The sequence below is a fragment of the Hordeum vulgare genome, chromosome 4H, assembly GCF_904849725.1.
Source record: "Hordeum vulgare subsp. vulgare chromosome 4H, MorexV3_pseudomolecules_assembly, whole genome shotgun sequence".
Classification (NCBI taxonomy): Eukaryota; Viridiplantae; Streptophyta; class Magnoliopsida; order Poales; family Poaceae; genus Hordeum; species Hordeum vulgare.
This window is the reverse complement of record NC_058521.1, coordinates 591,005,140-591,077,228: the sequence shown is the minus strand read 5'-3', so window position 1 is coordinate 591,077,228 and position 72,089 is coordinate 591,005,140. Positions and strand designations below refer to the sequence as shown.

Below are 72,089 nucleotides of genomic sequence, written 5' to 3'. Positions count from 1 at the left end.
TACCCTCTGATCTAGAGAGTAATATCAAAGAGTTCATCAACTCTCAAAAGATTTTCAATGCGTCCATAGAGGAAAAACTACTCAAAATAGACGATTTGGCTAAGAGCGTTGATAGGATGTCTTGTGATATTGATGCTTTGAAAGTTAGATGTGCTCCTCCCAAGATCAACTTGGATGAAACTTTGAAATCTATGTGTATCTCCATGAATGAGAGCAAAGAAAGAACCGCCCAAATTCGCGCTAGACATGAATGGTTTAAAAGGGTGCGTTCTAGTGATGCAAATCACGAAGATCTTAAAGTGCTTGGTGTGTCTCGTCTTGAATCTTTGTTTTCGCGTGTCAAACCTACTTATGGAGGGGCTGGATATGAATCCACTTTGGTTGAAAAACGCCCCGATGATTCGGAGTCCACCTATCTTGATGATAAAGGTGTGGAGAGTGGAGTAGAAGAAGTCAAAATTTTGGGTAGTAATGAAACTCCCACTTTGGATTTGAAGGAACTCAATTATGATAATTGCTCCTTGTTTGAATGAATTTCTTTGATGCAATCCATTGCAAACTATCCACATGCTTATAGCCAAAGCAAAGCCTTTACCGCGCATATCGTAGATGCTATGATGAAATCTCTTGAAGAGAAGCTCGAACTAGAAGTCTCGATACCTAGAAAACTTCATGATGAGTGGGAACCTACTATCAAAATCAAGATCAAAAACTATGAGTGTAATGCTTTGTGTAATTTGGGTGCTAGTGTTTCCGCAATTCCAAAGTCTTTATGTGATATTCTTGGTTTTCATGAGATTGAAGAGTGTTCTCTTAATTTGCATCTTGCGGATTCTACCGTCAAGAAGCCCATGGGGAGGATCGACGATGTTCTTATTGTTGCAGATAAGAACTATGTACCCGTGGATTCATTGTACTTGACATAGATTGCAATCCTTCATGTCCCATTATTCTTGGTAGACCTTTCCTAAGGACTATTGGTGCTATCATCAATATGAAGGAAGGGAATATTAGATTTCAATCTCCCTTAAAGAAGGGCATGGAGCACTTTCCTAGAAAGAAAATAAGACTGCCTTATGAATCTATGATGAGGGCTACTTATGGTTTGAGCACCAAAGATGACTATACGTGATTCCATCACTTTTGCCTAGCTAAGGGCGTTAAACAAAAGCGCTTGTTGGGAGGCAACCCAACGAATCTATCCTTTTTTATTTCTGTTTTGTTTTTTCCACACTTTTATAATTCTGCTATGATTGTGTTTTTTTGTGTTTCTTTTTGCGTTTGTGCCAAGCAAAACCGTTACGATTAGTCTTCAGGATGATCGTTTGGTCATGCTGGGGAACACAGAAACTTTGTGCTCATTAAAAGAATTTTAGTTTTTTTTCTCTAAGAGATTTTGAGTTGATTCTTTTTGCTGCTGATTTCTACGCAAATTCTTCAGACTGTCGTAATTTGTCAGAATTTTTGAAGTATCAGAGGTATACGAAACATACAGATTGCTACAGACTGGTCTGCTGTTAACAGATTCTGTTTTTGTTGTGTTGGTTGCCTATTTTGATGAAACTATGGATAGTATCGGGGGGTATTAGCCATGGAATATTGAAAGTACAGTAACCCAACATCAGTACAAGTAGAATTTAAGTTTTCTACAGTACCTAAGGAAGTGGTGGTTTGCTTTCTTGTACTAATGTTATCACGAGTTTCTGTTTAAGTTTCGTGTTGTGAAGTTTTCAAGTTTTGGGTGAAGTTCTTATGGACAAAAAGATAAAGAGTGGCAAGAGCTCAAGCTTGGGGATGCCCAAGGCATCCCAAGAGATTCAAGGATGCCGTAAAAGCCTAAGCTTGGGGATGCCCGGGGAAGGCATCCCCTCTCTCGTCTTCAATCCATCGGTAATGTTACTTGGGGCTATATTTTTATTCACCACATGTTATGTGTTTTTGCTTGGAGTGTCTTGTCTCGTAGGAGTCTTTTTTTTGTGTCACAATCATCCTTGCTGCACAGAGAGAGAGACATGCACACGTCGTGATTTTGTCGAGCTTCACTTATATCTTTTGGTAGACAATTCAGCTCACATGTGCTTCACTTATATCTTTTGAGCTAGATACTTTTGCTCTATGTGCTTCACTTATATCTTTTAGAGCGCAGCGGTGCGTAGCTTGGTAGTTGATCTATGCTTTGAAAGTAGTCTCAAAAGGGGTAGTTATCCAAAGGGATACGAAAACTTCCACCTTCATGTGCATTGAATAGTTAGAGAAGTTTGATTCATCTCAATTAGTTTTGAGTTGTGGTTATGGTAATATTGAAGTCATGCTAGTAAGGTGTTGTGGATCTAGAAATACTTGTGTTGAAGTTAGTGATTCCCGTAGCATTCACGTATGGTGAACCGCTATGTGATGAAATCTGAGCATGATTAGTATATTGATTGTCATCCTTTGCGTGGCGGTCGGGGTCGCGCGATGGTTTATACCTACCAACCCTTCCCCTAGGAGTATGCGTTGAATGCTTTGTTTCGATTACTAATAAAACTTTTGCAACAAGTATATGAGTTCTTCATGACTAATGTTGAGTACATGGTTTAGATGCACTTTCACCTTCCACCATCACTATCTTCTTAGTGCCGTGCAACTTTCGTCGGTGCACAAAACCCACCATTAGCCTCCCTCAAAACAGCCACCATACCTACCTACTATGGCTTTTTCAAAGTCATTCCGAGATATATTGCCATGCAACTACCACCATGACATGTGCCAGCACGTCTACCATGCCATTGCATGATCGTAAGATAGCTAGCATGATGTTTCCATTGATGTCTATGCCATGCTAGATCATTGCCACGGTACACTACCGAAGGCATTCCATATAGAGTCATAATTGCTCTAAGTTTTGAGTTGAAAGTGTGATGATCATCATTATTGGAGCATTATCCCATGTGAGGAAATAAAAGAGGCTAAAGAAGCCCATAAAAAAAGAGGCCAAAGAGCCCACCAAAACAAAAAAAAAGAAAGAAAAAAAAGAGAAAAAGAGAGAAGGGACAATGCTACCACTTTTTCCACACTTGTGCATATTAAAGCACCATGATCTTCATGATTGAGAGTCTCTCGTTTTTTCACCACCATATACTAGTGAGAAATTCTCATTATATAACTTGGCTTGTATATTCCAATGATAGGCTTCCTCAAAATTGCCTTAGGTATTCGTGAGCAAGCAAGTTGGATGCACACCCACTAGTTTTCTTTAAGAGCTTTTACATACTTGTAGCTCTAGTGCATCATTTGTATAGCAGGCCCTACTCACTCACATTGATATCTATTGATGAGCATCTCCACAACTCATTGATATGCCTAGTTAATGTGACTATCTTCTCCTTTTTGTCTTGCAACCTCCACCATACTCCACACCATATATAGTGCTATAACCATGGCTCACGCTCATGTATTGTGTGAGAGTTGAAAATGTTTGAGAAAGTAAAGGTGTGAAACAATTACTTGGCCAATACCGGGGTTGTCCATGATCTAAATTCTTTGTGCAATGATGATAGAGCATAACCAGACTATATGCTTTTGTAGGGATAACTTTCTTTTGGCCTTGCTATTTTGAAAGTTCATGATTACTTTGCTAGTTTGCTTGAATTATTATTGTTTCCATGTCAATAGTAAACTATTGTTTTGAATCTAATGGATCTGAACATTCACGTCACATAAGAGGAATTACAAAGGACACCTATGCTAGGTAGCATGAAAGCATCAAAAATTCATTCTTATCACTTCCCTACTCGAGGACGAGCAGGAGTTAAGCTTGGGGATGCTTGATATGTCTCAAACGTATCTATAATTTTTGATGGTTTCACGTTGTTATCTTGTCTTCTTTGTATGTTTTATGTACCTTCTTTATATCTTTTTGGGGACTAACTTATTAATTAAGTGCCAAGTGCCAGTTCCTGGTTTTCCGTGTTTTTGACTCTTTTCAGGTCTGATTTTGGAACGGAGTCCAAACGGAATAAAATCCCCGAAATGATTTTTTTCCCGAACGAAAGAAGACTAGGGAACCTTTGGGCCAGGCCAGGTGGGCCCCTGGGAGCCCACAAGCTTGCACCACGCCACCAGGGGGAGGCGGCGGTGGGCAAGCTTGTGGCTTCCTTGGCCGCCTCCTGACCTAGGTTTTGCGCCTATGTATTCCCAAATATTCCGCAAAAAAAGGGGAGTCTCAAAAATACTTTTCCGCCGCCGCAAGCTTCCGTTTCCGCGAGATCTCATCTGGAGACCCTTCACGGCACCCTGCCGGAGGGGACTTTGGAGGTGGAGGGCTTCTTCATCATCATCATCGCCCCTCCAATGACTCGTGAGTAGTTCACTTCAGACCTACGGGTCCATAGTTAGTAGCTAGATGGCTTCTTTTCTCTCTTGGATCTTCAATACAAAGTTCTCCATGATCTTCATGGAGATCTATCCGATGTAATCTTCTTTGACGGTGTGTTTGTCGAGATCCGATGAATTATGGACGTGTGATCAGATTATCTATGATATATATTTGAGTCTTTGCTTATTTCTTATATGCATGATTTGATATCCTTGTAAGTCTCTCCGAGTCTTGGGTATTGTTTGGCCAACTAGATCTATGATTCTTGCAATGGGAGAAGTGCTTGGTTTTGGGTTCTATCATGTGGTGACCTTTCCCAGTGACAGTAGGGGCAGCAAGGCACACATCAAGCAGTTGCCATCAAGGGTAAAAAGATGGGGGTTTTATCATTGGTTTGAGATTATCCCTCTACATCATGTCATCTTGCTTAAGGCGTTACTCCATTCTTATGGACTTAATACACTAGATGCATGCTGGATAGCGGTCGACGTATGGAGTAATAGTAGTAGATGCAGAAAGTATCAGTCTACTTGTTTCGGACGTGATGCCTATAGAAATAATCATTGCATAGATATCGACATGACTCTACACAGTTCTATCAATTGCTCGGTAGTAATTTGTTCACCCACCGTCTACTTGCTTTCATGAGAGAAGCCACTAGTAAACACTATGGCCCCCGGGTCTATTCACATCCATCGTTTACAACTCCGCTTTTACTTTGCTTTATTACTTTGTTACTTTCAGTTCTCACTTGGCAAACAATCTATAAGGGATTGACAACCCCTTTTATAACGTTGGGTGCAAGCTTTTGTGTTTGTGCAAGATCTTAAGATACTCTTCCGCCGGATTGATACCTTGGTTCTCAAACTGAGGGAAATACTTACCGTCGCTGTGCTACATCACACTTTCCGCTTCGAGGGAATACCAACGTGCCGTACTAGGAGTATTTCTAGCACAATTGCGAGGGATACACAACAAGCATCACTGGATCAAGAAGGCCGAGATCATCGTCAAGTTGTATGTGTGCTGAACGCGGAGCTGCCGTCCGTTCGGCACTAGATCGGAGCGTATCGTGGGACGGATCGCGGGATGGTTCATGGGACGGTTCGCGGGGCGGATCGAGGGACGTGAGGACGTTCCACTACATCAACCGCATTTATTAACACTTCCTGTTGTGCGATCTACAAGGGAATGTAGATCTGAAGTCCCCCTCATAGATGGACATCACCATGATAGGTCTTCGTGCGCGTAGGAAATCCTGTTGTGCGATCTACAAGGGAATGTAGATCCGAGATATGATCTATGGATGAAAACAAAGTGTGGACTTTGGAAGTATTACCTGAAGGCCGCAAGGCTATTCAGAACAAATGGATCTTTAAGAAGAAGACGGACGCTGACGGTAATGTGACCGTTTATAAAGCTCAACTTGTGGCAAAGGGTTTTTCACAAGTTCAAGGAATTGACTACGATGAGACTTTCTCACCCGTAGTGCTGCTTAAGTCCGTCCGAATCATGTTAGCAATAGCTGCTTTTTCGATTATGAAATCTGGAAGATGGATGTCAAAACGGCGTTCCTTAACGGTTTCCTTAAGGAAGAGTTGTATATGATGCAACCCGAAGGTTTTGTCGATCCTAAAAATGCTAACAAAGTGTGCAAGCTCCAGCGATCCATTTATGGACTGGAGCAAGCATCTCGGAGTTGGAATAAACGCTTTGATGAGGTGATCAAAGCATTTGGGTTTATACAAGTGGTTGGAGAATCTTGTATTTACAAGAAAGTGAGTGGGAGCTCTGTGGCGTTTCTAATATTATATGTGGATGACATATTGTTGATTGGAAACGACGTGGAGTTTTTGGAGAGCATAAAGGATTACTTGAATAAAAGTTTCTCTATGAAGGACCTAGAAGAAGCTACTTACAATCTAGGCATTAAGATCTATAGGGATAGATCAAAACGCATGATAGGACTTTCACAAAGCACGTATCTTGATAAAGTTTTGAAGAGGTTCAAAATGGAACAGTCCAAGAAGGGGTTCTTGCCAGTTTTACAAGGTACGAGATTGAGTAAGACTCAGTGCCCAGCAACTGATAAAGATAGAGAGAATATGAGAGTCGTCCCCTATGCTTCAGCCATAGGTTCTATCATGTATGCAATGATGTGCACTAGACCGGACGTTAGCCTGGCCATAAGTATGGCATGCAGGTTCCACAGTAATCCAAGAGTGGATCACTGGACGGCGGTCAAGAATATCCTGAAGTACCTGAAAAGGACTAAGGAGATGTTTCTCGTGTATGGAGGTGACAAAGAGCTCGCCGTAAACGGTTACGTCGATGCAAGCTTTGACACAGATCCGGACGACTCTAAGTCGCAGACCAGATACGTAGTTATTCTTAATGGGGGTGCGGTAAGCTGGTGCAGTTCCAAGCAACGCGTCGTAGCTGATTCTACATGTGAAGCGGAGTACATGGCTGCCTCGGAGGCAGCTAAGGAGGGTGTCTGGATGAAGCAGTTCATGATTGATCTTGGAGTGGTGCCGAGCGCACTGAATCCAATAACCCTGTTTTGTGACAACACGGGTGCCACTGCCTTAACAAAGGAACCACGGTTTCACAAGAAGACCAGACACATCAAACGACGCTTCAACCTCATCCGCGACTACGTCGAGGAGGAGGAGGTAAATATCTGCAAAGTGCACACGGATCTGAATGTGGCAGACCCGCTGAATAAACCTCTTCCACGGGCAAAGCATGATCAACACCAGAACTGTATGGGTGTTAGATTTATTACAATGTAATTCGCATGGCGATGTGAGGGCTAGATTATGGACTCTAGTGCAAGTGCGAGACTGTTGGAATTATGCCCTAGAGGCAATGATAAATAAGTTATTATTATAATTCCTGTATCAAGATAATTGTTTATTATCCATGCTATAATTGTATTAAATGAAGTCTTATATACATGTGTGGATACATAGACAAAACACTGTCCCTAGCAAGCCTCTAGTTGGCTAGCCAGTTGATCAAGGATAGTCAAGGTCTTCTCACTATGTGCAAGGTGTTGTTGCTTGATAACTGGATCACGTCATTAGGAGAATCACGTGATGGACTAGACCCAAACTAATAGACGTAGCATGTTGATCGTGTCATTTTGTTGCTACTGTTTTCTGCGTGTCAAGTATTTATTCCTATGACCATGAGATCATATAACTCACTGACACCGGAGGAATGCTTTGTGTGTATCAAATGTCGCAACGTAACTGGGTGACTATAAAGATGCTCTACAGGTATCTCCGAAGGTGTTCGTTGAGTTAGTATGGATCGAGACCGGGATTTGTCACTCCGTGTGACGGAGAGGTATCTCGGGGCCCACTCGGTAATACAACATCACACACAAGCCTTGCAAGCAATGTGACTTAGTGTAAGTTGCAGGATCTTGTATTACGGAACGAGTAAAGAGACTTGCCGGTAAACGAGATTGAAATAGGTATGCGGATACTGACGATCGAATCTCGGGCAAGTAACATACCGAAGGACAAAGGGAATGACATACGGGATTATATGAATCCTTGGCACTGAGGTTCAAACGATAAGATCTTCGTAGAATATGTAGGATCCAATATGGGCATCCAGGTCCCGCTATTGGATATTGACCGAGGAGTCCCTCGGGTCATGTCTACATAGTTCTTGAACCCGCAGGGTCTGCACACTTAAGGTTCGGCGTTGTTTTATGCGTATTTGAGTTATATGGTTGGTTACCGAATGTTGTTCAGAGTCCCGGATGAGATCACAGACGTCACGAGGGTTTACGGAATGGTCCGTAGACGAAGATTGATATATAGGATGACCTCATTTGATTACCGAAAAGTTTTTGACATTACCGGGAATGTACCGGGAGTGACGAATGGGTTCCGAATGTTCACCGGGGGGCAGCCCACCCCGGGGAAGCACATAGGCCTTGGGGGTGCCGCACCAGCCCTTAGTGGGCTGGTGGGCAAGCCCAAGAAGGCCCCTACGCAGGAGAGAAAGAAAATCAAAGAGAAAGGAAAAAAAGGGGGAAGTGGGAAAATAGAGAAGGACTCCACCTTCCAATCCTAGCTGGACTAGGATTGGAGGAGGAATCCTCCTCCCCCCCCCCCCCACTTCGGCCGACCCCTTGGGGCTCCTTGAGCCTCAAGGAAAGGTCCCTCCCCTCCCTCCTATATATACTGAGGTTTTAGGGCTGATTTGAGACAACTGTGCCACGGCAGCCCGACCACATACCTCCACGGTTTTTCCTCTATATCACGTTTCTGCAGAGCTCGGGTGGAGCCCTGCTGAGGTAAGATCATGACCAACCTCCGGAGCGCCGTCACGCTGCCGGAGAACTCATCTACCTCTCTGTCTCTCTTGTTGGATCAAGAAGGCCGAGATCATCGTCGAGCTGTACGTGTGCTGAACGCGGAGGTGTCGTCCATTCGGCACTAGATCAGAGTGGATCGTGGGACGGATCGCGGGACGGTTTGTGGGACGGTTCGAGGGGCGGATCGAGGGATGTGAGGACGTTCCACTACATCAACCGCGTTTATTAACGATTCCTTCTGTGCGATCTACAAGGGTACGTAGATCTGAAATCCCCCTCGTAGATGGACATCACCATGATAGGTCTTCGTGTGCGTAGGAAGTTTTTTGTTTCCCATGCGACGTTCCCCAACAGTAGGTACTTTCCATTGTGCAGTATTTGTGTATCAATGTAGATAGCTCGGCAAATTTGTGTAGGTGGCAATGAGCGAGGGCATTTAAGATTCCTTCATCATGGTAGTTATGCCAGAAGATTTTCGTAATTTCTTGGCCACTGCAGTCCCGTATCTTGTTTATTGTCAGGAGGAATCTAGCCCAAAAGTGATGGACTCTCTCTCATGGCTCTTGCATGACGCATTGTAGGTCCCGTATGTTAGGCTTCTTTGATTTATTTAGTGGGCGTTTAAATTGGGAGGTGGGTGAGCGAAAATTTAGTGTCCCAATAGAACATGAATTCATGCTCTTGGAGATTATGTCTAACACCATCGTGGAATCCGACGCACTAGGCTCGGGGTCCGACCTATTAGCCGGATAAGACCATCGCGCCCCGGGTTGAGTTCGGGGCGGAGCTCGGATGCCAAACCAGTGGGGATATTCGGATTACTGGAGACCGGAATACAGACCGTTTTAAACTGTGGTGGCTGAGAAGGTGAACCTTGAGCTAGTTTCTCGATGGTGGCAACCAAGTGCGTGATAGGTAGGATGCGGATTTCCCTCTCGTCTAGTTTAATCCCAATTTGTTCGTAGACTAGCGGTTGGTCGTTGGACATTCCCATGACCTGAATTCGGCCGGGCAACTTGTTTAGTTCTATGACATGTGCGATGTCCATGTTTTCGGAGTTCATGGGGTTGACCCGTAGCGCCGCCATTGTCGGGATACTTGAGGTTGCGTCTGGGAAGCATTCATCCGAAGGTGATCCGAACATGTCGTATGGTTCAGGCCTTGGGGATGGAACCAGGGAGGGAGTTGTTTCAAGGGCAAAATCTGCCCCTCCCAATGTGAAGGCGTGGGGAGCCGAAAGCCTCATCAGAACAAGATCCTCGCTGGTGTCGATCACGAACTCTAAGTTATCGAACCTGATCTCCTGGTTGGGGACAAGGTTTCCGATCCGGTCTAGGCAACCGGTTGGATCAGCATGCAGCACGATGATAACCCACAAGTATAGGGGATCGTTTTTAGCCCTTTTCTATAAATAAGAGTGTCGAACCCAACGGGGAGCAAAAGGTAGATCAAATGTTCCCTCAACTTCTATCGACCATAGATACAACTCTACGCACACTTCACGTTTGCTTTACCTAAAACAAAAATAAACTAGAAGTAATAGGTGTAATAGATAGGTTTGCAAGAAAATAAAGAACAAGTGAATAAAAGTTAGGTGATGTTTAGCAAGAAAATAAAGAGCGTGGAAATAAAAGTTAGGGGCTGTTTAGTAAGAATTTTTTGTGTAACGCAAGAAAAATATTGTCCATAAGCAATCAAATATAACATGATAGATACTTATCACGTGCAATAAGGGAGAGGCATACGCTAACACACTTTCTGTACTTGGATCATATGCACTTATGATTGGACCTCTAGCAAGTATCCACAACTACTAGAAATCATTAAGGTAAACCCAACCATAGCATTAAACATCAAGTGCCCTTTTCTCCCATACTCGCACAACTCCCTTACTCGGGTGTAAGTTTCTACCACTTTCGCCGCCCACTATAAGAAAATCATGAACATATTGCAAACCCTCCAGCGTGTATCCTTCATGTGTGAGCCTCACGGAAGGCACCTTAGGACATCACCATATCAACATACAAGTCATATCAATAACATCATATCACAATTAACCCGTAGGACAAAATGGATTTATTCCAACATCATAGGATACCCACATATCATTGGGGAAATAGAATGTAGTGTTGAGCACCATGTTTAAGTAGAGAGTTACAACGGAAAAAGAGGTGTTACACCGCTGCATAGAGGGGGAGAGAGTTGGTGTTGACAGTGGCAAGATTGCTGATGTAGATTGCCATCACGCTCCTTGCCCCGGTGGCACTCTGGCACCATCAGGAGAGAGGGGGAAAGATGTTGGGTAACATAGCATAAATTCAAAATTTTCCTACGCATATTCAGATCTTCCTATGGAGAGACCAGCAACGAGAGAGGGGTGAGTGCATCTTCATATCTTTGAAGATTGCTAAGCGGAAGCGTTGCTAGAACGCGGTTGATGGAGTTGTACTCGCGGCGATTCAGATCGCGGTGTGATTCCGATCTAGTGCCGAACCACGGCACCTCCGCGTTCAACACACGTGCAGCCCGGTGACGTCTCCCGCACCTTGATCCAGCAAGGAGGAGGGAGAGGTTGGGGAAGATCTCCGGCAGCACGACGGCGTGGTGTTGATGGAGAGACAAGGTCTCCCGCCAAGCACTGGCAGAGAGGAGGAGAAAGAAGAGCAGGGCTGCGCCGAGGGAGAGGAAGATGGGTGTCTCCAACAGCCCAAAGTGTCCACTATATATAGGGGAAGGGAGGGGCTGTGCCCCCTTGAGGGTTTCCCTGTCCTGGGAGGGGCAGCAGCCCTAGATGGGGAGGAGGTGCGGCGACCAGGAGGGGAGGAGGAGTGGCGCACCCTTCTGGTAGGCCTTAGGCCCACCTACGCTAGGGTTCCTGTGGGGGAACGTCGCATGGGAAACAAAAAATTTCCTACGCGCACGAAGACCTATCATGGTGATGTCCATCTATGAGAGGGGATATTCGATCTACGTACCCTTGTAGATCGCACAGCAGAAACGTTAGTGAACGCGGTTGATGTAGTGGAACGTCCTCACGTCCCTCGATCCACCCCGTGAACCATCCCGCGATTAGTCCCTTGATCTAGTGCCGAACGGACGGCACCTCCGCGTTCAGCACACGTACAGCTCGACGATGATCTCGGCCTTCTTGATCCAGCAAGAGAGACGGAGAGGTAGCTGAGTTCTCCGGCAGCGTGACGGCGCTCCGGAGGTTGGTGGTGATCTTATCTCAGCAGGGCTCCGCCCGAGCTCCGCAGAAACGCGATCTAGAGGTAAAACCGTGGAGATATGTGGTCGGGCTGCCGTGGCAAAGTTGTCTCAAATCAGCCCTGAAACCTCCGTATATATAGGGGGAGGAGGGGGAGCCTTGCCTTGGGGTCCAAGGACCCCCAAGGAGTTCGGCCGATCCAAGGGGGGCAACCCTCCCCTTCCAAACCGAGTCCAACTAGGTTTGGAAGGAGGAGTCCTTCCCCCTTTTCCCACCTCCTCTTTTTTTCTCTTTGATTTTCTTCCTATGGCGCATAGGGCCTTCTTGGGCTGTCTCACCAGACCACTAAGGGCTGGTGCGCCACCCCCAAGGCCTATGGGCTTCCCCGGGTAGGTTGCCCCCCCCCCCAGGTGAACACCCGGAACCTATTCGTCATTCCTGGTACATTCCCGGTAACGCCAAAAACCTTTCCGGTAATCAAATGAGGTCATCCTATATATCAATCTTCATTTCCAGACCATTCCGGAAACCCTCGTGACGTCTGTGATCTCATCCGGGACTCCGAACAACATTCAGTAACCAACCATATAACTCAAATACGCATAAAACAACGTCGAACCTTAAGTGTGCAGACCCTGCGGGTTCGAGAACTATGTAGACATGACCCGAGTGACTCCTCGGTCAATATCCAATAGCGGGACCTGGATGCCCATATTGGATCCCACATATTCTACAAAGATCTTATCGTTTGAACCTCAGTGCCAAGGATTCATATAATCCCGTATGTCATTCCCTTTGTCCTTCGGTATGTTACTTGCCCGAGATTCGATCGTCAGTATCCGCATACCTATTTCAATCTCGTTTACCGGCAAGTCTCTTTAATCGTTCCGTAATACAAGATCCCGCAACTTACACTAAGTCACATTGCTTGCAAGGCTTGTGTGTGATGTTGTATTATCGAGTGGGCCCCGAGATACCTCTCCGTCACACGGAGTGACAAATCCCAATCTCGATCCATACTAACTCAACGAACACCTTCGGAGATACCTATAGAGCATCTTTATAGTCACCCAGTTACGTTGCGACGTTTGATACACACAAAGCATTCCTCCGGTGTCAGTGAGTTATATGATCTCATGGTCATAGGAATAAATACTTGACACGCAGAAAACAGTAGCAACAAAATGACACGATCAACATGCTACGTCTATTAGTTTGGGTCTAGTCCATCACGTGATTCTCCTAATGACGTGATCCAGTTATCAAGCAACAACACCTTGTCCATAATCAGAAGACCCTGACTATCTTTGATCAACTGGCTAGCCAACTAGAGGCTTGCTAGGGACAGTGTTTTGTCTATGTATCCACACATGTATATAAGTTTTCAATCAATACAATTATAGCATGGATAATAAACGATTATCATGAACAAAGAAATATAATAATAACTAATTTATTATTGCCTCTAGGGCATATTTCCAATAGTCTCCCACTTGCACTAGAGTCAATAATCTAGTTCACATCATCATGTGATTCCAACGAATCCAACACCCATATAGTTATGGGGTCTGATCACGTCTTGCTCGTGAGAGAGGTTTTAGTCAATGGTTCTGAAACTTTCAGATCCGTGTGTTCTTTGCAAATCTTTATGTCATCTTATAGATGCTGCTACTATGTGCTATTCGGAAATACTGCAAATATCTACTCTACTATACGAATCCGTTTCACTACTCATAGTTATTTGGATTAGTGTCAAAGCTTGCATCGACGTAACCCTTTACGACGAACTCTTTGACCACCTCCATAATCGAGAAAAATTCCTTAGCCTTTTAGTTACTAAGGATAACCTAGACCGCTGATCAGTGATTCAATCCTGGATCACTCTGTGTACCCCTTAACAGACTTGCTGTAAGGCACACATCAGGTGCGGTACTCAGCATGGTATACTTTAGAGTCTACGGCTAAGGCATAGAAGACGACCTTCGTCTATTCTCTTTATTCTGCCGTGGTCGGGTTTTGAGTCTTACTCAAATTCACACCTTACAACGCAACCAAGAACTCCTTCTTTGCTGATCTATTTTGAACTCCTTCAAAAACTTGTCAAGGCATGCATCTTGTTGAAACTTCCACTAAGCGCTTTCGATCTATCTCCATAGATCTTTGATGCTCAATGTTCAAGTAGGTCCATCCAGGTATTCCTTTGAAAACTCCTTTCAAACAACCTTGTATGCTTTACAGAAATTCTACATTACTTCTGATCCACAATATGTCAACCACATATACTTATCATAAATTCTATAGTGCTCCCACTCACTTCTTTGGAAATACAAGTTTCTCATAAACCTTGTACAAACCCAAAAACTTTGATCATCTCATCAAAGTGTATATTCCAACTCCGAGATGCTTGCACCAGTCCATTGAAGGATCACTGGAGCTTGCATACTTGCTAGTATCTTTAGGATCGACAAAACCTCCTCATTGTATCTCATACAATGTTTGCTCAATGAAACCGTCGAGGAAACAATGTTTTGGCATCCTACGTGCAATATTTCATAAATAATGCAGCAACTACTAACATAATTCTAATAGACTTTTAGCATCGCTACGAGTGAGAAAGTCTCATCACAGTCAACTGTTTGATCTTGTCGGAAACATCTTTGCGACAAGTCGAGCTTTTCATAATAGTGACTTATCACCATCATCGTCTGTCTTCCTTTTAAAGATCCATCTTTACTCAATAGTCCTACGACCATCAAGTAGTTCTTCCAAAGTCTACACTTTGTTTTCATACATGGATCCTCTCTCGGATTTCATGGCTCCCAGCCATTTGTCGGAATTCGGGCCCACCATTGCTTCTCCATTACTCGTAGGTTCATTGTTGTCCAACAACATGACCTCCAAGACAGGGTTACCGTACCACTCTGCAGTAGTACGCGACCTTGTCAACCCACGAGGTTTGTAGTAGCTTGATTCGATGCTCGATGATCACCATCATCATCTTTCACTTCAATTGGTGTAGGCGCCACAGGAACAACTTCCTGCGCCCTGCTACACTCTGGTCGAAGTGATGGTTCAATAACCTCATCAAGTTCTACCACCCTCCCACTCAATTCTTTCGAGAGAAACCTTTCCTCGAGAAAGGATCTGTTTCTAGAAACAAACACTTTGCTTTTGGATCTGAGATAGGAGATGTACCCAACTGTTTTGGATATCCTATGAAGATGCATTTATCCGCTTTGGGTTCGAGCTTATCAGACTGAAACTTTTTCACATAAGTGTCGAAGCCCCAAACTTTCAAGAAACGACAGTTTAGATTTCTCTAAACCTCATTCTATACTGTGTCATCTCAACGGAAATACGCGGTGCCCTATTTAAAGTGAATGCGGTTGTCTCTAATGCATAACCCATAAACGATAGTGGTAATTCGATAAGAGACATCATAGCATGTACCATACCAAATAGTGCGTGGCTATGACGTTCAGACACATCATCACACTATGATGTTCCAGGTGGCATGAACTGCTAAACAATTTCCACATTGTCTTAACAGCGTACAAAAACTCGTAACTCAGATATTCATTTCTATGATCATATCGTAGACAGTTTATCCTCTTGTTATGACGAACTTCACTCTGAAGCAGAATTGAACTTTTCAATATTTCAAACTTGTGATTCAGTAAGTAAATACTCTTGCATCTACTTAAATCGTCATTGAAGTAAGAACATAATGATATCCACTGCGTGCCTCATCACCCATTGGACTGCATACATCAAAATGTATCACTTCCAACAAGTTACTATCTTGTTTCATCTCAATGAAAACAAGGCCTTGCTCATGTGGTATGATTTGCATGTCACTAGTGATTCAAAATCAAGTGAGTATAAAGATCCATCAGCATGGAGCCTCTTCATGCAATTTATACCAACATGACTCAAGCGGCAGTGCCACAAGTAAGTGGTACTATCATCATTACCTCGTATCTTTTGGCACCAATATTATGAACATGTGTAACACTACGATCAAGATTCAATAAACCATTGAAGGTGATTATTCAAGCAAATAGAGTAACCATTATTCTCTTTAAATGAATAATCGTATTGCAATAAACATGATCCAATCATGTTCATGCTTAACGCAAAGCACCAAATAACAATTATTTCGGTTTAACACCAATCCCGATGGTAGAGGGAGCGTGCGACATTTTGATCATATCAATCTTGGAAACACTTCCAACACGTATCGTCACCTCGCCTTTAGCTAGTCTCCGTTTACGCCGTAGCTATCATTTCGTGTTACTAATCACTTAGCAACCGAATCGGTATCTAATACCCTCATGCTACTAGGAGTACTAGTAAAGTACACATCAACATCATGTATATCAAAAATACTTCTTTCGACTTTTGCCAGCCTTCTTATCTACCAAGTATCTAGAGTTGCTCCGCCTCAGTGACTGTTCCCCTCATTATAGAAGCACTTAGTCTCGGGTTTGGGTTTAATCTTGGGTCTCTTCATTAGTGCAGCAACTGTTTTGCCGTTTCACGAAGTATCCCTTCTAGCCCTTGCCTTTCTTGAAACTTAGTGGTTTTACTAACCATCAACTATTGATGCTCCTTCTTGATTTCTACTTTCGCAGTGTCAAACATCGCGAATCGCTCAAGGATCATTGTATCTATCCTTGATATGTTATAGTTCGTCACGAAGCTCTCACAGCTTGGTGGCAGTGACTTTGGAGAACCATCACTATCTCATCTGGAAGATTAACTCCCACTTGATTCAAGCGATTGTCGTAGTCAGACAATCTGAGCACACGCTCAACGATTGAGCTTTTCTCCTTTACTTTGTGGACAAATAATCTTGTTTGGAGGTCTCGTACCTCTTAACAAGGGCACAAGCATGAAATCACAATTTCATCTCTTTAGAACATCACTTATGTTCCGTGACGTTTTAAAACGTTTTCGGCGCCTTGCTTCTAAGCCATTAGGTATTTTGCACTGAACTATCGTGTAGTCATCAGAAACGTGTATGTCGGATGTTCACAGCATCCACAGACGACGCTCGAGGTGCAGCACACCGAGTGGTGCATTAAGGACATAAGCCTTCTGCGCAGCAACGAGGACAATCCTCGGTTTTACAGACTTAGTCTGCAAAGTTTGCTACTATCAACTTTCAACTAAATGTTCTCTAGGAACATATAAAAAACAGTAGAGCTATAGCGCAAGCTACATCGTAATTCGCAAAGACCATTAGACTATGTTCATGACAATTAGTTCAATTAATCATATTACTTAAGAACTCCCACTCAAAAAGTACATCTCTCTAGTCATCTGAGTGGTACATGATCCAAATCCACTATCTCAAGTCCGATCATCACGTGAGTCGAGAATAGTTTCAGTGGTAAGCATCTCTATGCTAATCATATCAACTATACAATTCATGCTCGACCTTTCGGTCTCATGTGTTACGAGGCCATGTCCGCACATGCTAGGCTCGTCAAGCTTAACCCGAGTGTTCTGCGTGTGCAACTGTTTTGCACCAGTTGTATGTGAACGTTGAGTCTATCACACCCGATCATCACGTGGTGTCTCGAAACGAAGAACTGTCGCAACGGTGCACAGTCGGGGAGAACACAATTTCGTCTTGAAATTTTAGTGAGAGATCACCTCATAATGCTACCGTCGTTCTAAGCAAGATAAGGTGCATAAAGGATTAACATCACATGCAATTCATAAGTGACATGATATGGCCATCATCACGTGCTTCTTGATCTCCATCACCAAAGCACCGGCACGATCTTCTTGTCACCGGCGTCACACCATGATCTCCATCAACGTGTCGCCATCGGGGTTGTCGTGCTACTCATGCTATTACTACTAAAGCTACGTCCTAGCAATATAGTAAACGCATCTGCAAGCACAAACATTAGTTTAAACACAACCCTATGGCTCCTGCCGGTTGCCGTACCATCGACGTGCAAGTCGATATTAACTATTACAACATGATCATCTCATACATCCAATATATCACATCACATCGTTGGCCATATCACATCACAAGCATACCCTGCAAAAACAAGTTAGACGTCCTCTAATTTTGTTGTTGCATGTTTTACGTGGTGACCATGGGTATCTAGTAGGATCGCATCTTACTTACGCAAACACCACAACGGAGATATATGAATTGCTATTTAACCTCATCCAAGGACCTCCTCGGTCAAATCCGATTCAACTAAAGTTGGAGAAACTGACACTTGCCAGTCATCTTTGAGCAACGGGGTTACTCGTAGCGATGAAATCAGTCTCTCGTAAGCGTACGAGTAATGTCGGTCCAAGCCGCTTCAATCCAACAATACCGCGGAATTAAGAAAAGACTAAGGAGGGCAGCAAAACGCACATCACCGCCCACAAAAACTTTTGTGTTCTACTCGAGAAGACATCTACGCATGAACCTGGCTCAAGATGCCACTGTGGGTTATGTCGCATGGGAAACAAAAAATTTCCTACGCGCACGAAGTCCTATCATGGTGATGTCCATCTACGAGAGGGGATATTCGATCTACGCACCCTTGTAGATCGCACAGCAGAAGCGTTACTTAACGCGGTTGATGTAGTGGAACGTCCTCACGTCCCTCGATCCGCCCCGCGAACCGTCCCGCGATCAGTCCCACGATCTAGTGCCGAACGGACGGCACCTCCGCGTTCAGCACACGTACAGCTCGAGGATGATCTCGGCCTTCTTGATCCAGCAAGAGAGACGGAGAGGTAGATGAGTTCTCCGGCAGCGTGACGGCGCTCCGGAGGTTGGTGGTGATCTTATCTCAGCAGGGCTCCGCCCGAGCTCTGCAGAAACGTGATCTAGAGGTAAAATCGTGGAGATATGTGGTCGGGCTGCCGTGGCAAAGTTGTCTCAAATCAGCCCTAAAACCTCTGTATATATAGGGGGAGGAGGGGGAGCCTTGCCTTGGGGTCCAAGGACCCCCAAGGAGTTCGGCCGAGCCAAGGGGGGCAACCCTCCCCTTCCAAACCGAGTCCAACTAGGTTTGGAAGGAGGAGTCCTTCCCCCTTTTCCCACCTCCTCTTTTTTTTCTCTTTGATTTTCTTCCTATGGCGCATAGGGCCTTCATGGGCTGTCTCACCAGCCCACTAAGGGATGGTACACCACCCCCAAGGCCTATGGGCTTCCCCGGGTGGGTCCCCCCCCGGTGAACACCCGGAACCTATTTGTCATTCCCGGTACATTCCCGGTAACTCCGAAAACCTTTCCGGTAATCAAATGAGGTCATCCTATATATCAATCTTCGTTTCCGGACCATTCCGGAAACCCTCGTGACATCCGTGATCTCATCCAGGACTCCGAACAACATTCGGTAACCAACCATATAACTCAAATACGCATAAAACAACGTCGAACCTTAAGTGTGCAGACCCTGCGGGTTCGAGAACTATGTAGACATGACCCAAGTGACTCCTCGGTCAATATCCAATAGCGGGACCTGGATGCCCATATTGAATCCCACATATTCTACGAAGATCTTATCGTTTGAACCTCAGTGCCAAGGATTCATATAATCCCGTATGTCATTCCCTTTGTCCTTCGGTATGTTACTTGCCCGAGATTCGATCGTCAGTATCCGCATACCTATTTCAATCTCGTTTACCGGCAAGTCTCTTTACTCGTTCCGTAATACAAGATCCTGCAACTTACACTAAGTCACATTGCTTGCAAGGCTTGTGTGTGATGTTGTATTACCGAGTGGGCCCCGAGATACCTCTCCGTCACACGGAGTGACAAATCCCGGTCTCGATCCATACTAACTCAACGAACACCTTCGGAGATACCTGTAGAGCATCTTTATAGTCACCCAGTTACGTTGCGACATTTGATACACACAAAGCATTCCTCCGGTGTCAGTGAGTTATATGATCTCATGGTCATAGGAATAAATACTTGACACGCAGAAAACAGTAGCAACAAAATGACACGATCAACATGCTACGTCTATTAGTTTGGGTCTAGTCCATCACGTGATTCTCCTAATGACGTGATCCAGTTATCAAGCAACAACACCTTGTTCATAATCAGAAGACCCTGACTATCTTTGATCAACTGGCTAGCCAACTAGAGGCTTGCTAGGGACAGTGTTTTGTCTATGTATCCACACATGTATATAAGTCTTCAATCAATACAATTATAGCATGGATAATAAACGATTATCATGAACAAATAAATATAATAATAACTAATTTATTATTGCCTTTAGGGCCTATTTCCAACAGTCCCCCCCCTCTCCCCTCTTCTTGCGCCATGGGCTGAGTGTGGGGGGCGCACCAGCCCATCTAGGGGCTGGTTCCCTCCCGCACTTGGCCCATCTAGCCTCCCGGGGTCGTGGCCCCCTTCCGGTGGACCCCCAGGGTCACTTCGAGTGGTCCCGGTACGTTACCGGCGACGCCCGAAACACTTCCGGTGTCCAAAACCATCCGTCCTATATATCAATCTTTACCTCCGGACCATTCCGGAGCTCCTCGTGACATCCAGGATCTCATCCGGGACTCCGAACAACTTTAGATAACCTCGTATAACAATTCCCTATAACCCTAGCGTCATCGAACCTTAAGTGTGTAGACCCTACGGGTTCTGGAGACAGGCAGACATGACCGAGACACCTCTCCGGCCAATAACCATCAGTGGGGTCTGGATACCCATGGTGGTTCCCACTTGCTCCACGATGATCTCATCGGATGAACCATGATGTCAAGGATTCAATCAATCCCGTATACAATGCCCTTTGTCTGTCGGTATAGAACTTGCCCGAGATTCAATCGTCGGTATACCTATACCTTGTTCAATCTCGTTACCGGTAAGTCTCTTTACTCGTTCCGTAGCACGTCATCGTGTGACTAGCTCCTTAGTCACATTGAGATCATGATGATGTTCTACCGAGTGGGCCCAGAGATACCTCTCCGTCACGCAGAGTGACAAATACCGATCTCGATTCGTACCAACCCAACAGACACTTTCAGAGGTACCCGTAGTGCACCTTTATAGTCACCCAGTTACGTTGTGATGTTTGATACACCCAAAGCACTCCTACGGTATCCGGGAGTTGCACAATCTCACGGTTGAAGGAAAAGACACTTGACATTAGAAAAGCTTTAGCATACGAACAATACGATCTAGTGCTATGCTTAGGATTGGGTCTTGTCCATCACATCATTCTCCCAATGATGTGATCCCGTTATCAATGACATATAATGCCCATGACTAGGAAACCATGATCATCTATTGACTAACGAGCTAGCCAACTAGAGGCTTGCTAGGGACACATTGTGATCTATTTATTCACACATGTATTACTGTTTCCTGTTAATACAATTATAGCATGAATAATAGACGATTATCATGAACAAGGAAATATGATAATAACCATTTTATTATTGCCTCTAGGGCATATTTTCAACAAAAGAGCCCCCTCCTTCTTCGTATTCCTTGCCCCCTTAGATGGGAGGAGAGTTCCCCCTATGGTCCATGGCCTCCATGACGGAGGAGGGGCAGGAGCCCCTCCGAGATTGGATCTCCCTCTCTGTTCTCTTCTATTTCGCGTTCCTGTTTTCTAACCCTTCACCGTTTCTTAAATTACCAGAGATCCATAACTCCGATCGGGTTGAAATTTTGAGGAGATTTTATCAATAAATTATTTTTCTTGCACCCAAAGAAGAGCCCCAACTGACTTACGAGGTGGACACTAGACACCACCCCATGCCAAGGGCTACGCGCCCTAGTACCTAGTGGAGGTCGTGGGCCTCCATTTGTGTTGATTCCACCTCCCAAAAATCCCATATATTTCAAAATATCTTGTTTGGAATTCGTTTGTTTTCTGCGAAACAAAAAATATGCAACAAACAGGAACTCACACTTGGCACTGGATCAATATGCTAGTCCAATAAATCATATAAAATGTTGCCAAAAATATGTGAAAGTTGTATAATATTGGCATGGAACAATAAAAAAGTATAGATACGATGGAGACGTATCAACACCCCCAAGCTTAATTCATATTCGTCCTCGAGTATTAAATGCTAAAAAAGATAATTTTTATGAGGAATGCTACCTAGCATAATCTTGATCATATATCTAATCATGGCATGATTATTAAGATACAAGTGATTCAAGGCAATAGTCTATCATTTGACATACATACATTAATACTCAGGCTTCCCAACAAACAATCGCGTCTTTCAAAATATCAACGCTAAAGAAAGCTATCCCTACAAAATCATATAGCCTGTCATGCTTGGTCTTCCTAGCATAAGGTATAAATCATGAGCACCCCAATGTCTAATCAAGCAATTGGATCGTAGTTTTTAACGCACTTCAGCCTTTTATTACTCACTCAATGCATGAGCGTGATCCATGGATATAGCATAAAGGTGGGATAGAATATGGTGGTAGGTTTCAAAGGGGTAAAAGTGAATAAGAAAGTCTCGCATCAACTCGGCGTATCAACGGGCTATGGAGATGCCCATCAATAGATATCAATGCAAGGAGTAGGGATTGCCATGTAGTGGATGCACTAAGATCTATAAGTGTATGAAAGCTCAATATGAAACTAAGTGGGTGTGCATCAAACTCTATAATGAAAAATTCCCGCTAGTATATGAAAATGACAACATAGGAGGCTCTCCATGAAAAACATGGTGCTACTTTGAAGCACAAGTGTGAAATTAGCATGCCCCTTCTCTCTTTTCTCTCATTTTTTTGTTTTCGTCTTCTTTTTCTTTCTCTTTTTTTATTTTTGTCCAAAGTCTCATCCCGACTTGTGAGGGAATCATAGTCTCCATCATCCTTTCCTCACTAAGACAATGCTCTAATAATGATGATCATCACACTTCTATTTACTTACAACTCAATATTACAACTCGATACCTAGAACAAAGTATGACTCTATATGAATGCCTATGGTAGTGTACCAGGATGTGCAATGATCTAGCGTAGCACGGACCTCAAAAAATGGACAAGCCATGGAAATATCATGCTAGCTGTCTTACGATCATGCAAATGAATATGACAATGAACGCTCAAGTCATCAAAACGAAAGCGGTGGAAGTTGCATGGCAATACATCCCGGAATGGCTATGGAAATGCCACAATAGGTAGGTATGGTGGCTGTTGTGAGGAAGATATAATACGGCTTATGTGTGATAGAGTGTATCATTTCACGGGGTTTGGATGCTCTTCTGAAGTTTTCCCCGACTCTCGAGCTGAGAAAGGGCAATGCACGGTAACATAGAGGCTAGCAAATTGCGGAAAGGTAAGAGTGTGTATATCCATGGATTCACATTAGTCACAAAGAACTCACATACTTATTGCAAGATTTTATTAGCTCTCTCAAATCAAAGCACTACTCGCATGCCCCTAGGGAGAAGGTTGGAAGGAGTTAACCATCGCGTGACTCTGATTATAACAACACAAAGGATTTCAAACAAGTATAAATTATGCTCCAACGTCATCGTATAACTAGAGACTATACATACATGCTTCGGGAATCACAAACATTAACATCAATATTCTTACTAATCCTTAATCCTCAACTAGTGCACCCACATATTACTATCTTAATGTCACAGAACTATTACAAGGAATCAAACATATCATACTCAGTGATCTACAAGTTTTATGTAGGATTTTATGACTAACCATGTAAATGACCAATTCCTTTTGACTCTCTAAATAGATATAAGTGAAGCATGCCAGTTTAATTATTTCTACAAAATACCACGCTCTAATAAATATAAGTGAAGCAGAAGAGCATTTTACAAATAACGGGTTTCTTTATGTAGAGAAACAAGCAATCCAAACTTCAAATGATATAAGTGAAGCACATGAAGCATTCTATAAAGCCATACTCAGAAGATATAAGTGAAGTGCAATGAGCATTTTATAAATAAACCATGGACTATCTCATACCAGCATGGTGCATAAAATACAAGTGAAAACTAAACACAAAATATGCTCCAAGATTTACGCATATCACGTGAACAAAATGAAGACGAAAACAAACCGATAATTGTTGAAGAAAGATGGTATGCCTTCTGTGGCATCCACAAGCTTAGACGCTTGGGTATCCTTGGATATTTACTTGGGGTGTCTTGGGCATCCCCAATCTTTAACTCTTGCATGTCCTCCGTCTCCTCATATCGAGACCTCCTTGAACTTCAAACACTTCATCCACACAAAACTTAATAGAAAACTCGTGAGATCCGTTAGTATAATAATGCAAATTACTACCTTAAGTACAATTTTAAACCCATTCATATTTTGTTTTTGAATTATATCTAATGTAATATAACTTCTCCATGGCTTATACCATCGATACAATTGATAGTTTCATCAAAACAAGCAAAACAATGCATCAAAAACAGAATCTGTCAAAAACAAGACAATCTGTAGTAATCTCAACATTGAACATACTTATGTAACTTAAACAATTCTGAAAAATTAGGACAAAATAAACAATTTTCATAGAATTACTGTGTCAGAGGTTTAGAAACTTTTGACGTTCGAGTAAAAAAATGTAAATTCACGCACTACAGCCAAAGTTTCTGTTTTTGCACCGCACATACCAACAAGCAATCTAATCATCCTAAAGGAAAATCTTGGCACATTATTTTTATAATACATTGGTATTTATACAAGGGGTAATTATTTTTGTTGAAAAGTTTCTGTAATCAAGATTCACAATGTTTCCATGGGCATGAACTAAGTTCAAGGCTAGCCCCCACTTCAACGGTGTTCGTCCTTCTCACTTTCACTTTTCTTTTTGAAAAAGTTTTTGTTGGAAATATGCCCTAGAGGCAATAATAAAATGGTAATTATTATATTTCCTTGTTCATGATAATTTTCTATTGTTCATGCTATAATTGTATTAACCGGAAACCGTAATACATGTGTGAATACATAGACCACAACATGTCCCTAGTGAGCCTCTAGTTGGCTAGCTCGTTGATCAATAGATGGTCATGGTTTCCTGGCCATGGACATTGGATGTCATTGATAACAGGATCACATCATTAGGAGAATGATGTGATGGACAAGACCCAATCCTGAGCATAGCACAAGATCGTGTAGTTCGTCTGCTAGAGCTTTTATAATGTCAAGTATCATTTCCTTAGACCATGAGATTGTGCAACTCCCAGATACCGTAGGAATGCTTTGGGTGTATCAAACATCACAATGTAATTGGGTGATTATAAAGGTGCACTACAGGTATCTCCGAAACTATCTGTTGGGTTGGTACGAATCGAGACTGGGATTTGTCACTCCGTGTGACGGAGAGGTATCTTTGGGCCCACTCAGTAATACATCATCATAATGAGCTCAATGTGACTAAGAGTTAGCCACGGGATCATGTGTTATAGAATGAGTAAAGAGACTTGTCGGTAACGAGATTGAACAAGGTATAGGGATACCGACGATCGAATCTCGGGCAAGTATCATACCGGTAGACAAAGGGAATTGTATACAGGATTGAGTGAATCCTTAACATTGTGGTTCATCCGATGGAGATCATCGTGGAACATGTGGGAGACAACATGGGTATCCAGATCCCGTTGTTGGTTATTGGCCGGAGAGGTGTCTCAGTCATGTCTGCATGGTTCCCGAACCTGTAGGATCTACACACTTAAGGTTCGGTGATGCTAAAGTTGTAATGAGAATTGTATATGTGGTTGTCGAAGGTTGTCCGGAGTCCCGGATGAGATCCCGGACGTCACGAGGAGTTCCATAATAGTCCGTAGGTAAAGATTTATATATGGGAAGTCCAATTTCAGTCACCGGAAAGGTTTCGGGGTTTATCGATATTATACCGGGACCACCGAAAGGGTACCGGGGGTCCACCGGGAGGGTCCACCTGTTCCAGAGGGCCACATGGGCTGAAAGAGGAAGGGAACCAGTCCCTGGTGGGCTGGTGCGAGCCAATAGAGGAGGCCCAAGGCGCCTAGGGCAAAACCCTAGGGCGTGGGGGCTGCCTCCCTCCGACTTGGGAGGCAAGCCACCCCTAGGGCGTCGCCGCCCCCTCCTCCTAGGGTTGCCGTTTCCCCTCCTAGGGTTTCCCTAGGGTGGCCGGGCCCCTCTCCCTCCCTCCTATAAATAGGGGGGTTTTGGGAGGGTTGCACACACCTTGAACATCTCCCCTTGGCGCAGTCCTACCTCTCCACTTCTCGTCCTTCGTGGTGCTTGGTGAAGCCCTGTCGGGAACCACAAGCTCCATCGCCACCACGCCGTCGTGCTGTCGGAGCTCTCCCTCAACTTCTCCTTCACCCTTGCTAGATCAAGAAGGAGGAGACGTCCCCGGGCTGTAGGTATGTTGAACGCGGAGGCACCGTTCATTCGGTGCTTGGATCGGATTGTCGTGAGTACGACTCCATCGACCGCATTCATAGTAACGCTTCCGCTTTGCGATATTCAACGGTATGAAGATGCTCTCCCTCACTCATTGCTAGCTTCTCCTAGATTGATCTTGGTGACACATAGGATTTTTTTGAATTATTACTACGTTCCCCAACAGTTTAAGTTCCCCACTTTTTTAATATTTTAAAAGCACACGACAGAAATAAATGATTCCCTAAAACTTCCGGGTTTTCTCCCTAGCAGCGCTTTCTTTAAAGCCATTAAGCTAGGCATAAAGTGCTCAAGTAATGGATCCACCCGGATCCAAGGTAGATCAAAGCCAATTTTAATTAACAATGATTTGTAATTTAGTAGTGAATACAAAGCAACATGTAGCATGCAATGACAAAGTCTTATTTTCTTCCTATGCTTCGGCATGTCACAAAAGAACAATCCATGCACATCAAGTAAAGGCCAATACATAGCATAAGCAGCTTCTTGCAATTTTATCGTGTTGGAAACATAAAGAGGTGGAGATGTAGTGCCTCTATCATAATAATTGCAAGTAAGAGCAACAAGCACATGCATATTATATCCATCAAAGTCATCATGTGTAATGGTAAAACGCAACCCGTCAATATAATCCTTAATAAGAGCAAACTTCTCTGAAATAGTGTAGTTGGGAGAATTCAAAAAGATAATAGGACTATCATGTGTGGGTGCAATAGCAACAATTTCATGCTTAACATAAGTAACTATAGCAAGTTCATATACATAAGCATAATTAATATTGGCATCATGGCCACAAGCATAGCAAGTATCAAGTTCATCAAAAAGGGATATTTCAAATGAATCAACGGGATCATAGGAATTATCATAGCATTCATCCTTCGGTAAGCAGTGTATGAGTTGAAGAGTTACTATCATTAGAAGGTGGGCACGGGTAGCTAATCTGCTCTTCCTACTTTTGTTCTTCGCTCTCCTCATCATCTTTTTCATCCAATGAGCTCACAGTTTCATCAATTTCTTCTTCCATAGACTCCTGCAAAATATCAGTCTTTTCTTGGACAGCGGAGACTTTCTCAAGAAATGCATCAATATCGTAATTGTATTCATAATTCTCATAGCAAAATTTTCAGGTATGTAAACAACATCATCATATTTTTCTCACTTTTCAAACAAAGATTCAATTTTATAAGCACCCTTGAAAGCAACAAATTCTTCTATTCATTCCACATCATAGTAATCATATATACCATTAGCATAAGAAGCTAAGGTTTCATTATCATTAAATTTACATGAAAAGGGAAGGTGTCGAGCCTTCATCCTAGAGTAACAAGTATAATCATATCTCTGGCATAAATTCCAAGCATACCAATGCAACATATGGATTTCATCCCATAACAATTTCCCTTTTTGAGTCAATCGATAATCCCTAAAGTATTCACGTTGATCCAATGTTACTCCCACTATCAAGTTCAATGGGGAATTCTCAGGCTTATCAAAGTAGTATTTAATGTTTTCCACATAACCATCATCGTGGGTTTCACGAGCTTCCCCATCTCCATGAGTAGCAAGTACAACATTTTTTTGGTGTTTTGTGTTCCATATCCATAAGTAAAGATATAAAACAACTAATAATAGGAAATAAAAATTACTTAGTGATAAAGCAAACAAGCACACATGAGGATATTCACCCCGCGCTATTGCTCCCCGGCAACGGCGCCAGAAAAAGGTCTTGATAACCCACAAGTATAGGGGATCATTTGTAGCCCTTTTCGATAAATAAGAGTGTAGAACCCAAAGCGTAGCTGAAGGTAGAATAATTATTCCCTCAAGTTCTATCAACCACAGATACAACTCTATGCACACTTAGCGTTTGATATACTCAAAACAAGAATAAACTAGAAGTACTTAGTAGGTGTAGTAGATAGGTTTGCAAGATAATAAAGAACAAGTAAATAAAATTTAGGTGTTGTTTAACAAGAAAATAAATAGCATGGAAATAAAAGTTACGGGATGTTTAGTAGAAAGCTTTTTGTGTAACACAAGAAAAAGATTGTCCATACGCAATTGAATATACATGATATATACTTATCATGTGCAATGAGGGAGAAGCATACACTAACACACTTTTCGTACTTGGATCATATGCGCTTATGATTGGACCTCTAGCAGGCATGTGCAACTACTAGAAATCATAACATTAAACATCAAGTCCTCTTTACTCCCATACGCGCACACCTTCCTTACTCGGGTGTAAGTTTCTCTCACTCTCGCCACCCACTATAAGCGAAGCATTAACATATTGCAAAACCCTCCAGCGTGTATCCTTCACGTGCGAGCCTCTTAGAAGGCACCTTAGGACAACACCATATCAACAGACCACTCATATCAATAACATCATATCACAATTAACCCGTAGGACAAAACGTATCTACTCAAACATCATAGGATATCCACATATAATTGGCGAAATCGAATGTAGTGTTGAGCACCATGTTTAAATAGATAGTTACAACGGGAAAAGAGGTGTTACACCAGTGCATAGAGGGGGAGAGAGTTGGTGTTGACGGCGACAAGATTGTTGATGTAGAACGTCGTCACGCTCCTTGCCCCGGTGACACTCTGGCACCATCGGGAGAGAGGGGGAAAGAGCCCCTCCTTCTTATTCTTCCTTGCCCCATGGATGGGATGAGAGTCCCCCCTCTGGTCTATGGCCTCCATGGCGGCGGAGGGGCAGGATCCCCTCTGGTATTGAATCTCCCTCTCTATTCTCTTCTATTTCGCGTTCCTATTTTCTGGCCTTTCACCGTTTCTTAAATTCCCGAAGATTTGTAACACCGATAGGGCTGAAATTTTGAGGGGATTGTTATCCATAAATTACCTTTCTTGCATCCGAGGAAGAGCCCGAACCGACTTACGAGGTGGCCACTAGGCACCACCCCGCGCCACGGGTTATGGGCCGTGCCCTGGTAGCTAGTGGAGGCTGTGGGCCTCCGCGTGCGTTGATTCCACCTCCCAAAAATCACATATATTCCAAAATTATTCTTCGTAAATTTTTATCGCGTTTGGACTTTAATTGATATGGATATTTTGCGAAACAAAAAACATGCAACAAATAGGAACTCACAGTTGGCACTGGATCAATATGTTAGTCCAATAAATCATATAAAATGTTGCCAAAATATGTTAAAGTTGTATAATATTGGCATGGAACAATAAAAAATTATAGATACGATGGAGACATATCACATGACGCCATCGAACGCGAAGATCTGTCCGGAGACGAAAACGTCCTTATTAGATATGTCGTCGCTGGTGACTAAACATGCCATTGATCCTCTAGCGATCTCGCTGTGGAACTCTCAATAAAAGCACCAATGTCGGTGTCAAAACCGGCTGATCTCAAGTAGGGGGGTCCAAACTGTGGATGTTGGATTGATGGGTAACATGAGACAAAGGAGACGGTGTTTACCCAGGTTCGAGCCCTCTTGACGGAGGTAAACCCTCCCCCTGCTCTTGTTTACATTGATGGTGGAGTATAGAGTACATAGTTGATCTACCTCGAGATCGTATGTTGTGGTCTAAACCCTAGGAGTGGTAAACTTAACTTGTCCTATGAACTATAGCCCTCGAGTTTATATAGATACCAGGGGTACTAGGGTTACACAACGTCGTTTACACCACAGAGGAAACATGCCAATTACCATATAGTCGTAGGGTGCACGTCAAGCCTTCAAAAGAGTCCATCTTGAATACATCATCGCTTTAGTTATCCCGAGCCCAATAATGATAATAGATTGGCCCAGGAGTCTGACCCATAGAAATAGGTGAACGACCCGTGGACCCCTTAGTATCGGACTCCCTCAGACGACAAGAGCTATCCTACACAAGATGGTTATATTGAGAACAAGCATTGGACAACAAATGTCAATATGATACAGAAGATGAACTTCCCAAACATGATCTGGCAAAACCTCCAACACCAAAAACACGAAGATGATGCATACGAAATCCCTTTTCGATGAGCTTGAGATAATCACGATGAAGACCATAAGCTCCAAAACTCACATAGAGAAAAGCCAAACGAGAGACAATAAAGATGATGATGCCAAGAATGCAATGTCTGAGCTCTTAACGAACGATACGATCAAGCTACTCACTCGAGAGCGCCCCTTGATAGTATGACTATTGATCCTATAACCCGGTCTCCCAACTACCACCATGAGACCGGTAAAATAGAAAATCCTATGAAGGTCAAACCTTTGCCTTGCGCATAGTCCACTTGAGCTAGATGATGACGATCTTGTCCTCCTCAAGATGAACCACCTTTCTTGATTGCGTCGGCTCGATGAAAACTAGTAGATTGCTCCCCCATACTTCATCATGGGTGAACCTCTCTTCGACAGATCTTCACATGCCCATTATCACCATAATGGACGACAAGCTTCAAGTATGTGATATCTTCGTGATACTTCACTTGAACTTGCACACCTCAACCGTGACGATGGTCATCACTTGATGTCATCCTCCATGGGTTGTATGAGATCTTTCTTTTGACGCATGTCCATGAAAACATACCTAACCCCACAAAGAACACTCACAAAGTTCACGGGTTAATACACAAAGCATACCGAACAATACTTACGGTACCATGAGATCACTTGATCCCACTTGGTGCATCTTCCACGCTTTGTGTGTTGATCATCTTGAATCACTCTTTGTCTTAGTCTTGATCAACCTTGTGTCTTATCTTTTCTCTTCATAAAGGTGATGTCTTGAAGATAAACATGAATATTCTCACAATCTTATTTTTCAAGACATGTTTGCGATAAGCTCAACTCTCACATGACCAATCTTTGGATAAATTCTTGAATACCACCTTGGTCATCACATAAACTTCTTGAAACCAACAAATGGACTCTAAAAAGTGCCTATGAACAAATACTTTAAATATAAATCAAGGCAACCATTAGTTCATAGAGAATGTCATCAATTACCAAAACCATACATGAGGCACCATGCTCTTTCAAATGGCTCGAAAGAACCCAACTCAATGATATCTGGCATGCTAATCCTTTCCGTTAATGTCCCCGTCCTCACTCGGATGTTAACCTACCAATGAATGCGATGCGACTAAAAACTTACGTGCCTATCAATTTTGGATTTAATTATACTTTGAGTAGATTCTTGAACAATCTTTTCATTTTAACACTCTAGAGTAGAGGAATATTTCACCGAATAAAAAGATCGAGTTATATTCCCACTATTTTCTAGTATAAACCATTATTATTGTTTTCTACCGCATTATCCTCTCTTTATTATGGGTATATAAACATTTTTACATGCAACAATGTTTTTTAAGGAATTCTTATGCAGATTCATTATAAGTAAAGTAATCTTCATTATTTGGATGCACACAAGACAAACTTGTGAGCATCAAATAAACGAAAAATTTGAAGGTCGAGATCCCTTAAAAACCCCCGGGGTGCTCCCATCCTCCTACTCGCCCTCACTAAACCCTAACCCCCACAACTACTCCCCCCTCCCACGCCGCCGGCGGCCGGGAGCCATGGTGAAGGCCTACCTCCGCTACGAGCCGGCGCTCTCCTTCGGCGTGGTCGCCTCCCCGGAGTCCAACGTCGTCTACGACCCCTCCGGCCGCCGCCTCCTCGCCGCCGCGCTCGACCGCTTCGCCGCCTGGGACCTCAAGCGCGGCCTCCCCTCCGCCACCTTCACCCCCTCCTCCTCCTCCGCCTCCCTCGCCGTCTCCTGCGTCGCCTCCTCCCCCGCCGCTGCTTCCGCCTCCGCTTCCTCGGTAATACTGCTGCCCGTTTCCCCTCTCGCTTCGCCTGAAATCCCCCTTCTTTTTTGCTGCTTCCCACGTTTCTGAATGGGCTGGCTTGTTTTTTGTGCTGTGTTGGTTTGTTCAGATTGCGAGTGGCCATGCGGATGGGAGCATCAGGCTGTGGGATGCTGAGACGGGCGCCTGCGAGGCGACGCTCCACGGCCACCGCTCTGCTGCTTCCGCCCTACGTTTCGCTCCCTCGGGCGCCGTCCTCGCCTCCGGCAGCAAGGACTGCGATGTCATCCTCTGGGACGTCGTTGCACAGGCCGGCCTCTTCCGACTCCGTGGCCACCGTGATCAGGTTTGGATATGGTTTGACGCTCTCCGTGACTCCATTCGTCGACTCGACGTATCCCAGCAATGCTAATTTGGGGATCAATTGCTGCAGGTAACTGATTTACTGTTCCTGGATTCGGGTAAGAAGCTGGTGACCTGCTCCAAGGACAAGTTCATCCGGGTCTGGGACCTCGACACGCAGCACTGCCTTCAAATTGTAGGTGGCCACCACAGCGAGATATGGTCCATGGATGTTGATCCTAGCGAGAAGTTTTTAGTGTCTGGCTCAGCCGATCCAGAGCTTCGGGTGTTTAGAATCAGGCAATCAGTCGAAGAGGGTGAAGATTGGAACAAATGGGATGCACTCAAGCTGTTTGGCGAAATTCCAAGGCAGAGCAAAGAAAGGATTCAGACCATTAGGTTCAATAAAGACGGCAGTCTTGTGGCATGCCAGGTGGCAGGGAAAACTGCTGATATCTATAGGATTCTTGATGAAACAGAGGCGACACGGAAGGCCAAGAGGCGGCTGCACAGGAAGAAGGAGAAGGCTGCGGCAAAAGCTGCGGCAGCGGAAGGGAATGGTACTGTTATAGATCCTTTGCCAGCTCAAGACTCTCAGAATCCCACTGTTGTGGTCACCGATGTGTTTAAGCTTCTCCAAGTTTTGCGGACCAGCAAGAAAATTTGCTCTGTTGCATTTTCTCCAAACAATCCACCAAAAGGCTGCCTTGCGACCTTGTCTTTGTCTCTGAACAATAACGTGCTTGAGACATACTCGGTGGATAACGAGAAGGTGTCTAAGATGTACTCAGTTGAGATACATGGGCATCGTTCTGACATCAGGAGTCTTGCACTTAACTCAGAGGACAACCTCCTGATGTCAACTAGTCATAATGCTGTTAAAATCTGGAATCCTAGTACAGGAGACTGTCTTCGGACCGTTGACTCTGGGTATGGGTTGTGCAGTGCATTTGTTCCCGGGAATCGGTATGGCCTTATCGGTACAAAGACTGGTACTTTGGAGATCATTGATATTAATAGTGGGAACTCAATTGATGTAATCGAAGCTCACGCTGGTTCCATACGATCGATTGTACTCATTCCAGATGAGGATGGAACTGTTAATGCACGGGGTTTTGTCACTGGAAGTGCTGATCACGATGTCAAGTTCTGGGAATACCAGTTAGTGCAGAAATCTGATTCAGTGAGTCTTCTGTCTTATTATTTATGTTTCCTCTCAAAGTAATTGTGCACTGAATAACATTTTGATATTTCATGATTTTCTCTTATTTTTATTTTCTTTTTACCACCAGTTTTATGAAATCAGTCGTCCACATGAAGCCATGTCATTACTAATTTCCTAATTTAGCTGCTAAAATGTAAAACGATGTTGTTGCTCCTCCCATCTGTTTTTCATGACGATGTGTTTGGTGTATGTAGTTCTATCCATGAACTACATAAGTTGGAGGCTTATGTGTCTTAAGTACTATCCTTTATTTGTATAGCACTCTCAAAATATTTGTGTGTTCCCAAGAATACTTCTGTAGCTCAAAAATGCTCTGCTAAAAGCCTTGTGGATTGAAATGTGTCCTGTGAAATTATTGTGTTCGAAATGGGGGTTAAAATTTATCTGCAAATATTTACAATGTTATTCCTTTGTTCCAGGACACAAAGCATCTGAGTGTAACAAACGTGAGAACCTTGAAAATGAACGATGATGTCCTTGCAGTGTCTATCGGTCCAACTGGGAAGCATATTGCTGTTGCTCTTTTGGATTGCACAGTGAAGGTTGTATTCTTATACTCATTATGATCATGCCTTGAGCTTTGGATCCCCCCTCCACCCCCTTCCTCACGTACTGAAGAAATTCAGCATTACCTCTTAGAATCAATGTGTTTTAACCACATGTTTGATAATTGGAGTGCACACTATCAAGTCGACATACACATAAGTGAATATCTGTTTGCTGTTGCTTTTCAGCGTGCTAATACATTTGAGCACAAACCTTTCTATGTTTGTATGAGGTGATCTGTTGTTCTCTTCTACTCCCTCCGTTCCTAAATATAAGTCTTTTTAGAAGTTTTCATAGGGGGCTACATACGGATGTATATAGACATATTTTAGAATATAGATTCATTAATTTTGCTCCGTATGTAGTCCCGTAGTGAAATATCTAAAAGGACTTATATTTAGGAACGGAGGGAGTAATATTTTTTTGTAACACTAGTTTTTAAACATAAAGCATGGATAGCTATCTTTATATTTGTTTCACTGACAATCATTTCTGCTGACATGTGTAAAGAAAGGAAATAAAAACGACATTTTCTTTGATACGCAGAGAAATAATATTGAAACATACTTACTCTTGCTAACTTTGCGATATTTAGAGCACAATCAGCTAAAAGAAAGATAAGGGATACATGCTACCATCTAGGTGTTCATGTCAACCATTGTACCTGAACAGTTAGAAATGCTTTGGATTTATAGAATTATGAGTGGTTTATTATAGTTGAAAGCTAGATACTGGTCCTAATGCAGTTGTTACCTAGTCAAACGCCCAGACCAGTTCTCTTGTGTTAGCATTGGCCTTAGCTATAAAATGTAAGTACTCAATTTGTCATGATTTCCCTAAGATGCCAATTGGCATCCTGCAAAATTTTAGCAATGAAAAAGCAATCTAGAAACAAGTCTGGCTTCAATCATTGCTTTCCCTAATATTTCATATTTTATGCAGGTCTTCTTTCTGGACACACTAAAGTTTTGTCTTTCACTTTACGGACACAAGCTTCCAGTTCTCTGCATGGACATATCATCCGATGGAGGTCTAATAGTTACTGGTTCCGCAGACAAAAATCTGAAGATTTGGGGTATGGATTTTGGTGACTGCCATAAATCAATCTTTGCCCACGGAGACAGGTCCTTTCTCACCTTTTTGTTTTATCTTATGCTCTGAATAGTGGCAGAGCCCTTACATGTTATTTTCTTGTTTGCAGTGTCATGGATGTTAAGTTTGTTCCTAAAACTCATTACATGTTCAGTGTGGGGAAAGATCGTACCGTGAAGTATTGGGATGCTGATAAATTTGAGCTTTTGTTAACACTTGAAGGACACCATGCTGAAGTTTGGTGCCTTGCGATTAGCAGCCGTGGTGATTTTATTGTAACAGGCTCTCATGATCGCTCTATTCGGCGTTGGGATCGTACTGAAGAACAACTTTTCATTGAGGTATTTTTTGAATTGGCTTGAATGAAGTTTCAATGTTGAATATTTGCTTGTGGCTGTAACTTATATATCACGCCAGAGATTTGTCTTCTAAATCTAGCCCCCCTCCCCTCATCTACTAAAATTTGCAGGAAGAGAGGGAGAAAAGATTGGAGGAAACTTTTGAGGCTGATTTGGACAATGCGGTTGAAGATAGATATGGGCAGAAAGATGATGCTCCTGATGAGGGTTCTGTGGGTGTTCCTGGTAAGAAAACAAAAGAAACAGTAACTGCTACTGATGCAATTATTGACGCACTTGACACTGCCGAGGAAGAAGAAAAACGTCTTAATGAGCAGAAGGTAGTGCTTGTGTGCATTAACAAACATTAAATCTACCAAATGGACATTAACGTCAGCTGTATATTGTCTGATTTTCAGGAGTTGCAAAACAATGGGGAGGGCTCTAAATCTAAGCCTAATGTTATAATGCAAGGGCATTCACCATCAGAATATGTTCTGAATGCAGTGTCAAGTGTCCGCCCAAATGACTTGGAACAAGTCCTTCTGGTAAGATTCTTGTTATTTTGTCATGGATTAATATTTTTTAAATTTATGTTGCCCAAATTTATGATGGGTTACAGCCTTTTGAGTCCACATAATTTGTTCATTGTGAAGTAGACCTGTATATACTTCCCTTATATGGGTTCGTACTCAGTTTTCCCCATTTCCTTAGTTTTTGTAAATCACCTGCATGACCTTTATGTAAGAAAGCTTCCCCTTTTGATCCTTGCCTGTGTGTTTGTTATCTTGTTGAGATCGAAATTGAATATGTCAAAAATACAGAAAAGATATCGCCACTTGTGCATCGTAGTTCAGTTGAGTGTCTTCCAGTCAGAGCTCTGATTTTTCATGATGAGCTTTTTCAGTTAGGAATTCAGTTCTCATAATGTGTCTACATGAGCTATTTAACTGATTTTACAGTTGAGCTTGTAATAATCATGTCAGCTACTCAGCTAGGACTTCAGTTCACATGATGTGTCTTCCAGTCGAGCTCTGATTTTCATGACGAGCTTCTTTAGCTAGGAATTCAGTTCTCATGATGTGTCTACATGAGCTATTTAACTGATTTTACATTTGAGCTTGTAATAATCATGTCAGTTGATCTGCTTATTATTTATGATGGAATAACCAACAGTAACCACTGATTTTAAATTTGGGCTTGCAATAATAATATCAGTTGAGATTTTTATTATTTATGATGAATCATCAACTTTAGTAATCAAGCAAATGGATTTTTTTTTCTGCATACAAATCATCTGTCACTTGATAACATATTTGTGTTTTCCTTTTCACCATCGAGCAGTCATTGCCATTCTCAGATGCACTAAAGCTTATGGCTTACTTGAAGGAGTGGTCTGTGATCCCTTTGAAGGTACACTGATATTGATACTTTGATATTTGATCCTAGTGATGTACTCCCTCCGCCCCAAAATAAGTGTCGCAAATTTAGTACCAAGTTAGGACAAATATTGTACTAAAGCAGCGACACTTATTTTGGGACGGAGGGAGTATTAATTTGCAAAATTCCTTTTTGCATCGTTCATATCTGATCCTCACATTTCCACATCAACTATGCATTCTATTTCTGTTGATTATAACTATGTATGATATTTGATATTCATGCTGTTCTTTTGGAGTTGCGGTTTCTATGATAGTATCCAGGACACACATAACATAAGTTTGATTTTGTGTAGTGCGAGCTTGCTAAGTTTTAGGCTTGTTAGACATGGTATTGGTTGTTAATTTGCTGCCTGAAGGTTGAGCAACCCGCTGCAGATTTCACTCAATACACACAAACCCTGATCTCTTCATAACCTTGCAGGTTGAGCTTGTCTGTAGGGTTTGCCTTGTGCTGCTTCAAACACATCACAACCAGTTAACTACTACACCAGCTGCAAGATCCATACTGACAGAACTGAAGGATATTCTTTATGGTAGAGTGAAGGTAAATAACCTGCAATTACCTCTGTTAACAAATAGATATCTCCGCAGCAATCTGATCATGTATTTGATTCTCATCTTCCAGGACTGCAAGGACACTATAGGTTTCAATCTCGCAGCAATGGATCATATAAAGGTAAGATGCCATCTTCCTTCCTTTTTAGCATTTTGGTGCGACCATGCCTTAGAGAACATTTTCTGTTGCCCGCTAGGCCAGGCCATGACTTTTTTTGTGATTTGTTGCACGCACATTGTCTTTCAGGAACTGTTGACGATGAGATCAGATGCGCCGTTCCGGGACGCCAAGGCGAAGCTCATGGAGATCAGGCAGGAGCAGTCGAAGCGGTCGGATAGGTCGGGTGGGGGCGAGAGAAGGAAAAAGAAGAAGCCCAAGCCGTCTGTACAGAGCTGAGCAAGGATCTGTCTGTTTTTACTCAACTGTTGTAGCGTATACGCACCACACTGGGTTATCGCGTTCATTTCATGCTGTCATGAGCACAGCACAATTTTGAGAGATGTGTGTGTGGGCCAGTGTTAATCGGCGGTTTCCTACTAGAGAAACATGGCGTACCTCCCTCTTTTTAGATAGTCAAGATTTGGTCAAACCTTCCCTTTTTTATGCTTTCAGAAATTGCAGCATCCCTAGCTTTCAGAATTCACCTCATTTAGAAAAAAAATCAAAGATTCAAAGCATTTGAAGTATCGAACTTCTGGAAAGGAATTCAAAATTTTAGAATTTGGAACATGCAATTTTTTTTCCAACTTCAGAAAATGCAAGTTTTAGTATTATTGAAATTAAACATAAAAAATGGAAAGGTTAAATGGTAATCATATTGCCCTGCACCCCCTTTCCCATGTGACTCCTTACACTCACGGTCAGCGATGCACCGCCTTCATCTTGACGTGCAGATTGTATCAAGATTAATAATTTTTACATGTTAGTATGAACTCTAAGGCTGCCTGCCCCAGAGTTTAGCCTCTTTTGCTACGATGACTCTTGCCTGTGGTGGCGAGGGGGACAACTCTTAGGGCATATTTTTTCCTACATAGATTTGGTGATGCGATGACAATGTGTTTTGCAGACTAACCGCGTGCATTTAGCTTTCAGAGATTATTAGATGGCACGAGATTCCTCGGTGTTTAAGGGAGAAGACGGTCATTTCTAGCGATTCCATTTTATGATTTTGAGTCATAGGAAATCCGTACTATCAAGAGGGAGTCCGTTTTTAAAAAGATTATGATGGAATCAACACGTACACAATCATTTCTGCATCCTCTTTCCTTCCAACACTTTGGAGCTCTCATGTCTTCTGCGTAGGACTTTTCATCAGCATATAAATGGAAGTACCACACTAGGGAGCGGTAGTATCGCTCCAGCGATACTGCCGCCCTCTAGTGCTTCGGGCACTACCGATTATGATTTGGGTTCTATTGATTTGCAATAGTTAAGCGGTAGTATAGAGCAACATTACTCTTGAATGTTTGAGCACCCTAGACGGAAGATGTCAGCTCGAAGCCACCCCTTGCGGTGAAACTTCTTGGTGGTGTTGGGAGCCTCGAACTAAGTTGTGGAGATTTTCCTAACTTCGTTTGTAAAGGTCCAGTCACCGCCTTCAAGGGCACCACTATTGGAATCACGACACCTCATATTGTGTAAGGACGTGAGGAGAACACGGTAGCCTTAGTGGCTTCTTGGGGAGCATTGTGCCTCCACACCGCTCCAATGGAGACATACTTCCTCTCAAAGGGAAGGAGCTTCGGCAACACACCATCGTCTTCATCGGTTTCATTTGTGGTTACTTCTTACCTTTACTTTGTGTAAGTATTTATTGTGTTGTATCCTTTGCTTGCTTGCTAGTGCTGTTGTTAGCATCATATAGGTTGTTCATCCAGTTGCATATCTAGAGAACCTTTTTGTTGTTAACCCTAATTTGATTAAAAGAGCTAAAAATTAGTAATTGCCTATTCACCCCCTCTAGTCAACCATATTGATCCTTTCAATTGGTATCCGAGCTACGTCTCTTTTAAAGGCTTAGCCACCTAAAGAGTATGGCTGGCGACGAGGCTCGGGATGGAGATAACTCCACGACCGCGTTCGAGACCGTGGTCACCCGGAGTGATTTGGATGAGACCATGGCCTCTCTCAAATCATCCATGGTGGACGAGGTAAACGACACGCTAAAAAATCCTTGAGTGTTTTAAACCCCCCCCCCCCACCGAGCAATTATGAAGGATGATTGAGCAAGGATTCGATAGTGATGATCCCAACAACATGACTCAAAGAGAAGAAGTGGACAATCAACTTAATGCATCCGCTTTGTTCATTCTTCAAGCCGCCATGCCGCCCAAAGAGCTTGCCCATTTGTTTCCCTTCACCATTGCCAAAGATGCATGGGCGCATATTAACTCCTTGTACAAAGGAAGCTCAAGTATTCAACGATGCAACTTTCAAGTGGTTCTTGATGAAGCCGATGAGTTTGTGATGAATGAAGATGAAGACCCACAGGAGCTTTATCGGAGATTGATCGCCCTTGCCGTCTCCCTTGGAGACCATGGGAACAAGGACATAAATAAGAATTGGGTCAAGCACAAGTTTGTCAAAGCCATCGTGCCATTCAACAAAGGCATGTCTTCCGTGATCTGACAAAGGGCACACTTCCACGCATTGTCCCGAAGTGAAGTGTTGGATGAGTTTGTTGCTGTGAACATCTTGAACAAGACCGCCGACACCGCACTAACTTGTGTCCAACGGTCAAAGAAGCCCAACCTCGCTTTGAATGCCAAGCATTTCTCAGAAGAGGAAGAAGAGGAATGTTATCCTGAAGACATCAAATATGCTGAGCACGAGCACATGGTGTTGGAGAACGTTGCATGGGAAACAAAAAATTCCTACGATCACCCAAGATCTATCTATGGAGATGAACAACTACGATAGGGGGAGTGCATCTACATACCCTTGTAGATCGCTAAGCGGAAGCGTTAAGAAACACGGTTGATGTAGTCGAACGTCTTCGCGATCCAATCACGATCCGTCCCGATCAAGCGCCGAGCGGACGACACCTCCGCGTTCAGCACCTGTACAACTCGATGATGCCTTCACCACCTTGATCCAACGAGCGTAGATGAAGTAGTACCTGAGTTCTCCGGCAGGATGATGGCGTGGTGGCGGCGGTGGTGGTGGGATCTCGGAAAGGCTTCACCAAGCACTACCGTGATCATGACGGTGGACAAGTACTACTACTACTACTACTACTACTACTACGAGAGAGAGAGAGAGAGAGAGAGAGAGAGAGAGAGAGAGAGAGAGAGAGAGAGAGAGAGAGAGAGAGAGAGGGAGGAGGGAGAGGGAGAGGGAGGGGGAGGGGGAGGGGGAGGGGGGGGCAGGGGGAGAGGGAGGGAGAGGGAGAGGGAGAGAGAGAGAGGGAGGGAGTGAGAGAGGGAGGAAGAGAGAGAGAGAGAGAGAGAGAGAGAGAGAGAGAGAGAGAGAGAGAGATGCGCCATGGCTCTTGGTGCGGCTGCCCCCTTTCCCCTATTATATATAGGGAGGAAGGGTGAAGGGGACGGTGCCCTAGGGTTTCCCCTAGGGGTGGGGCGACAGCCAAGAGGTGCCTTGGCAAGGAAAGGGGGCGACGGCACCTCTTGACTAGCCCAGCCCCTTGGCCGCATGGGCCTCAGGTGGGAGGGGCGGCCAACCTACCAGGGGCTGGTGCGCCACCTCTCACAACCCATGGGGCCCTTCAGGGCAGGTGGACCGTTCCGGTGGCCCCCCGGAACACTTCTGGTACCTCCGTCACAAAACCGGTAAATCTTAGAACTCTTCGGGAACTTGAATACCAACTTCCCATATATTAATATTTACCTATGGACCATTCCGAAGCTCCTCGTCATGTCCAGGATCTCATCTCAGACTCCTTACAACATTCAGCAACCAACATAATAACTCAACAACACTATATCGTCATTGAACGTTAAGCATGCGAACCCTACGGGTTCGAGAACTATGTAGACATGACCGAGACACCTCTCGGGTCAATAACCAATAGCGGGACCTGGATGCCCATATTGGTTCCTACATATTCTATGAACATCTTTATCGGTCGAACCACGATGTCAAGGATTCAGCCAATCCCGTATGTAGTTCCCTTTGTCCATCGGTATGTTACTTGCCCGAGATTCAATCGTTGGTATCTCCATACCTAGTTCAATATCGTTTCGGCAAGTATATTTACTCGTTCCGTAATACAAGATCCCATGACTAACTCCTTAGTCACATTGCTTGCAAGCTTGTTGTGATGCTGTATTACCGAGTGGACCCAAAGATACCTCTCTGTCATACGAAGTGACAAATCCCAGATTTATCCATGCTAACTCAACACACACCCCCGGAGATACCTGTAGAGCATCTCTATAATGACCCAGTTACGTTGTGACGTTTGATACACACAAGGTATTCCTCCGACGTCACGGAGTTGCATGATCTCATGGTCTTAGGAACAAATACTTTGACAAGTAGAAAGCAATGGCAATAAACTAAGTGATATGATCAAATGCTATGCTTACGGTTTGGGTCTGGTCCATCAGATCATTCTCCTAATAATGTGATCTCGTTATCAAATGACAACTCATGTTTATGGCTAGGAAACCTTAACCATCTTCGATCAACGAGCTAGTCGAGTAGAGGATTACTAGGGACAGCGTGTTGTCTATGTATCCACACATGTATTTTAGTTTCCAATCAATACAATTATAGCATGGATAATAAATGATTATCATGAACAAGGAAATATAATAATAACCACTTTATTATTGCCTCTAGGGCATATTTCCAATAGTCTCCCACGTGTACCAGAGTGAGTAATCTAGTATTACATGGTAATGGATCTAACACCCATGGAGTTGTGGTGCTAATCATATTTTGCTCGTGGAAAAGGTTTACTCAACGAATCTGCAACATTCAAATCCGTATGTATTTTGCAAATGTTTATGTCCTCCTCCTTGATATAATCTCTGGTGGAATTGAAAAAGTTGCTTTATGTGTATGGTCCTTCTGTGAAACATGGGTTCCTTGGCTAGAGCAGTGGCATTAGTATTGTCCCAAAACATGGTCATTGGATCCAGTGCACTGGGCACAACTCCAAGATCCGTCATGAACCGCTTCATTCAGGTACCTTCCTTCACTGCTTCCAAAGCAGCTATATACTCCATTTCACATGTAGAATCGGCTAACACGCTTTATCTGGAACTCCACCAGCTTACCGCCTCACCATTTAGAATAAGGGTTTTCTATTCCTGTGCCCCTGGTTCCTTAGTTGTACTCATTCACCCCCACACTATTAACTTTTGCTCACTTTTCCCCACTTTCTTGTCCGAAATCCTCAGAAATGGTCACAACGGAGGATGCCGTCAGGTCAATGGTTTGACCGTTAACTGCTGACGAGTGGGGCTGCACTGGACTGTGTCGCCCGTTGGACCTGCCAAGTGAGGCTGTGTTGGACGGTGGTGCTGGTTGGATTGTTGGGCCGTGGTTTTGTTGGATTATTGGGTCATTGCATGAAACGCGTGCATGCAAGCGACAATGCACGCCACCACAATACAGAATCCCGATGATGCACGCCACCTCTATAGAGAAGTCAGTTACGCATGCACGAGATGAGCCAGCTAGCGTGCCTACATGTGTCGATGCGCGCCGCCATGATGGCCCACTGACGCAGCCTTCCTGCATGTGAGCCGCCACGAATGCAATGGCGGTCGTTGTCGCTGGTTCGTCTCTTCTCGCACGCCACGTCGTTTCAGCCTTTTTTATCTACTCGCATCGTTTCAATGTGGCAATTAAAGTCTAGGGCATACCGATCGACGCGCCTCATTTGAACGTAGCAAACATGTGCTTGATGCCCACCCTCATTAAACCACCCACCCCTCCACATATTGTTCACACATCCATTTGCACCGACCCCCTTCTCTTCTTCACCCAAATCTAGACTTCGAGAGCACTCTCAAAGTGAGGCGAAGATGGAGTACTACGGCCCTACCTTCCAGTTGCCACTGACTGTGCCAGAGAACCCCACTGGCATCATTGTGGAGAAAACGCTACGCTCGTGGATGGTCTCACCCTGGAGGGGTGCTAGGGATTTGGCTGAGTGGTTCCTTCATGCGGGCTTCACCCACCTCCCGACGGGCTCGCTGCTGATGTTCTGATTGGAGGAACTGCGTCAAAACTTTAGCTCTCCACCGACAGGGCTCGTTGCCAACTTCACTAACAGATTTGTTGAGTACCACCAGCTTGGCAAGGTGTTCTAGTGTGCGTGAGAGTTCATCGCATTCACAACCTACAACATCTTCAAGGATCTCGATAGAATCTTCTCCACCCGCAACGTCATCCGCATCCTCCCCTACTACCTCAGCGAGAACGACATGGAGGAGGAGCAGTGAAGAGGAGGCGAACGTCGTGAAGCTTTTCTTGCCCCAGGGTGTTAGGGCTTTTTATATATTTGTATATTATGTCGTTGGTTGTACTATGAACCTTTTATCTATGTCGTGTTTTATGTAAGACTATGTTATGCTTGCTACTATTTATTATTTGGATACCCTTATATTATCTATGTTATGCATGTGCACTATATTCTAGGCCCGAGCACACTGTTAAGTTATAAAAGCTACGTTTTCCTTAAAAACTGATTTGGGGGTTATATATTTGTTGACTTTTTTTTGAGCAACCATTGTTGATTTTGTAGGTGCAATTTTTTGATCAAAAGGGGTTACCCCCCACTCCATTTTATTTCTAAAACGGAGCATCCAAACATGTTTTGTTTCTAAGATCTAGAAGTGCCAGAAGTGCTAAGAGTATCAACCACATATTACAATGCAGTGTTTAAAAACGAAACAGTGCCAACACTCAGCGGCTGCAAAACTAGCTTAAAGGGAAGCAGATAACAACAGTCTTGATGTCTTGACGATGCTTTGTAGGTGCAATCAAAGTAATAAAGAAAAACAGAATCAATGCGTGCACTATATTCTAGGCCTCTTTTATCTTTGTGGGCCTTTGACAGTCAACGCTTTGCGCAGGCCCAACCAGGACTTGGTTTCATTTTGGGCAGACGAGTGGGCGAGCATAACCAACCTCTCTTGGATCGCCCAACGGTCCAATGGTGCGGAGCCGTCCATGTGATCCAACGGCACGGAGACTGCACGCAGCATGCCCGTGGTATTCCTTCTAGAAGACCAAATGTGAGGGCCGTCGCTTTGCGCTAGGGTATGATCAGACTGCTGCAGTTTGACGCTAGGTTTTGGAGAGATGTTGCGGGGTTTTGAGCCGGTCACCGCGGTTATCTTAGGTTGGACCAACTTTTAAATGACCTTAACTAATTAAAAAAATATAAAAAAATAGGAAACCTTCGCGGTTCGTCATTTTAGAAGACATAGTTACCGTAAAAAATATAAACTTGGTTTAGCGACATTTTTATGAAAAAACATTTTTTGAGGTGAGCTACCATTTTCAAGTTCAAATGAGCAGAACTAATTCAAAAAAATCAAAAAAATATATGAAACTTGCACCCATCATCGTTTTATGTGACTCAGTTACTAGGAAAAATAAAAAACTTGATCTATAGGAATTTTAATGAAAAAACTATCACAAAACATAGCTATCATGAATAAGGTTGCATGGGATTCAAGCTAGGATTTACGGCTAAGCATGTCATAGTTTTTCAAAATGATCTCATATGCATGAACCCATATTTAACATGCATATGCCTAATATTTGAGAAGAATCTGAACTTATTTTTCCATTTTTGAAATTTTAAACTGTTTTTATAATGATTTCTATTAAAAATGGTCTTCTTACCCTAACTTCGGAGCTCATCACCATGCCATATTTCTCATGACTACACAGATACATCGGATTGATCATATAACATGTGTAATAATTCAAAATCATTGCAACATCACATCATAGAACAATGGATTTCGAATGTTGCTTATAATTGAAAGGTTAGTTCAAATTTAAATTTCATGCCTAAGCATGTCATAGTTTTTAAAAATGATCTCATATTAGGCATGGACCCTATATTTGCACACTAGATGTCAAGTTTTCATTTTTATCTCATTTAGAAAAGGTCAGGAAATTTTGCTTGGGAATGGGGTGTTTAGCCTATGTGCACAACTCATTTGGAGCACATTTTTCATGACTACTGTTTTACATCAACAATAAGTGCTCGGATTGATCACGTTACATGCATATGCCTAATATTTGAGAAGGATCTGAATTTATATTTTCATTTTTGAAATTTAAACTGTTCTTATAATGATTTCTATTAAAAATGTCTGCGATTTGATTACATCAACAATAAGTACTCGTATTTCTATCACATCACATCACCTTGCATTATCTTTCATTAAATATTAATGTCGGCCACACATGCCGGTGCTAGTTCACAAGTCTGTCATGCATTAACTAAAAGGATACCTAACTAAAAACATTAAAACTAAAATGAAAACAAGGAGGCGCACAATCCTAGGCGTCCTCTTCGTCGTCGCGAGGGCCGGTGAGGTTGACATGGGTCGGTGCCGGGCCAGCCGAGGGAATGCCGTCTACCAGGTGGTGGCGACGTCGTCCGCCGGTGGCTGCACTGCCGCTGCGTGGGCTTCGACCCGACACTCTCATACGTCCATTTTGCATCATGCTTTTATGTTGATATTTATCGCTTTATGGGCTGTTATTACACTTCACGGTACAATACTTATGCCTTTTCTCTCTTATTTTGCAAGGTTTACATGAAGAGGGAGAATGCCGACAGCTGGAATTCTGGCCTGAAAAGGGAGCAAGTTTGAGATACCAATTCCGCGCAACTCCAAAAGCCATGAAAATCAATGAGGAATTATTTTGGAATTTATAAAAAATACTGGGCCGAAAAAGGACCAGAGGGGAGCCACCAGGAGGCCACAAGCCTGCTAGGCGCGGCCTACCCCCTGGCCGCGCCTAGGGGGCTTGTGGGCTCCCTGTTGGCCCTCTGGCTCCCCTCTTTTGCTATAAGGAGGGTTTCATTCCAGAAAAAATCAAGAGGAGGCTTTCGGGAGGAATCGCCGCCGCCACGAGGCGGAACTTGAGCAGAACCAATCTAGAGCTCCGGCAGGGTCGTCCTGCCGGGGAAACTTCCCTTCCGGAGGGGGAAATCGTCGCCATTGTCATCACCAACACTCCTCTCATCGGAGGGGACTCGTCACCATCAACATATTCATCAGCACGATCTCATCTTCAAACCCTAGTTCATCTCTTGTAACCAATCTCCGTCTCACGACTCCGATTGGTACTTGTAAGGTTGCTAGTAGTGTTAATTACTCTTTATAGTTGATGCTAGTTGGATTACTCGGTGGAAGATTATATGTTCAGATCCTTGATGCTATTCAATACCTCTTTGGTCATGAATATTATTATGCTTTATGAGTAGTTACTTTTGTTCCTGAGGACATGGGATAAGTCATGCTATAAGTAGTCATTTGAATTTGGTATTCTTTCGATATTTTGATGCGTTGTATGCTGTTTTTCCTCTAGTGGTGTTATGTGAATGTCGAATACATAACACTTCACCGTTATTTGGGCCTAGAGGAAGGCATTGGGAAGTAGTAAGTATATGATGGGTTGCTAGAGTGACAGAAGCTTAAACCCTAGTTTATGCGTTGCTTCGTAAGGGTCTGATTTGGATCCACTAGTTTAATGCTATGGTTAGACTTTGTCTTAATTCTTCTTTCGTAGTTGCGGATGCTTGCGAGAGGGGTTAATCATAAGTGGGAGGTTTGTCCAAGTAAGTGCAGCACCCAAGCACCGGTCCACCCACATATCAAACTATCAAAGTAGCGAACGCAAATCATATGAACATGATGAAAACTAGCTTGACAGAAATTCCCATGTGTCCTCGGGAGCGCTTTACCTCCTATAAGAGTTTGCCCAGGCTTGTCCCTTGCTACAAAAGGGATTGAGCCACTTTGCTGCACCTTTGTTACTATTGCTACTTGTTACTTGCTACGAATCATCTTGTCACACAACTATTTGTTACCGATAATTTCAGTGCTTGCAGAGAATACCTTGCTGAAAACCACTTGTCAGATCCTTCTGCTCCTCGTTGGGTTTGACACTCTTACTTATCGAAAGGACTACGATAGATCCCCTATACTTGTGGGTCATCAAGACTCTTTTCTGGCGCCGTTGCCGGGGAGTGAAGCGCCTTTGGTAAGTGGAATTTGGTAAGGAAACATTTATATAGTGTGCTGAAATTTGTTGTCACTTGTCACTATGGAAACTAATCCTTTGAGGAGCTTGTTCGGGGTATCTTCAACTTGAACGGAAGCACAAGGAGTTGCTCCTCAACCTGCTGCACCTACTGAAAATATTTGCTATGAATTTCCTTCGGGTATGCTTGAGAAACTGCTGGCTACTCCTTTTACAGGAGATGGAACATCACATCCCGACTTGCATCAAATCTATGTACATGAAGTTTGTGTTTTATTTAAGCTTGCAGGTTTGCGCGAGGATGAGGTCAAGAAGAAGGTCTTTCCCTTACCTTTGAGGGATAAAGCATTGACATGGTATAGGCTATGTGATGATACTGGATCATGGAACTACAACCGATTGAAATTGGAATTTCATCAAAGGTTTTATCCTATGCATTTGGTACATCATGATCGGAATTATATTTATAATTATTGGCCTCGTGACAGAGAAAGTATAGCTCAAGCTTGGGGTAGGCTTAAATCAATTCTATATTCATGCCCCAACCATGAGCTCTTGAGAGAAACTATTATTCAGAACTTCTATGCTCGGCTTTCTCATGATAATCACACCATGCTTGGCACTTCTTGTACCGGTTCTTTTATGAAGAGAGATATTGACTTCAAATGGAATTTATTGGAAAGAATTAAACGCAACTCTGAAGATTGGGAGTATGATGAAGGTAAGGAGACAGGTATGAATTTCAAGTTTGATTGCGTTAAATCCTTTGTTGAAACAAATACTTTTTGTGATTTTAGCGCTAAATATGGACTTGACTCTTAGATAGTAGCTTCATTGTGTGAATCATTTGCTGCTCATATTCATCTCCCTAAAGAGAAGTGGTTTAAATATCATCCTCCCTTAGAAGTCAATGTAGTTAAACCCAATACAGTTGAAGAGAAAGTCATCGCTTATAATGATCCTGTTGTTCCCAGTGCTTACATTGAGAAACCACCTTTCCCTGTTAGGATAAAGGATCATTCTAAAGTTTCAACTGTGATACGTAGGGGCTACATTAGAACACGTACACCCCCTGAGCAAATTAGAGTTGAACTAGCATTGCTATTATCAAAGATCTCCTATCCGACAATGTTGATGGCCATGATATTCACTTCTGTGAAGATGCTGCTAGAATTGCTAAACCTCATGCTAGAGACAAACATAGGCATGTTGTTGGCACGCCTGTTGTTTCTATTAAAATAGGAGATCATTGTTATCATGGTTTATGTGACGTGGGTGCTAGTGTTAGTGCAATACCTCAATCTCTATATGATGAAATTAAAGACGATATTGCACCTGTTGAGATGGAACCTATTGATGTCACTATTCAACTTGCCAATAGAGATACTATCTGCCCTTTGGGAATTGTTAGGGATGTTGAAGTCTTGTGTGGTAAAACGAAGTATCCTGCTGATTTTTTCGTTCTTTCTACCACACAAGATAGCTTCTGTCCCATCATATTTGGCAGACCTTTCCTCAATACTGTCAATGCTCATATTGACTGTGAGAAGCAAACTGTCACTGTTGGCTTTGAAGGAGTGTCACATGAGTTCATTTTCTCCAAGTTTGGTAGACAACCTCATGAAAAAGAGTTGCCTAGTAAGGATGAAATTATTGCCCTAGCTTCTATTGCTGTGCCTCCTACTGATCCTTTAGAGCAATATTTGCTTGAGCATGAAAATGATATGCATATGGATGAAAGGAATGAGATAGATAGAGTTATCTTTGAACAACATCCTATCCTTAAGAATAATTTGCATGTTGAACTGCTTGGAGATCCACCCCCACCAAAGGGTGATCCTGTGTTCGAGCTTAAACTGTTGCTTGATACTCTTAAGTACGCTTATCTTGATAAAAAGAGATATATCCTGTTATTATTAGTGCTAGCCTTTTAGAGCATGAAGAAAAGAAGTTACTAAAAACTCCGAGGAAGCACCGTGCTGCTATTGGATATACTCTTGATGATCTTAAGGGCATTAGTCCCACTCTATGCCAGCACAAAATTAAAACCGATCCTAATTCCAAACCAGTTGCTGATCATCAAAGGAGATTAAATCCTAAGATGAAAGAGGTAGTAAGAAAGGAAATACTAAAGCTCCTGGAAGCATGTATTATCTATCCTGTTGCTCATAGTGATTGGGTGAGTCCGGTGCATTGCGTCCCTAAGAAGGGAGGTATTACCGTTGTCCCTAATGATAAGGATGAATTGATCCCACAGAGGATTATTACTAGCTATAGGATGGTGATTGATTTTAGGAAATTGAATAAAGCCACTAGGAAAGATCATTACCCTTTGCCTTTTATCGACCAAATGCTAGAAAGACTGTCTAAACACACACACTTCTGCTTTCTAGATGGTTATTCTGGTTTCTCCCAAATACATGTTGCACAATCTGATCAGGAGAAAACCACTTTCACCTGCCCTTTCGGTACCTTTGCTTACAGACGTATGCCTTTTGGCTTATGTAATGCACCTGCCACCTTTCAAAGATGTATGATGGCTATATTCTCTGACTTTTGTGAAAAGATTGTTGAGGTTTTCATGGATGACTTCTGCGTTTACGAGTCTTCTTTTGATGATTGCCTCAGCAACCTTGATCGAGTCTTGTAGAGATGTAAAGATACCAATCTTGTCTTGAATTGGGAGAAGTGCCACTTTATGGTTAATGAAGGCATCGTCTTAGGACATAAAATTTCTGAAAGAAGTATTGAAGTCGATAAGGCTAAGGTTGATGCGATCGAGAAAATGCCATGCCCTACAGATATCAAAGGTATAAGAAGTTTCCTTGGTCGTGCTGGTTTCTATAGAAGGTTCATTAAGGACTTTTCTAAGATTTCTAGGCCTCTTACCAATCTCTTGCAAAAGGATATTCCTTTTGTTTTTGACGATGATTGTGAGGAAGCTTTCGAAATACTTAAAAAGGCCTTGATAACTGCGCCTATTGTTCAACCACCTGATTGGAACTTACCTTTTGAAATCATGTGTGATGCTAGTGATTATGCTGTTGACGCTGTTCTAGGACAAAGAGTTGATAAGAAGTTGAATGCTATTCACTATGCTAGTAAAACTCTAGACAGTGCCCAAAGAAACTATGCTACTACTGAAAAGGAATTTTTAGCAGTCGTGTTTGCATGTGAAAAGTTCAGATCTTACATAGTTGATTCCAAAGTCACTATTCACACTGATCACGCTACTATTAAGTACCTCATGGAAAAGAAAGACGCTAAACCTAGACTTATCAGATGGGTTCTCTTGCTACAATAATTTGATTAGCATGTTTTCGATAGGAAGGGTGCTAAGAACCCTGTAGCAGATAACTTGTCTAGGTTGGAGAATGTTCTTGATGACCCACAACCTATTGATGATAGCTTTCCTGATGAGCAATTGAATGTCATCAATACTTCACGTAGTACACCGTGGTATGTTGATTATGCAAATTATATCGTTGCCAAATATATACCACCTAGCTTCACTTACCAGCAAAAGAAGAAATTCTTCTTTGATTTGAGACATTACTTTTGGGATGATCCTCACCTTTATAAAGGAGTAGATGGTGTTATTAGACGTTGTGTACCTAAGCATGAATAGGGACAGATCCTACAGAAGTGTCACTCCGAGGCTTACGGAGGACACCATGCGGGAGATAGAACTGCACACAAGGTATTGCAATCAGGTTTCTATTGGCCCACTCTCTTCAAGGATGCCCGTAAGTTTGTCTTGTCTTGTGACGAATGTCAAAGAATAGGTAATATCAGTAAACGTCAAGAAATGCCTATGAATTATTCACTTGTCATTGAACCATTTGATGTTTGGGGCTTTGATTATATGGGACCTTTTCCAAAATCCAACGGGTATACTCATATCCTAGTTGCTATTGATTACGTTACTAAGTGGGTAGAAGCTATCCCAAGTAGTAGTGCTGATCACAACACCTCTATGAGGATGCTTAAAGAAGTTATTTTCCCTAGATTTGGAGTCCCTAGATACCTAATGACCGATGGTGGTTCACATTTCATTCATGGTGCTTTCCGTAAAACGCTTGCTAAGTATGATGTCAACCATAGAGTTGCATCTCCCTATCATCCTCAGTCCAGTGGTCAAGTAGAGCTAAGTAATAGAGAGATTAAACTAATTCTGCAAAAGACTGTCAATAGGTCTAGAAAGAATTGGTCTAAGAAGCTCGATGATGCACTGTGGGCTTATAGAACTGCTTATAAGAATCCCATGGGCATGTCTCCGTACAAAATGGTTTACGGTAAAGCATGTCATTTACCTCTTGAGCTAGATCATAAGGCTTATTGGGCAATCAAAGAGCTCAACTTTGATTTCAAACTTGCTGGTGAGAAGAGGTTATTTGATATTAACTCACTTGATGAATGGAGAACTCAGGCATATGAAAATGCCAAGTTTTTTAAAGAGAAAGTTAAGAGGTGGAATGATAAAAGGATACAAAATCGTAAGTTCAATGTAGGTGATTATGTTTTGCTATACAATTCTCGTTTAGGATTTTTTGCAGGCAAGCTTCTCTCTAAATGGGAAGGTCCTTACATTGTTGAGGAAGTATATTGTTCCGGTGCCATCAAGATCAACAACACAGAAGGTAACTTTCCGAGAGTTTTAAATGGGCAAAGAATCAAGCATTATATCTCAGGTACTCCCATAAATGTTGAAAGCAATGTTATCAATACCATAACTTCGGAGGAGTACATAAGGGATATTTATCAGCCTGTTTCAGACTCCGAAAACGACGAGGTATGTGATTTGGTAAGTAAACCGACTCCAAAACTTTTCCAGTAGGAATTTTTCTCCGTTTTGGAATTTTTAGAAAATTAGAAAAATTTAAAGTAGTTCGGAAAGCGCATGAGGAGGCGACAAGCCTGCCAGACACGTGCCACCCCCCTGGCCGCGCCTGGGGGGCTTGTGACCACCTCCTGTGCCTCTCGGACTCCGTTTTCTTGCGGAGTACTCCTTCTGGTCAGAAAAAAATCATTATATATTCTCCCGAAAGGTTTGACCCTCGTATCACGCAATTTTCCTGTGTTTTCGTTTCGAGCCTGTTTCTGCCGCAGATTTAGGGCAAGATGTCTTCTCAAGATTCAGAGGGGGAGAGCTATGTGGCCGATTACCTTGCTAATCCCAAGGTCTATGGGGACTTGGATCACTATGGTTGGACCACTGATGAGGAAGAAGATTATGATCCCAAGGGGAAGGAAGGAACAAGATCCGATGAAGAGGAGGCGCCTCCACCCCAACCTGGAGACACATACGTGGAGTTCAAAAAGTCAAGCCTCCCTGACTCAAGGAACAAGCCTAAGATTTCGTTTATCCCTTCTCGTCTTTTGTAGGAGAGTAAGCAAGAATTATGCCAAAGGGTGTTGAGTCTTGAAGAGGAAATTAACGATCTGAAGGGGCAAAACTTTGTGCTCAAGAGGAAATTAAACAAATTCAAGAACTCTGCAACAACTCCACCACCATCACCTTCAAAGGAAGACAACTAAGCACGGGTATGGGCAATCCCCTTGGCTTGTTCCAAGCTTGGGGGAGTTGACCCGGTATCGTATCACCATCACATCTTTTGCCTTTACCTTTTCTTAGTTCGATCCTTTTTGGTTCTATCTTTCTCTAGTAGAATAAAGTTCTTAGTGTTCTAGGCTTGAGTTTTGCTTTGTGTCACCCCCAATGTATTCGAGTTCGTGAGTCATATAATAAAGAGTGTTTTAGTTAAGGGCCTTGCTTCATGCCATGATCTGAAAGAAAAGAATGATGAAAGAACAAAAGCATGAAAGATCATGTAATGATCTTATGGGAAGTGATGACTTCACATATAAAAAGAATGTTGATTGAAACTTGTTGTGGGTGGACAAACGTAGACCTAGGTCATTGTTGCAATTAATAGGAAGTAATAAAGAAATAGAGGTTCACATATAAATATATCATCTTGGGCACCATCTATAACTGTGAACACTCACTAAACTATTGCATGCTTAGAAGTAGATGTTGGACAAGGAAGCCAACATAATGAATTATGTTTGCTTGGTTCCGAGCAATGATTATATGACTAGAGATCCCTTAGCATGTGATGATTGCTTCCACCCCATATCAGTCAAAACTCCCGCACCAAGTAGAGATACTACTTGTGCATCCATAAACCTTCAACCCAGTTTTGCCATGAGAGTCCACCATACCTACCTATGGATTGAATAAGATCCCTCAACTAAGTTGTCATCGGTGCAAGCAATAAAAATTGCTCCCTAAATATGTATGATCTATTAGTGTGTGGAAAATAAGCTTTGTACGAACCTGTGATGAGGAAGACATAAAAGCGACAGACTGCATAATAAAGTTATTTATCACAGGAGGCAATATAAAGTGACCTTCCTTCACACTGAGAGGACACACATCCAAACCTCAAAAGCGCATGACAACCTCTGCTTCCCTCTACGAAGGGCCTATCTTGTACCTTTACTTTTTGCCCTTGAAAGAGTCATGGTGATCTACACCAATTCCTTATTTCGCCTTTATCTTGGCTAACGTCATATGCTAGGGAAAGATCTATATTCATATGTCAACTTGGAAGTAAGTATTCATGAGTTATTATTGTTGACATTACCCTTGAGGTAAATAGTTGGGAGGCGAAACTATAAGCCCCTATCTTTCTCTGTGTCCGACTGAAACTTTGATCTCATGAGTACCACGTGAGTTGTAGCAATTGTAGAAGACGAAAGGATGATTGAGTATGTGGATTTGCTTTACAAGCTCTTATTTGGCTCTTTCCGATGTTATGATAAATTGCAATCGCTTCAATGACTATAGGCTATTGGTTGTCAATTCTCAATAAGGTTCTTGATCCATACTTTACTTTGTGAAGGAATTATCACTTTAGCATAAGAGATTATATGTTGATATTGCTGTTCTGATTATGATCATGATGCCTGCATGTCCTTATCTTGTTTTGTCGACACCTCTCTCTCTAAACACGTGGGCATATTTATTGATCTCGGTTTCCGCTTGAGGACAAGTGAAGTCTAAGCTTGGGGGAGTTGATACGTCCATTTTGCATCATGATTTTATTATGATATTTATCGCTTTATGGGCTGTTATTACACTTCACGGTACAATACTTATGCCTTTTCTCTCTTATTTTGCAAGGTTTACATGAAGAAGGAGAATGCCGGCAGCTGGAATTCTGGCCTAAAAAGGGAGCAAGTTTGAGATACCTATTTTGCGCAACTCCAAAAGCCGTGAAAATCAACAAGGAATTATTTTGGAATTTATAAAAAATGCTGGGCCGAAGAAGTACCAGAGGGGAGCCACCAGGAGGCCACAAGCCTACTAGGCGCGGCCTACCCCCTGGCCGCGCCTAGGGGGCTTGTGGGCTCCCTGTTGGCCCTCTGGCTCCCCTCTTTTGCTATAAGGAGGGTTTCGTTCCAGAAAAAATCAAGAGGAGGCTCTCAGGAGGAATTGCCGCCGCCACGAGGCGGAACTTGAGCAGAACCAATCTAGAGCTCCGGCAGGGTCGTCCTGCCAGGGAAACTTCCCTCCCGGAGGGGGAAATCGTCGCCATCGTCATCACCAACCCTCCTCTCATCGGAGGGGACTCGTCACCAGCACCATCTCATCTTCAAACCCTAGTTCATCTCTTGTAACCAATCTCCGTCTCACGACTCCGATTGGTACTTGTAAGGTTGCTAGTAGTGCTAATTACTCTTTGTAGTTGATGCTAGTTGGATTACTCGGTGGAAGATTATATGTTCAGATCCTTGATGCTATTCAATACCTCTTTGGTCATGAATATTATTATGCTTTGTGAGTAGTTACTTTTGTTCCTAAGGACATGGGATAAGTCATGCTATAAGTAGTCATGTGAATTTGGTATTCGTTCGATATTTTGATGCGTTGTATGTTGTTTTTCCTCTAGTGGTGTTATGTGAACATCGACTACATAACACTTCATCGTTATTTGGGCCTAGAGGAAGGCATTGGGAAGTAGTAAGTAGATGATCGGTTGCTAGAGTGACAGAAGCTTAAACCCTAGTTTATGCGTTGCTTCGTAAGGGGCTGATTTGGATCCACTAGTTTAATGCTATGATTAGACTTTGTCTTAATTTTTCTTTCGTAGTTGCGGATTCTTGCGAGAGGGGTTAATCATAAGTGGGAGGTTTGTCCAATTAAGGGCGGCACCCAACCACCGGTCCACCCACATATCAAACTATCAAAGTAGCGAACGCAAATCATATGAACATGATGAAAACTAGCTTGACAGAAATTCTCATGTGTCCTCGGGAGCGCTTTACCTCCTATAAGAGTTTGTCCAGGCTTGTCCCTTGCGACAAAAGGGATTGGGCCACTTTGCTGCACCTTTGTTACTATTGCTACTTGTTACTTGCTACTTGCTACGAATCATCTTGTCACACAACTATCTGTTACCGATAATTTTAGTGCTTGCAGAGAATACCTTGCTGAAAACCACTTGTCAGATCCTTCTGCTCCTCGTTGGGTTCGACACTCTTACTTATCGAAAGGACTATTATAGATCCCCTATACTTGTGGGTCATCATGCTCCTCCTCCTGTGTCGGGCGTCCTTCTCCCACTCCTCAAGCCTCTTACCCTCTTCGCGCTCCGCCCACAGGTGCTGTTGTCGCTAGTTATCCAGGTAGATTTGCTCCTTCTCCGGCGTCGCCCCCATCCAGACGGGTGGCGCTCTCACCCACTCACTCACCACCCCCTCTCATATGTTCTCTTGGGCTTGAGGGCGGTCAGCGCCGACTCGAGCCTAGTGAGGGACATCGACGCTAGCGACGGCATGACACAATCGCTGGCAGCGGAGAATTCAATGGCCTCCGTCATCCGCACGTGGTAAGCCGCCGCCTCCTCCTTCTTGTGCCGCTCTTCCTCCTTGCTTACACAGAGGGCGGTTGCCAGCGCCTCCTGGTATGGGGCCTCTGCCTCTTGGTTCTCATCACGCACGACGAGGGGCGGCGGAGTGCCGGCCTCCATGTCGTGGACGCCACGCTGGCGCTACCCCTCGTGCTCAAACGCAAACTAGACCTCCCAATTGGGAGTGTCTTTAGTGTATGCCGGGTTGAGCCACTTCTTAGGCGTGAGCTGCTACCGCCAGCGCCTCAGCTCCTCTGCATGTGCCCGCGCCGACCATGGCACCGCTGGTACTGGGATCCTCTATGGATCCAAGTGCGAGTCATGTGGCAGGACCACGTCCGGGTAGGGGAGAGGTTTGCGGTGCTCCTAGTGCCACATCGCCTGGTGCACTGGGATGCTAATCCGCTGTCGAGGTGGACGGGAAGACAACGGCAGGGGTAGCACGCACCAAGGGGCGACGGGGGCCTTTCCCTTGTTCTTGCCGGAGCTCGAGCCGACCCCTCAAAAGATGCCAGGGTGGCTACTGGCTAGGGTTTTTAATCGGCGGGCTAGGATTTGCACATCCTGCCGGGGGTGGAGGGGGCAGGCTTTTCTTTGGAAGGGTGGAAACTGCTGTGGACTGGCCGGTCCACGGGTTTCCACTTAAAGAAGGACGACGACCTGAACATGGGTGGCTGATTGTCAGCGTCCGCCGTGCGTGCGCATTTACTTTGGGATGTGGGGATAGTTGGAAGGCCGCCAGACGTCCTCGAAGGGGACGAGGAGAAAGTGCGTGCATGTCCGTTTGGTGTCCTTGTGGCTGGTAATGGGGCGGGCCACACTCGGTCGTCAGGTCCAACGGGCGACACAGTCCAGCGCGACCCCACTCCTTAGTAGTTAACGATCAAACCATTGACCCGACGGCATCGCCTGATGTGACCATTTATGAGGGTTTTGGACAAGGGAGTGGGGAAAAGTGAGCAAATGTTAAGATCATGGGGATGAATGAGTAGAGTTAAGGAACCAGGGTCAGATATGTAAAAAACCCTTATAATAAATATGTATCCGGTTTGAGACTTAGAGTCGTCCGGATCCGTGTCAAAGCTAGCATCAACATAACCCTGTACGACGAGCTCTTGACCACCTCCATAAATGAGAAACATTTCCTTTGTCCTTTTCAGGTACTTCAGGATATTCTTGACTGTTGTCCAGTGTTCCACTCTTGGATCACTTTGAAACCTTCCAGCCATACTTATGGCAAGGCTCACATCAGATCTTGTGCACAACATCGCATACACGATAGAGCCTATGGCTGAGTCAGAGGGGATGCCACTCATCTTCTCTATATCCTATATAGTCGTTGGGCACTGAGTCTTACTCAAGTTCACACCTTGTAGGACAGGCAAGAACCCCTTCTTGGACTGTTCCATTTTGAACTTCTTCAAAACCTCATCAAGGTGTGTGCTTTGTGGAAGTCCTATCAAGTGTCTCAATCTATCTCTATAGATCTTGATGCCTAATGTGAGCAGCTTCTCCGAGGTCTTTCATTGAAAAACTCTTGTTGAAATATATGTTCACACTTTGCAAAAGTTCTATATTGTTTCCAATCAACAATATGTCATCCACATATAATATAAGAAATTCTATAGAGCTCACACTCACTTTCTTCTAAATACATGCTTCTCCATAAACTTGTATGAACCCAAACGCTTTGATAACCTCATCAAACCGAAGATTCCAACTCTGATATGCGTGCACCAGTCCATAAATGGATTGATGGAGCTTGCATACTTTGTCAGCATTTTACGGATTGACAAAACCTTTCGATTGCATCATATACACTCTTCGTTAAGGAAACCATTAAGCAACACTTCTTTGACATCCATCTACGAGATTTCATAATAGAAAAATGCAGCTATTGCTAACATGATTCTCACGGAGTTAAGCATTACCACGGGTGAGAAAGTCTCATCGTAGTCAACTCTTTGAACTTGTGAAAACCCCTTTGCAACAAGTCGAGTTTTATAGACGATGAGATTACCGTCCGCGTCCATCTTCCTCTTAAATATCCATTTGTTCGGAATAGCCTTTCGACCATCAGGTAATACTTCCAAAGTCCACACTTTGTTTCCATACATGGATCCTATCTCGAATTTCATGGCCTCTAGCCATTTGTTGGAACCCGGGCCTACCATCGCTTCTCCATAGCTCGTAGGTTCATCTTGTCCAACGACATGACCTCCAAGATAGGATAACCGTACCACTCATGAGCAATACGTGTCCTTGTCGACCTACGAGGTTCGGTAGTAACTTGATCTTAAGCTTCATGATCACCATATTTAGCTTCCTCTTCAACTAGTATAGGCACCACAGAAACATCTTCCTGTGCCATGCTACTCTGTGGTTGAAGTGACAGTTCAATAACCTCATCAAGTTCTATCTTCCTCCCACTCAATACTTTTGAGAGAAACTCTTTCTCAAGAAAGGACCCTTCTTAGCAACAAACACTTTGCCCTCGGATATGAGATAGAAGGCATACTCAAATGTTTCCTTTGGGTATCCTATGAAGACGCACTTATCTACTTTGGGTTCGAGCTTATCAGGCTCAAGCCTTTTGACATAAGCGTCGGAGCCCCAAACTTTAAGAAACTACACCTTAGGTTTCTTGCCAAAGCATAATTCATACGGTGTCGTCTCAATGGATTTAGATGGTGCCCTATTTAAAGAGAATGCAACCGTCTCCTATGCATAAACCCAAAATGATAGTGGCAAATCAGTAAGAGATATCACAAAATGCACCATATCCAATAAGGCACGATTACAATGTTCAAACACACCATTACGTTGTGGTGTTCGAGGTGGCGTGAGCTGTGAAACAATTCCACACTGTATTAAGTGCATGACAAACTCATAACTCAGATATTCTCCTCCTCGATCAGATAGCAAGAACTTAATCTTCTTGTTACGATGATTCTCAACCTCACTCTGAATGTGCTTGAACTTTTCAAACGTTTCAGACTTGTGCTTCATCAAGTAAATATATCAATATCTACTGAAATCATCGGTAAAGGTGAGAAAGTAACGATATCCACCGCGCTCCTCAACACTCATTGGACCACACTCATCAGCATGTATGATCTCCAACAAGTCACTTGCCCGTTCCATTGTACCAAAAATGGGGTTTTCATCATCTTGCCCATGCGGCATGGTTCGCATGTATCAAGGGATTCAAAATCAAGTGGTACTAAAAGTCCATGAGCATGGAGCTTATTCTTGCGTTTTACACCAATATGACCTAAGTGGCAGCGCCACAAGAAAGTGGTACTGTCATTATTAACTCTACATCTTTTGGGTTCAATGTTATAAATATGTGTATCATCACAATCGAGATTCAACAAGAATAAACCATTCACATTGGGTGCATGACCATAAAAAGATATTACTCATATAAATAGAACAACCATTATTCTCTGATTTAAATGAGTAACCGTCTCGCAAAACAAGATCCACATATAATGTTCATGCTCAACAAAGACACCACATAAGAATTATTTAGGTTCATAAATAATCCTGATGGTAGTCGAAGAGTGAGCATGTCGACGGCGATCACATAAACCTTGGAACCATTTCCCACGCGCATCGTCACTTCGTCCCTTGCCAGCCTCCTTCTATTCCATAGTTCCTGCTTTGAGTTACAAATATGAGCAACCGAACCAATATCAAATACCCAGGCACTACTACGAGAGCCAGTAAGGTACACATCAATAACATGTATATCAAATATACCTTTGTTGACGTTGCCAACCTTCTTATCGGCCAGATACTTGGGGCAATTCCACTTCCAGTGGTCAGTTCCCTTGACCTGGAGGGTGTTGGTGTACTAATGATGAGGCATGGCCGGGCATTCTTGGACTTGCCACAAGTCGTCGAGACGGGGCGACAAGACCACATATCGTGGATCATTGATCTTCGCCACAGTAAGCAAAACATTTATGGGTTTGGATATGTGACCTTAGAAAGCCTATGGCCTGTTTCACACTAACCAGCACGCATGATTAAGTATGGGCACTCTGCATCGTACATTCGCTCAAAAGCTCTTCAAATGTCACATTTGAGCCGCACACGCACGAGTGGCCCACGTAAGAATCGTCTTTGTATAAAGAGGTGCGAGGACTAACACCGCCCGTCCACGTAGCACACATGGTTGTGAAGGCAGATTAGCCCATGAACCCTTTGCGATTAGGATGTAGACCGGCGTGTGGCCTCTCTGCCGAGCCTAGGTCGGACTACGACGCATCGATCAACCGAGGCTGGGCATTACCCGCGCAAGTGTGTCCAGCTAGAGTTAGTCGAGCATGTTGGGTAAGTTTGTGCACCTCTGTAGGGAAGTATTTCTATTCAAATAGTCGTGTCCATGGTAACATACCCTTAGAGTTGTATCCCGATCTAATACAACTAGAAGTGTGACTTAAATTAAAATGTTGGCTCTAAGATTTCTTTCTCGCACGGAGTCGAGGAAGGATCTTTGGGCATTATTAAATAAATTTTGCTGCAACATGATTATTGCATATGTGGTACTGATCTACACTCTTCTAATGCTGCAAGACCTTGAAGATGCTATTATTTGATAGGACTAGGTCTTCCTCCTCTATTATGGCATTTCTGTAGTACAGTCCAGAGATATAGCCCCATACCTTTGAAACCAATGCATACTTAGCATAGTTCCGATGATAGTCCTGCGAGTACTTTGGATGCGTACTCACCGTTGCTTTTCTTCCCTTTTTTCCTCTTGACATGATTGTCGCGACCAGATGATGGAGCCCAGGAGCCAGTTGATCCCGCTCACGACTACCACTACCCCGTCGGAGGGTAGTACTACGTGGAGGCCGATGAGTAGTTAGGAGGCTCCCAGGCAGGAGGCCTTGCCTTTTTGATCCGTTTATTATGTTTGTGCTAGACCTCTTAAGGAAAACTCGTGTACTTATGTCTGTATTCTGATATTAATTGCTTCCGCTGACTCGTTTGTATTCTAGCCCTCGAGGCCCCTGGCTTGTAATATTAAGCTTGTATAACTTTAATTTGTGTCTAGAGTTGTGTTGTGATTTCTTACCCTGAGTCCCTAATCTTTGTCGTACGCATTTGGTGTAAGATTAGTGTACGATCAAAATGGAGGCGTCACAGGAGCCCATTTGGAACCTGCTTGGGACCGGAGACTTTCGTCGCCATTCGCCCGCGTTCGAAGCCCGCTCCGCCTTGGAGCCTCCACTATGGGTGCACGCTGATACGTCTCCAACGTATCTATAATTTTTGATGGTTCCATGCTATTATCTTGTCAACTTTGGACGTTTTGTATGCATTTTATATCTTTTTTGGGACTAACCTATTAACTCACTGCCAAGTGCCAGTTCCTGTTTTTTCCGTGTTTTTGACCCGTTTCAGATAAGAATATCAAACAGAGTCCAAACGGAATAAAATCTTCGGAATGATTTTTTCTGGAACACAAGATACGCAGGGAACTTGAGAACCAAGGCAAAGGCTCCCGGGGGAGGCCACAAGCCCCCTAGCCGCGACCTGGGGTGTGTGTGGGCGCGCCTACCAGGCTTATGCCCCCCCGTGGCTCCTTTGCCCTACCTCTTCCGCCTATAAATTCCCTAAAAATCTAAAACCACGGGAGAGAGCCACGAAAATACTTTTCCGCCGCCGCAAGCTTATGTCTCTGCAAGATCCCATCTAGGACCGTTCTGGTGCCCTGCCGGAGGGGGGATTCAGACACGGAGGGCTTCTTCATTAACACCATTGCCTCTCCGATGATGCGTGAGTAGTTCACCACAGACCTTCGGGTCCATAGCAACTAGCTAGATGGCTTCTTCTCTCTCTTGGATCTTCAATACAAAGTTCTCCATCATCTTCATGGAGATCTATCCGATGTAATCCTCTTTTGCGGTGTGTTTGTCGAGATCCAATGAATTGTGGATTTATGATCAGATTATCTATGATTATTATTTGAGTTTCCTCTGATCTCTTATATGCATGATTTCGTATCCTTATAATTCTCTTCGAGTTGTGGGTTTTGTTTGGCCAACTTGATCTATAATTCTTGCAATGGGATAAGTGCTTGGTTTTGGGTTCATACTCTGCGGTGTCCTCACCCAGTGACAGAAGGGGTAGCGAGGCACGCATCGTGTTGTTGCCATCAAGGGTTAAAAGATGGGGTTTATATCTATTGCATGAATTTATCCCTCTACATCATGTCATCTTGCTTAAGGCGTTACTCTGTTTGTTTTGAACTCGATACACTAGATGCATGTTGGATAGCGGTCGATGTGTGGAGTAATAGTAGTAGATGCATAAAGTATCGGTCTACTTGTCTCGGACGTGATGCCTATATGTATGATCATTGCCTTAGATATCGTCATGACTTTGCGCGGTTCTATCAATTGCTCGACAGTAATTCGTTCACCCACCGTAATATTTGTTATCATGAGAGAAGCCTCTAGTGAACACTATGGCCCCGGGTCTACTTCACATCATATTTTCAGCTCTACACTTTTACTTTGTTGCACTTTCCACCTTCAGATCTCACCTTGCATTTAATCGTGAAGGGATTGACAACCCCTTTATAGCGTTGGGTGCAAGTTTGTTTGTTTTTGCGCACGTACTTTGGAGACTTGCCTTGATACTCCTACTGGATTGATACCTTGGTTCTCAAACTGAGGGAAATACTTACTGCTGTTGTGCTGCATCACCCTTTCCTCTTCAAGGGAAAAACCAACGCAAGCTCAAGAGGTAGCAAGAAGAATTTCTGGCGCCGTTGCCGGGGAGTATCAAGTCAAGAATAGTCTCCCTTCAACGTGTCAATTTCTGGCACCGGGGATTATTCTAAGAGAAGCTTATCCAAGTAACCTTCGCAAACTCATCTCTTGCATTTACTTTTTTGCCTCTCGTTTTCCTCTCCCCCACTTCTGAAAAACAAAAATTTACAAAAATATTTGCCTTTTTGTTTGCCTTTCCTTTGCTTGTGGGCTATGTGCCTTCAATATGCTTGCATGTTCACTTGTTGAAAATCTATTGATATGGATCCTCATCCACTTGCTAATCTCTTTAAGAGATCCAATTATGTTGAACCATTTGCTAGTGAGTTGAGTGCACTTGACTTTCTCTATGGAGTTTTGCTTGAGATGCGTGAATCTGAAAATCGTGATGAAGAAATTTATGAAGTGATTCACAAGGGCTCCTTGAATGAAAATCATGATTGCAATGGTTTCACTATGAATTCTATTAATGTCAATCATGCTAAAAATATGCAAAACCCTAAGCTTGGGGATGCTAGTTTTGCTATGTCCACTACTTGTTGCAATGATCGTGATTGGGGTGATGATTTTTCTTATGATCTTGAAAATTTGTCTAAGCCTCATGATGAATATGATATTTGCAATAATATTGAAAGTGGGTTTCGAGAAGTCATAACTTTAGTTGATGATAATCCCATTATTTTTGAAGAGCGTCAACTTTGCATGCATGTGGATCATGAAAGAATATCCTATGTGATAGCTATATTGTTGAATTTGAATTTGATCCCACATGCAATTGTTATGAGAGAGGAAAATATTGTGGTAGAAACTTTCATGTTACTAAATTACCTCTCGTTTTGTTGAGATTGATATTGTCTCTTTCTTCTTCCTTGCATATGGTAGTTATTGCTTGTCTTGATAATTTGTTTCCCTATAAAATGCCTATGCATAGGAAGTATGTTAGACTTAGATGTGATTTTCACATGCTTTATGATGCTCTTGTTGTGCTTCAATTCTTGTCTTTTGTGTGAGCATCATTGCATTATCAATGCCTAGCTAAGGGCGTTAAACAATAGCGCTTGTTGTGAGGCAACCCAATGAATTTATCTTTTCTTTTTTGCTTTCTGTTTTGTTGTGTCCACACCATCATAATTCTGTTATGATTGTGTTTTTTGTGTTTCTGTTTGTGTTTGAGCCAAGTAAAACCTTTATGACTAGTTTTGGTGATGGTTGTTTGATCTTGCTGAAAAAGACAGAAACTTTGCGCTCACGAAATTATTTTTCATTCTTACCCAGAAAGATCTTTTGAGTTGATTCTTTTTGCTTCTGGTTGATATGCCAATTTCCCTAATTGTCGTAATATTTCAGAAGTTTTGAGATACCAGAAGTATACGAAGTATACAGATTGCTACAGACTGGTCTGTTTTTGACAGATTCTGTTTTTGTTGTGTTGATTGCTTATTTTGATGAAACTATGGATAGTATCGGGGGGTACTAGCCATGTAAAGGTGATAATACAGTAACATAACACCAATATAAATATAAATCAAGTTTGCTACAGTACCTAAAGAGTTGGTAGCTTGTGCTAATGTTATCACGAGTTTCTGTTTAAGTTTTGTGTTGTGAAGTTTCATGTTTTGGGCGATGTTCTCATGGACGATGAGATAAGGAGTGAAAAGAGCTCAAGCTTGGGGATGCCCAAGGAATCCCAAGCCAAATTCAAGGACACCAAAAAGGCTAAGCTTGGGGATGCCCCGGGAAGGCATCCCCTCTTTCGTCTTCAATCCATCGGTAACATTACTTGGAGCTATATTTTTATTCACCACATGATATGTGTTTTTGCTTGGAGCGTCTTGTATCGTAGTAGTCTTTAACTTTTGTTGTGTCACAATCATCCTTGCTGCACACCTTTTTGAGAGAGAGAGACATGCACTCATCGTGATTTTTTCTAGAATGCTCATAGTGCTTCACTTATATCCTTTGAGCTAGATACTTTTGCTCTATGTGCTTCACTTATATCTTTTAGAGCACGGCGGTGCGTGGTTTGGTAGTTGGCTTATGCTATGAAAATAGTCCCAAAAGTGATAGATACCCAAAGAGGATGCAAAAACCTCCATCTTCACGTGCATTGAGTAGAAAGAGAAGTTTTGTTTCCTCTCAAATAGTTTTGAGACATGGATTTGGTAATATTAAGAGTTATGTTAGTAGGGTATTCTGAATCTAGAAATACTTGTGTTGAAGTTAGTGATTCCCGTAGCATGCACGTATGGTGAACCGCTATGTTAGGAAGTCGGAGCATAATTGATCTATTGATTGTCATCCTTTGTGTTAAGGTCGGGATCGCACGATGGTTTACACCTACCAACCCTTCCCCTCGAAGTATGCGTTTAGCACTTTGTTTCGATTACTAATAAAAACTTTTGCAACAAGTATGTGAGTTCTTCATGACTAATGTGAGCCCATGGTATAGATGCACCTTCACCTTCCACCATTGCTAGCCTCTCTAGTGCCGCGCAACTCTCGCCGGTGCACAAACCCACCAAATTCCTTCCTCAAAACAGCCACCATATCTACCTACTATGGCATTTTCATAGTCATTCCGAGATATATTGCCATGCAACTCCCACCGTTCCATCTCATGACTTGTACCGTCACTCTCATATTGCCATTGCATGATCGTAATATAGCTAGCGAGATGTTTCAACGTCATACGCCATGCTAGATCGTTGCACATCCCGGTACACTGCCGGAGACATTTCCTATGGAGTCATCATCATTGTGATCTTTGAGCTATGAGTAAATAAAAGTGTGATGATCATCATTATTAGAGCATTGTCCCATGTGAGGAAATTAAAAAAAAGAGGCCAAAGATCCCAAAAACAAAAAAAAAACAAAAAAAAGGAGGCCTAAGAGCCCAAATAAAAAAAAGAGAAAAAAAGAGAGAAGGGACAATGCTACTATCTTTTTCCACTCTTGTGCTTCATGATAGCACCATGTTCTTCATGATTGAGAGCTTCTTGCTTTGTCACTACCATACTAGTGGGAATCTTCATTATATAACTTGGCTTGTATATTCCAATGATGGGCTTCCTCAAAATTTCCCTAGGTCTTCGTGAGCAAGCAAGTTGGTTGCACACTCACTAGTTTTCCTTTTGAGCTTTCACATACTTATAGCTCTAGGGCATCTCTTGTATGGCAATCCCTACTCATTCACATTGATATCTATTAATGGGCATCTCCATAGCCTTTTGATACGCCGAGTCAATGTGACCATCTCCTCCTTTTTGTCTCACAACCACCACCACACTCTATTCCACCTATAGTGCTATATCCATGGCTCGCGCTCATGTATTACGTGATAGTTATAAAAAGTTTGAGAAAGTAAGAGTGCAAAAATAATTACTTGGCCAATACCGGGGTTGTGCATGATTTACATTAGTTGTGTGAGGATGATGGAGCATAGCCAGACTATATGATTTTGTAGGGATAACTTTCTTTGGCCTTGTTATTTTGAAAGTTCATGATTACTTTGCTAGTTTGCTTGAAGTATTATTGTTTTCATGTCAATAGCAAACTATTGTTTTGAATCTTACGGATATGAACATTCATGCCACGTGAAATAAGTTGCAAAGGACAACTATGCTAGGTAGCATTCCACATCAAAAATTCATTCTTTATCACTTCCCTACTCGAGGACGAGCATGAGTTAAGCTTGGGGATGCTTGATACGTCTCCAACGTATCTATAATTTTTGATCGTTTCATGATATTATCTTGTCAAACTTTGGATGTTTTGCATGCCTTTTATATATTTTTTGGGACTAACTTATTAACTCAGTGCCAAGTGCCAGTTCCTGTTTTTCCATGTTTTTGACCCCTTTCAGAGGAGATTTTGAAACGGAGTCCAAACGGAAGAAAATCCCCGAAAAGATTTTTTCTGGAACGGAAGAAGATCAGGAAGCTTGAAAGCCAAGGCAACCAGGCAGGGGAGCCTCAGGGGCCCCACAAGCCCCCACCCTGCGGCCATGGGGAGGCCACACCATCCAGGCTTATGGGCCCCCTGAGCGCCCCTTGACCTAGGGGTTGCGCCTATAAATTCCCTAAAATGCCCAAAAAAATAAAGAGATAATCGAAAGTACTTTTCCACCGCCGCAAGCTTCTGTCTCTGCAAGATCCCATCTGGGGCACGTTCTGGTGCCCTGTCGTAGGGGGGATTCGGATACGGAGGGCTTCTTCATCAACACCATGACCTCTCCGATGATGCGTGAGTAGTTCACCATAGACCTACGGGTCCATAGTTAGTAGCTAGATGGCTTCTTCAATCTCTTGGATCTTCAATACAAAGTTCTCCATGATCTTCATGGAGATCTATCCGATGTAATCTTCGTTTGCGGTGTGTTTGTCGAGATCCGATGAATTGTGGATTTATGATCAGATTATCTATGAATCTTATTTGAGTTTCTTCTGATCTCTCTTATGCATGATTTCATATCCTTGTAATTCTCTTCGAGTTGTGGGTTTTGTTTGGCCAACTAGATCTATGATTCTTGCAATGGGAGAAGTGCTTGGTTTTGGGTTCATACCGTGCGGTGACCTCACCCAGTGACAGAAGGGATAGTGAGGCACGCATCGTGTTGTTGCCATCAAGGGTAAAAAGATAGGGTTTTCATCATTGGTTTGAGATTATCCCTCTACATCATGTCATCTTGCTTAAGGCGTTACTCTGTTCGTCATGAACTCAATACACTAGATGCATGCTGGATAGCGGTCGATGTGTGGAGTAATAGTAGTAGATGCAGAAAGTATCAGTCTACTTGTCTCGGACGTGATGCCTATATGTATGATCATTGCCTTAGATATCATCATGACTTTGCGCGGTTCTATCAATTGCTCGACAGTAATTTGTTCACCCACCGTGATATTTGCTATTATGAGAGAAGCCTCCAGTGAACACTATGACCCCTAGGGTCTACTCCACACCATATTTTCAGCCTTACACTTTTTACTTCGTTGCACTTTCCGCCTTCAGATCTCACTTTGCAAACAATCTTGAAGGGATTTACAACCCCTTTGAAGCGTTGGGTGCAAGCTTGTTTGTGTTTGCGCAGGTACTCTGGACTTGACGAGGCCCTCCTTGTGGATCGATACCTTGGTTCTCAAACTAAGGGAAATACTTATTGCTCCTGTGCTGCATCACCCTTTCCTCTTCAAGGGAAAAACAGACGCAAACCAGAGAAGTAACAAGAAGAATTCCTAGCGCCAAGGAAGGACTTTTGTTGCCGCAGAAGTTGACACTCAAGATAAATCATTATCCACTTCTAGCTATTTAAGCATGACATTAGCAACTATACTAATTGTCATCACAACCATGTTTATTCATAATATGATAAATCAAGATCGAACAAGCTGAACATATTTACAAAACATAAAACGAGAAGAGTTCATACCTTCTTCCTTTACCACAATCACTTCAATCATCATCATTAGTGCCTTCACTAGGTAGCACGACCGAATGATGTGAATATGATTGTACCCATTGGTTATGCTGCTTTATTATGGATTATTTAGAAAACAAGGAATAAATCTTCTTTTCAAAGTACACTTCCTAGTTCCTATGGAGCCTACTACTGGACTCGTGGATTGTTCTACGGGAAAAAGGCTAACATGGGTCAAAATATTTTGGGCCAAGATCAAACAGGTTCCTCATATTAAGGTGCGAGAGTTGTATCCAGACTCCTTGGCTATGGATATTGTAGATCAATGTATTGTCAAGGAAAGTGATGCTACTATCATCCTTTGTGGAACATGGTCTGTTCAGAGTGAAAGGAATGGTGTAATGCTAGATAGCATGGTGAAACAAGCCGCTTGATCGTGGAATCGATGAACAGGACGCAAGATATTATTATGTACCTCATTGCCATGGGAATGGGACTGGTATCGACGAAAGTGAAGCTCATATCGAGATGGGTTTCACTTGGCGTTAGTATGATCATGATGAACGTAGATGTTGCATTTTATGAAGCCTATATGCAAAGTAGTACTATGGTGGGCATGTAGGACCGTGAAGGGAGATTGTTGCAAGCTCAAACCGCCCTATGGTATAATGCAACAGCCAGTACGTTGGATATGGAAGCGATACCTTTACGGGATTGATTGCAAATGGATTGAGACGTGGGTTTGTGTTGTGTCATCCTTGATACGGATGCACAACAAATTGTGAACATGTGGAATGCTTCCAAGTTGGTGTGATCAGACATTGCAGCTACTTTGTTTGAAGTCCAAGAGCTAAACAGGAACCTCGAGGTTTTTCAGCTAAGATTCACATCAAGGTGCCGAGAGACACTATCGATGCTTGACCTTACTCTCCACCGCATCCATGCACATCTGGGTGAAAGGCCACCCTCCCCCCATTAGCCATGCTTGCGGTCTTCGGCATGGCGACCCGGCGTCACCTATGCTTTTCACCATTGTCATTGATGTCCTAAAATCCATGCTTATCCGTGTCGTCGAGCTTGGGCTACTTCAGTTGCTCACCATGTGGAACGCGGCCTCGAACATTTCCCTCTATGCCAATGATATGGTCATCTTCTACCACCCAGACAAACATGACATCTTCACGGTCCGTGAACTGCTGCACGTCTTCGGGGTGGCCTCGGGGCTTCGCACCAACTTCAACAAGTGCTCGGCCACACCTCTTCAGTGCACCGACAATTACACTGCGACCATTGCTTCCGAGATGCGGTGCCCGGTGAAACAATTACTGATCCAATACTTGGGGCTTCCACTCTACATCCGCAAGCCATCTACCTCGAGCCTTATACCCGGTTATCCAAAAGCTCAAGCGGAAACTTTCCACCTGGCGCGCCTCCTTTCTCTCCAGAGGTGACCTCCATGCCCTGGTCCATCACGTCCTATGCACCATCCCCACTCACTTCATCATCGCCATCACGTTCAACTAGTCCATCCTCAAGAAGGCAAACCGAATCATTTGTGGATTCCTCTGGGCCAGGAGCAAGGGTGCTAACGACGGGCAGTGCCTCGTCAACTAGCAAAGGGTGTGTGATAACCCACAAGTATAGGGGATCAAGTGTAGCCTTTCTCGATAAGTAGGAGTGTCGAACCCAACGAGAAGCTAAAGGTAGAACAAATATTCCCTCAAGTTATATCGACCACCGATACAACTCTACCTAGAAGAATTATGAAACTAGAAGTACTTTGTAGGTGTGATAGGATAGGTTTGCAAGAAAATAAAGAACACGTAAATAAAAACTAGGGGCTTCTAATATAAAGAAACAACTAAGTTAGTCTTAGTAGAGAGCTTCTTGTCACAAGAAGGTTATTTCTCCCTAGGCAATCGATAACTAGACCAGTAATCATTATTGTAATTTTATATGAGGGAGATGCATAAGCTAACATACTTTCTCTACTTGGATCATATGCACTTATGATTGGAACTCTATCAAGCATCCGCAACTACTAAATATCATTAAGGTAAAGCCCAACCATAGCATTATAAGGTATCAAGTCCTCTTTATTCCCGTACGCAAACAACCTACTTACTCGGGTCTGTGATTCTGTCACTCACGCCACCCACCATAAGAGAATCATAAACATATTGCAAACCCTACAGAGGGGATCCCTCAAGCTTGCACGACCAATCATAAAGAGCACCATAGGACAACGCCAATAATAAAACATGCAACTTAAACCAATCATGATAATCAATCAACCTATAGGACAAAACGGATCTACTCAAACATCATAGGATAACCATACATCATTGGGAAATAATATATAGCGTTGATCACCATGTTTAAGTAGAGATTACCGCTGGGAGAAGGGGTGTTACACTTCTGCATAGATGGGGAGAGAGTTGGTGATGACGGCGGAGAAGTTTTTGGTGTAGATCGTCGTCACGATGATGGCCCCGGCGGCGTTCCGATGGCACCGGAGAGAGGGGAGAGAGCCCTCCTCCTTCTTCTTCTTCCTTGGCCTCTCCCTATATGGGAGGAGGGTTTCCCCTCTGGTCCTTGGCCCCCATGGCGGCGAAAGGGCGATAGCCCCTCGGAGATTGGATCTCTCACTCTCTGTTTCCTTTTGTTTCTGCGTTTCCAGATTCTGGCCTTTCACCGTTTCTTATATTCTCGGAGATCCGTAACTTCGATTGGGCTGAAATTTTAACATGATTTTTATCCATAAATTAACTTTCTTGCAGTGAAATAAGGGCACCGACCACCTTACGGGGTAACCATAAGCCCGCCTGGCGCGACCTACCCCCCAGGCCGTGTCCCTATGGCTTGTGCCCCCTCGGGCACCGCCTTCTGTTGATTCCACTTCCCAAATTCACAAATATTCCAAAAAAAATCTCCATAAGTCTTTATCCTGTTTAGACTTCGTTTGATATGGATTTTCTGCGAAGCAAAAAACATACAACAAACACGAACTGACATTGGGCATTGGATCAATATGTTAGTCCCCAAAATAGTATAAAATTTGCCAAAATTATATGAAAGTTGTAGAATATTCGCATGAAACAATCAAAAATTATAGATACGACGGAGA

At 43.1% G+C, this 72,089-nt stretch overlaps 1 protein-coding gene across 1 annotated transcript; it reads left to right on the top strand.

Annotated features, from left to right (window-relative positions):
• Positions 1-31,799: 31,799 nt before the first annotated feature.
• On the top strand, positions 31,800-38,223 carry LOC123449829 (WD repeat-containing protein 3). Its single transcript, XM_045127169.1, has 12 exons — positions 31,800-32,108; positions 32,224-32,439; positions 32,527-33,618; positions 34,080-34,202; positions 35,149-35,330; positions 35,408-35,639; positions 35,768-35,977; positions 36,056-36,184; positions 36,981-37,049; positions 37,500-37,622; positions 37,704-37,754; positions 37,881-38,223. The coding sequence occupies exons 1-12, from the start codon at positions 31,863-31,865 to the stop codon at positions 38,028-38,030; spliced, it is 2,823 nt and encodes a 940-aa protein (XP_044983104.1). The 5' UTR covers positions 31,800-31,862; the 3' UTR covers positions 38,031-38,223.
• Positions 38,224-72,089: the final 33,866 nt, after the last annotated feature.

Coding starts and splice junctions, on each gene's coding strand:
- LOC123449829 (XM_045127169.1), top strand. CDS start 31,863: ATGGTGAAGGCCTACCTCCGCTACGAGCCGGCGCTCTCCTTCGGCGTG. Junction 33,619..34,079: donor TAGTGCAGAAATCTGATTCA/GTGAGTCTTCTG, acceptor CCTTTGTTCCAG/GACACAAAGCATCTGAGTGT. Junction 36,185..36,980: donor ACTTGGAACAAGTCCTTCTG/GTAAGATTCTTG, acceptor ACCATCGAGCAG/TCATTGCCATTCTCAGATGC.